This window comes from Benincasa hispida, chromosome 1, assembly GCF_009727055.1.
Source record: "Benincasa hispida cultivar B227 chromosome 1, ASM972705v1, whole genome shotgun sequence".
Taxonomy (NCBI): Eukaryota; Viridiplantae; Streptophyta; class Magnoliopsida; order Cucurbitales; family Cucurbitaceae; genus Benincasa; species Benincasa hispida.
Window position 1 is genome coordinate 93352508 of NC_052349.1, and position 72089 is coordinate 93424596.

At 33.6% G+C, this 72089-nt stretch overlaps 2 protein-coding genes and 1 pseudogene across 2 annotated transcripts; 2 read left to right on the plus strand and 1 right to left on the minus strand.

Moving 5' to 3' along the window:
- The first annotated feature begins 10981 nt into the window (after positions 1-10981).
- LOC120088296 (ADP-ribosylation factor GTPase-activating protein AGD3) lies at positions 10982-27008 on the plus strand. The gene is made up of 19 exons (XM_039045498.1): positions 10982-11873; positions 15029-15105; positions 15728-15828; positions 16143-16213; positions 16516-16578; positions 17767-17811; positions 19532-19597; positions 19708-19755; positions 19853-19948; positions 20028-20069; positions 22346-22561; positions 22733-22864; positions 22971-23195; positions 23316-23402; positions 23496-23834; positions 24476-24621; positions 24728-24821; positions 25803-26284; positions 26433-27008. The coding sequence occupies exons 1-19, from the start codon at positions 11829-11831 to the stop codon at positions 26545-26547; spliced, it is 2490 nt and encodes an 829-aa protein (XP_038901426.1). The 5' UTR covers positions 10982-11828; the 3' UTR covers positions 26548-27008.
- A 17-nt stretch (positions 27009-27025) lies between these two features.
- On the plus strand, positions 27026-30516 carry LOC120088305 (inactive leucine-rich repeat receptor-like protein kinase CORYNE). Its single transcript, XM_039045509.1, has 2 exons — positions 27026-29393; positions 29993-30516. The coding sequence occupies exons 1-2, from the start codon at positions 28501-28503 to the stop codon at positions 30309-30311; spliced, it is 1212 nt and encodes a 403-aa protein (XP_038901437.1). The 5' UTR covers positions 27026-28500; the 3' UTR covers positions 30312-30516.
- A 30572-nt stretch (positions 30517-61088) lies between these two features.
- On the minus strand, positions 61089-70067 carry LOC120080301 (annotated as a pseudogene).
- Positions 70068-72089: the final 2022 nt, after the last annotated feature.

The following is a 72089-nucleotide window of genomic DNA, read 5'->3' on the forward strand; positions in this document are numbered from 1 at the left end:
ACCTCCCACTGAATGTTCTACCTAGGGGTTCGTTAACCTAGATAATCCGGCTACTGATTTTAGTCTAAGTCCTCTTTTTAAAACTCTGCTCATAAACAACGTTTGTCTATGAAAGATGAACAAGTTCAAGTAGTCACATTTAAACACTTTAATGGACTATCCTTAACTTGCATGCATGCATAAAATCTATCTAATTCACCTTTTCAGGTAAGTTCCCAAGTAGGGGTATTACGTTTCCGTCAACTTAAATACCCCAGCCTAGACAGAACCCGCCTTAGACAAAAAGTCCCTTATAGATAGATTTTCTACACTTTAACCTTTTATTAGTCAATTTAAGCCTATTAAACTGATGAAAAAGATTAAAGCCTTAGGTTGCTAATCATATTAGAACCATGATCTTAGGTCTATGTGATCTAAGTTTTAAACATTTTAAAACCATTAAATAAACCTAAGTGAGCATGCATGTCTTTCTTATTTCTTTTAGTTATAATTCCTCTTTAACTTTTAAAAAAGAAATAACTAAAAAACCATTATGCACAACAAGGTGTTTATAACAATTATAAAGTAAACTGTGTGTCATGTTTCATGCAATGTCCGATCATTACTATACATAACTTTTATATACGCGTAATAACCAAGCAAAACATGTTATTCATTCACCCTTATACTATAACAGTTATAATATAAAGATGATGTATATCAATGCATTTTATGCATGCAAAAATGTAACTCTTATATTATATGATGCATGGGCATGCTCTTACATAATTAAATCATGCATCTCTAATTTATAACATTTACAATAAAGAGATGATGCATGAACAATGTATTGAGGTTGATGCCCTAAGTCTCGTGTCCTGTAGTCTGTAAACAGTTTGTACGAAAGCTTGTATTGTATAATATATGATATTTACTTCACATTTTGATTTTGCTCAGTTGTATGTTTTATTTGTTTTACCACAAACCAATAAACATAAAATCTCTGGTTATCAGTATGTAACTTAAGCATGTATGTGGTAGCATACAAGTGGATCATATCTTGAGTGATAATCAAAATGGTCTGTAGTATATGAATATAGGAGGGAAACCTTATCCCGGTAACGCTATGGATGCGGCCCACTTTGTGGAATGGTCACAAGTGTTGTGACTTGTGGCCAGATCCTGATCATTCGTGTAAGGGACATGCGAGCGGGGGCGTCCTATAAAAAGAGTTTGTATAAGACCTGACCACGAAGTGTTAATATCACGTTATATAAAACCGTTCATGCCAGAGACTTCACTTCACTAGAATGACCATAGATAACATGACCTCAATCCTGAGTGAGTTGGGAACTCCTGCCATTGAGGGCAGTCCTTTGATTTGTATGGGTGCGAGTGGCTAGGTCGCCGATTCAAACCTACCATTTTGGGGATTCGTCTGATTTGGGAGCTGGGAACTCAGCTACACAAGATGGAATTCACTCCTTCCCCGAGGTAGGAGTAAGTAGATAGATAGCTCCCTTAAGGGCTGATTCCAGGGCTTGAATGATGTGGTGCCACACACCTTCTCTTGGCTCGAGAGGTGTTCACACATAGTTGGACTATGTTGTATTGTTAATTAGAATAATTAGTGGTACTTAAGGAGTTAGATGTAACTACAGGGACAAAACGGTAAATTGGCCCAACTATACTTACGAGCACTGTGAAGGGTTATCGTGCTGATGATTGATTATATCTGATGGACACAAAAATATATCTATGATAAAGAGAGTTTAACTGTCGATCTTTAGTGAAATATCTGGCAGTTAACGAATGGTGGATCTCGTGGCTAAATAGTTTGGTTAGCTATTCACGTACCATTGGAGCTTTGAGCCATAGTTCCATAAGGTCCCTTTGGTAGCTTGGATTCAAGTTGAGAATCAGTTTTTGGGTCAGTTTGAAATGTTCAAATTGATAAGAGGGAGTTCGATTATATATGATATGATTGAACTAGTTAATTATATATGATATAATTGACTTTATGTATGAGATATATTAATTTGGAGGAATTGAATATAAATATGATTTATATCTAGTAGAGGAGAAAACACTATGGTTGATATATGATATTAAACTATAGGTTATGAATATAATATGATTATATTTATTATTTTATTAATTGGATAGTTATGGGATTATTGGCCACCGTTTTCTTCGTAACCATACGTTAGTGGGAAGTTCCATTTGGTTTTTGTAACTGAAGAATAAAATGAAAATTGTTTTCATTTTGTAAGGGACACGGTTAATTGCTCACGGTGTGTTTTGCTTTTTATTGCTTAGTAAATCAAAACCTATACAATAACTCGTGTTTATTAAACGATTGCTTACACGCGCTCGCGTATCTATTAAACGATCACTTAGCATCAAACTTTTACTAAACGATCGTATAGACGACCGCTTACCTTTTTTCTACACGATCGTATACCTCACCTAAACAATCAAGCACTTTGTCTATACGATAGACTCGTTTTTCTTCCACTTGCTTGATCGTTGTATACGATATTTTTTCCTCCTCCCTTTACCAAATTCGAACAGAACCCACTCTTTGGATTCTCACTTCGATAATACTAAGGGTTCCAAGTGGTGGTGTCGTCCCCATCTTCGTCTGTTCGTGTGGAGTCCGTTCGTGGTAGACGATCAGGTGTTGCTAAACAATAGGAGAGAGCGAGATTTCTGCTAAAGAGAGTCTTCAACTGGTAAGTACTCTTATTCTCTTGTTTATTTATATTTAAGCATGTTGGTAATTTAGTGGTTTGATGTATATCTGTATGTGTAAATGTAAATGTGGTAATTCTGTCACAATGCTTTTGGAAAGATCCGTTTCCGCTCAGAGGTACTCTCCTTCGCTAAGATGGGTCCTTAAAGAAGGTTAGGAATATATGTTGGATATGATTTTCTATCAATTATTAAATATCTTGAACCCTTGACAGGTGGTGTATTTACTGCACAATTTACCGATTTGTCATTTTAATGAGACAAATTTTCCAACATTAAGGAGAGAAATTAAGAAGTTGGAAAAAGAAATTATATGGAATACATCGTTATTGTCTCATTGAGATCCTCGTACAGATTAATGTGAACTTGAAGTTCAGAAGATAATTCATTTACAAAATATAGCAAATCAGTTACCAAATGCATTTATAGATGCAAAGAAAGTAACTAAATCACATATACCAGTTACAAATATTCCATCGAAAATTGATATTCCAACACAACAAGTTGTCAATAATGAGTCTAGAACACGCCAGAAATGTGGTAAGACCAGTGGATTCCAAAGATAAAAATCATCGAAAAAATTAATTAATAGTCAAGAAGACTTGGTTGAGGATTTTGACACAACTAGTGAGGATGGTGAAATACCTAAAGATAATAATGGGATTTCAATAAACTGTGCCATGATAGGAAAAGGATGAAACCGAACTAATGTAGTTATTGACAAGTTTTTTGCGTATAATCTTGCTCTTGATATCATACCTGAAAAACGAGGATCATGAACCAAAATATGTTGAAGAATGTAGATGTAAAAAAAATTGGCTTCAGTGGAAAGAAGTAGTCAAGACAAGATTAAACTCACTTTCAAAATGTCATATTTTTTTACCAGTAGTCCGAACACCATAAGGTGTCAAACTTGTGGGATACAAATGGGTATTTATGAGAAAAATAAATGAAAATAATGAGGTCACAATATATAAAGCAAGACTAGTTGCACGAGGGTTTTCACAAAAATCTGGTATTGATTATGAGAAGATGTATTCTCCTATGGTGGATGCAATCACACTAAGATATTTAATTTGCTTGATTGTTTATGAAAGTCTGGACATGCATCTTATGGATGTAGTCACGACATACTTATGCGGATCTCTTGATAATGATATTTATATAAGAATCCCAAAAGGATTTATGGTACATGAAACATATAGATTAGATTCCTGGGGATTGTATTCAATATGGTTACAACAATTATTATATGGATTGAAACAACTAGGATGAACGTGGTACAATCGCTGAGTGGATATTTATTGAAAGAAGAATATCAAAATAATCCAATACGTTCGTGTGTCATTATAAAGAAATCACAATTAGAATTTGGTAATATAACTATATATGTCAATGATTTAAATATAATTGGAACTACTGAAGAGCTTTCAAAAGCAATAGAATATCTTAAGAAATAACTTGAAATGAAATATACCGGAAAAACAAAATTTTGCCTTGGTTGGGTAATTGAGTATTTAGCATATGAGATATTTATTCATCAGTCAACTTATACATGAAAAATTTTGAAAATGTTTTATATGAACAAAGCACATCCATTGAACATTTCAATGGAAGTTCGTTCACTAGATGTGAAGGAAGATATATTTTGACCTCGGGACAATAATGAAGAACTTTTTGGTCCTGTAGTACCATATCTTAGTGCAATTTGTGCACTTATGTATTTTGCTAATAATACCAGACCAAATATTGCATTTTTAGTAAATTTATTAGCAAGATATAGTTTTTCTCCAACAAAAAGACATTGAAATTGAATTAAGCATATACTCCATTATCTGCGAGGAATGATCGGTATGAGGTTGTTTTATTCAAATAAATCAATTTTTGATATAGTTGATTATGCATATTATGGTTATTTATTTGATCTACACAAAGCTAGATCTCAAACAGGTTATCGGTTCACATGTGGAATCATGGCAATCAGTGATACAAACCATAACGACTACTTCCTTAAATCATGCTGAAATTCTTGCAATTCACGAGCCAAGTTGATAACGTGTATGGTAAAATCAATAACTCAGCACATTCGTAGAACATGTGGGTTGTCGTCGAGTAAAAATTTTCTAACAATGTTATATGAAGACAACACAACATGTATAACCCAAATAAAATGAGAATATGTTAAAAAAGATGGAACAAAACATATTTCACCAAAGCTTTCTACACTCATGATATTGAAGAAAATGGTGACATCATTATACAACAAACTTGTTCAAATGATAATATGAAGACTTATTTACGAAGTCATTGCCTATCGCAACCTTTGAGAAATTGGTGCACCACATTGGAATGCGACGACTCAGAGATGTCAAGTGATGTTTCCACGAAGGGGAGCAAATATATTGTATATTCTATGAGTATAAGTTATATGAAATATGTATTTTTTTTTTCCTTCACTAGGATTTTTTTCTAGTAATGTTTTAACAAGACATATTTCATATATATAACGAGTATGTAAAGGGGAGTATTATATAAATATTACAATAAAATAGATGCATATTCTTCATGTTGTACATGTTGGCCATTTATCTTGAAGCTACGCAATATTAGTGTCCAAATAAGCCCTCCTCTTATTCACCAAATTGCCTATAAATAGAAACATTTGGTGGATTCATATGGGCGTGTGAATATTGGTGAGAAATATCAACTTTTTGGAGAGAAATTTGAGAAGATTTCATAATTTCATAATTTTCTATTTTTCTTTATTTTATTTAAGTTATTTATTTATATTATTTTAATATTATAATTTTCGGTATTTGTGCTCTGGTATGCTCCTTAATTTTACAACAATCCCTACTTTTGTCCTGATTTTTTTTTTTAAATTAAAAATTATATATTTAAGGTTTGAGTTTGGACAACCATGACAACTATGAATGGAAGTGAGAAGTCGAGGAAAAAGAAAAGTTAGAAAAAAAAAAATTATTTAAGATATTGTGTATTTTAATTAAAAGAATTTGTCAAAAAATTTGTAATTTTTTTATAATCCTTTGATTGAGAGTAAATGTCTCTATGTGTCTAGATTGACTACTAGTAATACTTATTAATTTTTTAAAACAATAATAATAGTTTGTCGAGATAAATATAACTCTGTCAAATATTTAAAATTTCCAAATCTATGTGAAAAAAAAAAAACCATAATAATGACATTTGTTAAAGTAAAAAAAGATGAACCGTATTTATTAAACAAAAATGGGTTAAATTTGGTATAATAGAATCAACCAATAAAGCGAGACCATTTATGAAATGGATAGATTTAGGCGGGCCCAATATGTCCTCCCCATTTTGAGAAATTGATTTCAAAATTTTCCAAATATTAGGGAATTCCAACGGAGAATTGGGTTCCCATGAAAAATAATTTCCTTTTGAATTTTATAAAAACTTAAAATATAATAATAATGAAAATCGCAATGGGTAGCTACAAAATCTGTATTTGCAAATCTAGCCATGTTTCCATATAAAATATATTATTTATACACTAATATGTCGTTACTTTATTTGTGTTAGGTTGGATGTTGTTTTTCAGTGAATATTGTTTTCGTTTTCTTGTTTTCTTTTGATATGAATTTGTTTTTATTTGATTAGTTTAATTTCGATGGTATGATTTGGGTTCTGACATTGACTGTGTTATGTTTTTGAGTATTTTTTTTATCTGATTTTGATGGATATCTTAATTGCACTAATTGTGTCAACTGGTATACCAAATGTATAGTTATTAGCTAATTTAATCAATTTATTTATTTTTACATGATTTTGATGATACATAAGTGTTAAAGTTTTGTTATCAACTGTATATTTGTTGCAGGTGGATAGTTTTTGGTTTTGTTACAGAACTTGTCTTACAAAATATCATTCCTACCGTTTATTTTTTTTACTTATCTGAAAAACTACGAAGAATTGTTTCTTTGGATTCTTTCATTTCTTACTGGTTTGTAGAATTCTTTTGGAATTGTTTCCTTTTTTGGCCGTACCTATTTATTTGTACAATTTTTTTCCTTATTTGGAAAATTATGAAGAGTTGTTTCTTTGGATTCTTTCCTTTCTTAATGGTTTGTAGAATTCGTTTGGAATTGTTTCCTTTTTCCGCTGTGCCTATTTATTTACAAGTCTTTGCATTGTTAGGATTTCCACATTTGTTTATTGATTTGGAGCTATTTGTGTTTTTGTGGTGGCCATTTATTAGAATACTTCTCTGTTGTTATTGATCTACATTCAGCTGTGTGAAATCTTTAACAATTATTGTCACAACTAACAATTGTCAAATGATATGTTATATCATCATTTAATTAATCGTGTTGACTACGGAGTTTCCACACAACTATTAACATTTGTCAATTTCTGGTAGTTTTTTTTAGGAGAATACTTGTAGTGTTATGAAGTATAATAAAGACAATCTAAAAATAAGAACATAGTTAACAATATTTAAGCATTCATTAAAATTTATTGATTAAGTAGACACAATCGTTAAAGTTTATGATTTAAATAGACACGATATCCAAAATGTTTAGGGAAATAATTTATAATATATATACTCGATTAAAGTTGTTATTTATTATATATTTTTCCATTGTAGTTTTTTTAACTATTCAAATTCATTTAATTCAAAATCATTTTGGTATTTTTGTCTGGAAAATATTCCCACTATTAACTAATAATCTGAGTAATTTTTATCTGGCAATTAATTTTCAAAATTCTTACATTTACCTTAAATTAATTCTCAATTAGATCCTTCCCATAGAAAAAAAATGCAAAAGTTATTAATATAAAATTGATATGGCATTAATTAATTGGTGCTTTAAATAACGTACTCAAAACATATAGATATGCCAATTGGACATCTCGCTTAAAAAAATGATTTTTTTTTATAAAGGGTTAGATTTGCCCATGTTGAATTCGAAGGGTGACATGGAATTAAGTGACCTATTTAATTTATAGTATAAATATGTCGTGTGAAACATATTTATTTAATTTTAGGTTAAAAATCACTTTTAGTTTCTACATTTTTATGATAATAACAGTTTAGTCCATAAACTTTGGTGTGTAGCAATTTGACCATGCAATTTCAAGTTTGCAATTTAATTCACTTTCAAATTTATAATGATTTAGTTTATATAATAGAAATCAGTGTTAGAGGTTAATGATATTTCTTGTATATGCATAAATAAACCGATAGACTAATTAGAGATTTAATAGTTTTAAAATATTAAAGTCTACATTATAAAAAATAAATAAAAATATACAACTGATATTTTGATTATTTTAATGTGAGTGACTAAATTGTTATACATTTAAGAGTAAAGACCAAATTGTTAATAAAGTTTATGAACTAAAATTGTTATAAATTTGAAACTATGATGGTTAAATTATTACAAACTTAAATTTATTGACTAAATTATTACTTTCCTGGAAGTTTAAGAATGACGGAATTAGGGTGTGGATATTTTAGATTTTGTAATTACCTTGATCCAATCAAGGTTGAATAAATGAGAAATAAATAATGGGATTTTGTTTTTTTGTTTTGTCACGTGTTATGTTTTGAAGGACCGCATCATGGCAGTAAGGTTGTCGTCTGGGTTTGATGGACATGCGCCCCTGAAAGGTCGTGGGATACTTCAATTTAAAACGTTTTATTTTTATTATTTTCTTAAAACAAATATTATTATTGATATTTTTCTTGCCAAGCGCTTTTGCGTAGTCGGATACTTCTATTAAAAGCTAAAACTGAGTACAATCAATTGAGATGTTGTATCTACTATGGTTCGAAATAGTAAAATACAATATTAACAAATAAAAGATAGATCGAGTAGTTTGAGGTAGGGTTGGCAAAAAACCCGACGGGGTGGGGATTCCCCGGTTTGACCGGGGATAGGGTTAAACCGGAGAATTTATTCGGGGCCCCGTCCGGGGATGAGGACAGTATCTCCGCCCCGACCCTGAATTTATATATTTTTTTTTATCCCCTCCCCAGTCCCCTCTCGCCCTCTGCAATCTGCAACATCCCTTCCCTCTCGTTCTCAGTCTCTGCATCCCTCCCCTCTCGCCCAAATCCCTCCGACCCTCTCCACTCCATCCTCGGGAAAAATGGGGAATGGGTCTCCGCGGGGACCTCGTTTTTCCGACGGGGAATCCCCGCCCCCGTCCCCGCCTTCAAATAGAAAGGACAGGGGCGGGGGATGGGGGACGCCCCCGCCCCGTCCCGGCCTCGTTGTCAGCCATAGTTTGAGTACTTTATAATCATGAATTCGATCCAATCACTGATAGTAACTCATCGACTCAAAATTTCCCAATCAAACACAAACAATGACTACCATTATCTTATCATATCTTTTTCTTCTTGTTAAATGCTCTGTCGTGAAGCAACCTCTCCTAGATACGACATATCTCACATTATGAGTGTTTGCTTGTCGTTTGAGCCAGTGAATGAGATTTATACTCATTGTAGTCGTCTTATATATATATATATATATATAATATATTATATATATTATATATATATACATATATCTTCTCTGTTTCATTCGAACCCACCGAAGTTCCAAACAAAAAACTTATGTTTTCCATTTCTATTGTAATAAAAATATACTCTATTTTCATTTAACATTTTGATACATCATTTGATAATATATTATGTTATTTTTAAAAATTTTTACAAATGATGCCATTTAATTTACTCTTCTAAACGACATAGTTTTTATTTTCCCCTTGTATATTTGTTTTAAAAAGGCTTAAATCTTCTGAGGTATTATTTGATGCTTTTTTTTCACCAATCTTCGAACTGAATCTCATTTTGATATTGAAACTTTGGAATTTGTTTAATTTTTATTTCCATTTTCATTTACGTGCTTTTAAAAAAAAACATATTTTAGACCATATTTAATAACATTTAATTTTTAAAAATTAAACTTATAACTATTACATTTCCTTTTAAATTTATTCGCTTTATAATATTTTCATTAATATTCTCAAAAATCAAACTTAATTTAATTTCAAAAACTTTTTTTTTAAAATCATATATTGAAAAAAATGGCTTCTTCAATAAATGTGAAATCCATAGTACATGATTCCAAAAAACAAAACAAGCATAAATTTCAAAATATAAAACTAAAAACAAAATCGTCATAAAAAATGGTCTTAATTACTGTTTTTTATATAAAAGAAATTAATTATTTTGGTCCATCGTTTTTTATGAACTATATTATAGTTCTTTAGCTGTAAAAAGAAACTATTTTGGTTATTGTTTTATTATATTTCCACCTAAAATTTAGGTATCCAATATTCGAAATCAACCAACATTTCTAAAGATAATTATTTTAAATATCAAAAACTATTTTCAAATGTAGCAAAATATCACTATTTATATTATATTTTGTTATATTTGAAATAAATCGACTCATTTTTCTATATATTTTTTTAAAAAAATTTACTTCAAACACATCATGGATAGAGTAATAGAATTTGAACATTTCACCTATTGGTCGACGATTTATATTTTTTAACTTGTTGAACTATATTCACATTGATACATGTTTTCTTATTAACACATTGACACAACACACGTGCTTTAAAGTAATCAAAGTAAACGTGAGTAGTAAAATAATGGTTAAATTACATGGTTCGTTCATGAGTTTTTATGTTTATGTCTATTTAGTCCATGAACTTTCAAAACCGTCTAATACATCTCCAAACTTTCAATTTTGTGTCTAATAGATATGCAAATTTTTTAAGTACTGAAAGTCGAAAGGCTAAATTCATAGTTTTGAAAGTTCAAAAACCAAATTGACATAGTTCAAGGATTAAACTCTCTCTATATATTTAATTTCAAAAACTAAATTACACATGAGGCTAGTTTTTTTCTTTTTCTTTTTTAGTACAAGAAGCCATAATGGAATATAATTTGAAAGTTTAAATATAGAGTTTATAGACTAAAATACAATAGGGAAATTTTCCAAAGTAGAAAAATAAAAAAAAACTATTTAACCAAAATAACAAAATTTTAATATTATTTGACAAAAAATTCATCCATATCTATCAATATATGTATATATTTTTTTATATTTCTATAAATAGTTTTATTATTTATTTATTTATTTATTTTTGTATCTGTGAGAATTTTCCATAATAATCTCAAAAGTTCATTTAAAAAAAAAAAAAAACTCAAAAGTTGGGAAGGAAAATGGGATAAAAAACAAAGAAAAAAGAAAGAAGAGAGAGAAGGAGAGGGAAAAAAAGGGGGGGCAAAGACAGAGGAAAAAAGCTCTGTTTTTTCGCTTTAATCAATGACTGTGCCCTGTCTCTCCTCGTCTCTCACACACCCCATTGTTTCCTTTCGACATTTTCAGGTTTAATGTTACGAGAGAAACATCTTAGATAGAGATTATGAAAATCTCTTAATCAAAACTCCATTCCCAATACATTACACCATAACCCACATCCATTAATGCTTCTTTTCCGATCTCCTTCTCCCTCTTTTTCATTTCTTCTCTTCTTCCCTCTCATTCCCTATTTCCTCCTTTTTCTTCCCTTTTTTCTTCTTCCCACTCATTCTCCTTCTAGGGTTTTGAAACCAAATCATACCAATCCCCACCAATTTCAGCTAATTACATAATTAATTTTCCCTTCTTAATTCTTCTCTCTTTTTGGGTGCTGTAAAAAAAAAACTCCCTTCTATCTGATCACCCTCTTCTCTGTTGTACCCTCTGGGTTAATAATTCTTCCCTTTTAATTTTTGGGTTTTCATTCTTTTTCCCTATCTCTTATGCTGGCTTCTTGTTGTTATTGTTGTTGTTGTTAGGTTTCTTTTTTCTGGGTTTGTTGATAGGGTCCGTCTCCTGTCGTTGTTTCTTGCTTTTCTTTTTCTGGGGTTTTCTTTTTGTTGATCATGGACTAGAATGTGGAAGATCTGATTCTGTTTCTCACGATTTTTGGGGGATCCATGTCTTGGTTTGCTCCCCTTTACCCTGATCGAGTTTTAATGGCGCCTTATTATTGACATTTGTTTTTCCCTTCCTTGGCTGCAAGTATATTAGTTTTTTCTCAAAATGCATTTCGCGAAGCTTGATGACTCTCCTATGTTCCGCAAGCAGGTCAGCTCTCTTTTTCCCTTCCACTTTATAATTAATGTGTGTGTGTTTTGTTTTAAATTCATCTTCTCTATTGAGCTCAATTTTGATGGGTATGCATCATTATTGGGTTTCTGAGACATACAAGAAAACTAGCTTAAGAAAATTTAAGGGTATTTTTATATTTCGACGAACCCTTCTAAGGATCATGGAAACCGTCCTTTTCTTTTAATGAACACTTTCCATATTTGTTTCTTGGCCAAGCAGTCAATTCCATTCTGGAAAAATTCCTTTAACGAACGGATATGCCAGTTATGACTATCATCGTTCAGTAGATTACCAGCTTGCTTGGTCGTGGTTTAAATGGTTAGATATTGTTGTAATGAGCCTATTTCAGATAATCTCGTATTACCAAATTTGAAATTTACTTGCCTAGGAAAATTTGGTTGGTTACTGTTCTTAGCATGGGAATTTAATAGTCCTTTACAGCAGTTTTAGTTGGATTCCTGTCAAATCGTGGTTGGACTGCAAGGATAAAGATAATAGACAATTATTCGTGTGCTTGATCGTATTTGTTTACATTATTGTTTTTCGTTTTTATTTTTAAAAGTTTTGTTACGCATTCATCAACACAAAGAAACTATGGTCCCTGATAAGTGTATAGGTTCTGAATTTATGCATTGCCTGTTCCAATTAGGATTTTGAAGTTTCTGTAGGTGTATGTGTGTGTGTGTGTGTGGTATAATATAAATGCTTGAGTTCTTATCTTGTGCATAGTTTTTCATGAGAAAGTTCTCCAGGTTTCAAATATTCTTTGTGCCAGAGCTCCACAGTTTGTTTGCTTGTTTCTCATTTTTATTTGTTAAATCCTTAAATTATTTTGATTTGGTAAGCAATTGGTAAGAGGATATTAACAAATAGGTGTAGAGGATAATGGCCACCATCATCTCTAATCCCCATGCCTTGGAAGGTTACCACCAAAAAGAAAAGAAAAAAAGAAGAAGAAGAAACCTACTGTTCAGAAAAAGTAAAATCATCGTTGAGTTATATGTAATAATTGACCAAAGAAATGCCATAAACCTTAATCTTTTCCATACCTCTTCGATACCGTTTCCTTTTTAATCCTAAAGAATCTACTTATTAGTCTTTCTATATCTGACAGGCATTGTTAAGATAAAGCCATACCATATGATTATTGATTTTGTTTCCTTAAACTGAGTGCTGGACTGCTAGCTAACTGATCCTAAAAGATTACCCGCATGAAAATGAGCTGTTCAATATAGCTAATCTTCTGAAGGTCTCCTCATCAGCATAGAGTGAACACTCATAAAGGAAAAAAAAAAAAAGAAAAAGAAAAAGAAAAAGAAATGGCAGTGATTTTGGCAGGCTCATTCATTCATGAATACTGCCCCGGTTTTTTCTTGTGAATTAATCCTACATGACTTGATTGTTATCATTATTATTTTTTAATGAACAACCAATTTTTCTTTGAGGAAAAAAAAACACAGGCATAATAAAAATAACAAAAGGGAACCTAACTACAAAAGGGGCTCCAATTAAATAAAATAAGGCCTAGAGGATAGTTACAAAATGGTCTTGTCATCGAAGCCCATAAAGAAACGTTGAATCCATCAAGGGACCAGATATTGTAAGATAATCTTGCCCACTCTCTAAAGATTCGACTATTTCTCCTGCCCAAAAGACCCTATAAAATAGCACAAACTCTCGCTTGCTACAGAAACAACCCTTTCTTATGGAAAGACAAATGGAGAAGAATCTCCTTGATCGTCTCCTACAACCCCAAGAGTTGGCAAAGCAAAAAGTTGGATGCCTCAAAGAAACAACTCCAAACAAAATCGACAAAATCACATATTCAGAGGATACAATTGAGGTCTCTTGTTTTCCTTCGCAAAGAATACAACAAAGCGAGCCGACCAAAATTGACCCTTGCTCGAGATCCAATTCAAGGTGTTAGCTCTTTTGTGCATAATATGCCATACAAAGAACTTATCCTTCTTGGGAATCTTCATCTTTCAGACAAAGAAAAAAGAAAACCACTTGACGAGGAGGAATTGACTAAAGACTGAAGAAAAAATTGCAGGAAAAGCTTTTGGACGAAGAACTAGGACTCTAAAGGCAAGCATCCTCTTATGCAACAAAGACATCTGTTTCACTAATTTCGAGAAGAGTAGGAATAAATATTAGCACTCCTAGGAATATACCAGAAAATCACTTTAACCGGAGTTGTTTATAAAAGGAGTATAACCAAATCAATTATTTAAGGAACACCAACTGGATAATTCAAACCTTGCCTTCTTAACTACACACTCTCCCTTCCCTGTCTTGTCAATAAAAAATTATGTATCCTATCTGGAAAAGAAAAATTATGTACTCTCTCTGTACATGACTCCCATGGTCCCATGTGATATATGCGTCCCGTCTACTAATTATGCTTGGAACAAAATTGTGCATATGGGAAGGTACTTGAGAGGATCGCGATGGTCAGAAGGTAAATCTTCGAAAACATCTTATCATATAAGTAACAAGCCCCCATGGAAAAAAGAAGAAGTAAAGAACAGAGCGATTATGGAAGTAAAACGAATACAACAGGGCCTTGTAGCTTGTGACTGCTAGAAGTTCAAACCAACACTTTTAGATTTTTAAGCATAGCCTGGTAAATGATTTAATTGCAGTCAGAAAGAGTAAATAAAGTCGAAGCTTTTTTTCTCCTCCTTTATTGAAATTCTATTTGTTCAAGGTTGCATCACGATGCCAGAAGATTGAATCATTAAGTTAAAGCTTTTAGGGTTCCCTTTTTCAAGAAGATTTTTTGGTTGTCTTCATTCAAGAGCTGCGTTTTTTCCACATTCCATGGAAGTGTACTGGTCATTCGTTCAAAAAGCTTAATATCATTTGTCTATTTTTAGTTTATTTTGTTGTTCTCCCCTTTTGTGGGTATTTGCATCTTTGAGCATTAGCATCTTTGCATCTGACATTGGCTCTGAATGCAGATAAATACATCTTGAGATTGTTTTATCTGCAAATATGCACTTTTTGCTTGGTTTTTCTTACACTAATTCTAAAGATGGGCATACTCTTTTGGCACCAATGAATGAAAAGTTATGGAAGTTGCTGAATTCTAGGTGTTATTTTTGTTGTTAATGTCATTTGTGATACAGATACAATGCTTGGAGGAAAGTGCTGAATTATTGAGGGAAAGGAGTTTGAAGTTTTATAAAGGATGTCGAAAATACACGTACGTTTACTTTGGCATTTTCGATTCTATAATTGTTGATTGTTGAAAAATTATGTAAGGTTTCTCTACCAACGCAGTTGTGCTTCTACTTGAAATCGGGGTCTTCTTTAGAGGAGGACTTTATTCCAAGTTGGAAATTCTAAGTAGTTTTTAAGTTCTCTAATTTGGCATTCTCCATTATAACCTTCTTCTTTTTTATGAGAAACATCACGGGTGATTTCACTGATAGAATCCTAATAACCTTCTTCTATATTATATTGGATCCTAATCCGTATTGTAACATGGGAGATGATGATAGCATTTCATGTTTTCTTGTTTCTTCATTGCTGATTGTTTTCCTAGGATATGGAAATTTAAATAGAAAGATATTTTATGGCTATTCATGTTATATGTGTGGACTTCTTGAGTTTATGATGGGTTGTACACCAATGACATTAATTTTCTTCATTTACTCTCATACATATAGAACTTGTAAAAGTTCATTGCTTAACCATAGCTACTGACAGAAGGATTTTCTTTACTATTCAATGCAGTTTGGTTAATTTAGTTTGATCAACTCTTACTCTCAAGGCCAAGATTCGGCAAGAATGTTCTAATTTCCCTTTCTTTTTCTATTTTGCAGTGAAGGACTTGGTGAAGGATATGATGGTGATATTGCCTTTGCAAGTTCCCTGGAAACTTTTGGTGGAGGGCATAATGACCCAATCAGTGTTGCTTTTGGAGGTGTGCTTGTTTATTCTAAAATTTATATGGTAATGTTAGATGTGTGAGTTGTACACCAGCTCGAGACATTAGACCACATGATTTTGTGTAACTCTTGCATTGATGGTTGTGATTGTTTAGTGGTGTTTTGTTGTTTGCTTTGTTGAGTGCAGTCATATTGATATCGCTTTATTTGCAACCAGTCATGCTTTATTTTCTTTCTTTTTCACATGATGATTGCATGTATGACTTCTATTGTAAATTTTCTTCTTATTTGAAGTTGAGCTAAATCTGCTAGTTGTGCTTGGTCAATTAACTTGTAGATGATATTGCAGGACCTGTCATGACCAAATTTACAATTGCTCTGAGGGAAATTGGGACATACAAGGAAGTCCTTCGCTCTCAGGTATAATTTGTCTCATGTATAAATGTGCTTCGAGTCTTCCATTATCTTTTCTTTAAGCACTGTTCATAATTGTAGTTTTTACCAATTTTTCTTTTCTGCAATTATAGTTTTTCCTTGAGAAAGTGGAATGAAATTTATATTTTGCTTCATTGAGTCACTGATCAATTTCTGTGAATAACTTTTTCCTGGATATCCTTCTCTGTAAATTTAAATTCTTTAGATAGAGGATACTAAAAAGGTTTTTGGATGTTGGGTATTCTGTTAGAACACGTTTTATATTTTCTTCTTTTTCTATTCATCAGGTGGAGCATATGCTTAATGACAGATTACTGCAGTTTGTCAACATTGATTTGCTTGAAGTCAAGGTACTACAAATTACAAATTGCTTAGTTTCATTCTTTCTTGACAAGAAAATCGGTCAGTTAAATCTCCTTTTCCATTGGTTGGGTGATCAAAGGGACAAGCTTCTTGAAACCACGTCATTAAGGTCATGGGTTCAACTATCTAAGATACTCATGGTTATAATAGAATCAAATTTGATTTTGCATGTAATCACCAAGTATGTACGATTTTAATCGAGTCAGGAACAGGGGAAAAGTTGGGAGAGTCTTGATCTTCTCTTCTTTCATTGTTTCTAAGCCCAAACCTTATGGGGAATGGCCTTCTCTTTTAAGATTTCAATTTATCTTGGCAGCTCAAGAACCTCACCTTGTTTACCATCCTTCAAAAAGAAAAGAAAAAGTTCTTGGGACTTGGCAGCTCAACCCTCCTTGTTTACATCCTTCAAAAAGAGGAGTTCTTGGGAGGGTGCTGTCAAAGGAATTGTTTGGGAGGTGTGGATGGAAAGAAGTTTCATAACTCTTAGAGAGACTCTCAGAGATTATTAATATGGCCTCTCAACAATGCGAGGCCATTTGAAAAGGGCATTTACATATGAAAATTAGATTCTGTTGTGGGAACTCGTTTTGGGTAGCATCAAGCTTAGGATAGGTCTGGGAGTCCAATGTGGAAACTCAATGCCACCTTTTCATTCTTTTCTTGGTAGTTTCTGGGAATTAATTCCCAAATGATATAAAAGGGCCTTCTCACAACCTTGGAGGGCCATCAAATGTGGAAGAGAAGCTAAATTCTTTTGATTTAATTTTCACTAGGGCTTCTATTTGGTTTCTATGGCTTGAGAGCAATGTTCGAGTATTCTTCAGGAAAGAAAAAGTCTTCTTATAAGTTCAATTCTCTTCTGTTTTGTTTTGTTTCTCTAAGAATAATTTTTTTTTGTTCTAATTAGAAGACATATTTATGTAATTTCCTTCTCATGGCTCTCCTTTTGTTTATATCATTTTCTCAATGGAACTACGTCTTTAAATAAAAAAAGACTCCTTTGATTTGGGATGCTATCAATTACCAAGTTTCATTATGGATCTCTTTCTCAAAACTCTGTTTCATATTTCTTTGAAGTTTGTTTCCTACAAAAGACTATATATATAAGGAACAAAATATGCAGCTTGTCCATTTTTTGTTGAACACATCTTTTAAGGTATCTATTGTTAGTGCAGGAAGCAAGGAAGCGCTTTGACAAGGCTAGTCTTCTCTATGACCAGGTCTGATTGTTGTAACTTCTGTATGAAATACATGTAGCTACAGTAACCATGCTGTTTCATTTATTTTTATTTGATTTACCTCTCCTCAAATTAGATGGCGTGGAAAAGGATTTATTAGTATATTATCATAACCAGTGTTTATTTTTCTTGAGGTGGACGATAGAAAATTTAGATTTTTAATATGTAAAAGAATAAATGAAAATTTTAGAATTAGAGCTTTTGTAATAGATATTTAGAGAAAAAGAGATTTTTTTTTAATAATAAAAAAATATCTATGTATATGGAATTCCTTGGATCTAACTTGTTTATTTGTAAGCCATGTGGAGAAAGCTTCTGAAGCAAGAAGATGTAATATTAAGTGCACTCTTATTTTTGGGCAAATTGAAAAACCACCTTTCAAATATGGTTGTAGTTGCAATTACACCCTCAAACTTTCAATTGTAAAAATTGGACCCCTAAACTTTGAAGGTCCAATTTGACCTAATTTTAACACCCATTTAAGTTTGAGGGCTCAATTCTTAAAATTGGAAGTTTAAGGTATAATTGCAACTACCTCCATACTTTAAGGGTGGTTTTTGCAATCTTTCCTTTATTTTTTATTTATGACAAACTGAACTTCCATGGAAAAAAAAAATGAAAGGATACGCGAACATACAAAAGGGAGAAGCCTAAAGAAAGAAAGCTAACTAAAAAAGGGCTCCAATCAAGTAAAATGGGACCTTGCAAATAATTACAAAAGGGTCTGGAAACCGAAGCCCAAAATGGAATAGAGAATCTAACAAGGGACCAAATATTGTAGAAAAACTCTCTCCTAAAGATTCTATTATTTCTCTTCCTCCACTGAATAGCACAAAACCCAACCTACCAGAAAACAACCCTTTCTCTAAAATGGTGGATGGAGGAGAAGTTCCTCGATCAACTCCTACAACTCGGAGAGCTAGTGAGGCTAAGTCAAAGACGTTGAAGAAGCCACATCAAATAGCTCAAGCAAAGTCAGAACTCCACTGGTTCTCAACTGTTTTATTTTTTAAAGAATACAACAATGCAGGTAGACCAAAAAAAGCCCTCTCGCCATGATTCAGGTGTTCACTCTTCTATGGAAAACCTACCATCCAGACAACTTGACCTTGAAAATTTTCACCTTCCACATAGAAGAAAAGCATAGGCTTACTGGCCGGGAAGGGATTGGACAAGCAGCGGAAGAAGAAACTGCAAGAAAAACCTTTGGAAGGACAGAATCCAAAGGTGAATATCCACCTATCAAACAAGGACAAAAGAGCAAAGAGATCCGTCGTTTTTCTGTTGGTCAATGGATTTTGGAAACCCAATATAGGATAAGGCGGAGACTGGTCAGGAGAGGATAAATGCAACCGATGATTTCTAGAAGAAGATAACTGGAATAAAGGAGAAACAAAGAGCAGAGGGGTCTGTCCCCAATTTCTTATCCTCCCAAAAACAAGCATCCTTTCCATCCCCCACCTTTTTATAAATAAACTGGGAGAACAAAGGATACTTAGCTGAGGCAATGAAGTGAACTTTTAAGCACGGCTAGGTTGGCAAGATCTGAAATTCAGGAGAGGTTGCAAAACGGCTTTTGTAGTTTGCAAGTAACTGAAACAGTCGACTTTAGTTGATTCAGTTCTTTTAGTATGTTTTAATATTGAAGTATCTATGCCTTCTTTGGTTTTTTTGTTAACTTTAGATAAATATGACATTGCAGGCTCGTGAGAAATTCCTGTCCTTGAGAAAAGGAACTAAAAATGACGTTGCTAGTCTTTTGGAAGAGGTATTATGCTAAACCCACAGTTTTAAATGGTCTCATCCCATTTCTTTTAGCATAGAATTTAGTGGTATTTATGTCGCTCATTAGATCTAATTTGGTCGTACACATTCCAGGAACTTCATAATGCAAGATCTGCATTCGAGCAGGCGCGCTTTAGTCTAGTAATTTCTGCACTATACCTTGATTATTGATATATGTTTCAAATTAAGTTTCATAATAATTCAACTCAGTATTTTATACTCTTATCCATCTTTGTAGGTGACTGCTCTTTCTAATGTTGAGGCTAAAAAAAGATTTGAATTTTTAGAGGCAGTCAGTGGGACAATGGATGCACATCTTCGTTACTTCAAACAGGTCAACTCTCAAATTATTTTTAGCATATTTGTTAACTGTATTGGTGTATTCCTACTCATCTTTTACCTTTACCCTGCAGGGTTATGAATTGTTGCATCAGATGGAACCGTATATTAATCAGGTTATCTTCTATTTGTTTTGGGCTAAACTGGATATATTCTTTAATGAGTGTCAATTATTATTATTTTAATATCTCCCAATTTTAGAATAACAATTACTGAAAGGCAGATCAGTGAGACGAGAGTTTTGTGATGATTGTTTAATAAACTTAGCTTCAATTTGGGAATATTGATCCATCATTGGAATAATTTTCAAATTTAGTTTGCTAGAATCCTGAGGGAGCCTAATATGCTGCTGCTGCTTAGGAGGATAAAGTTGGCAGGTTTAGTTTAATCAACAGGAAAATGCGCTGCAATCCTTGTAGCTGCAAAAAAAACCTTCTTTGAACCCCCCATTTTCTTCTCATTTATTTGGAAAAGCAATAGAGAAAAACCCTATCGGTTTTTCTTAAATGGAACCTTTTGTTTTTCCCTTAACTGGAAGACTTTTTAGTTTCTGATGATACCACCATGGCATAGAATCCTCAACACTGTTCAAGACATGGCTAAGCCCTTTACCAGCTGATAGAGCCTTGCTCAAGTTGCAAAATATGGACGAAGCTGGATTTCTTTATCTCCAATGGGGTTGGCACACAGGAAACTTTAGCAATGACCCGATACACCTAAACCGTCTTTAATTTGCTGATAACACTCTTGTTTTGTGTGGATGAAAATTAAGCTCTTGGATAACCTGTCAACTACTGCGTGTGTGTTTGAGAAGGCTTCTTTGAAAATTAATCTTCTCAAATATGAAGTGGCTGGTATCAATTATGATGGGACAATAATCCTAGATGTATCTATATTTTGTTTATGCCGTTGATTCTTGGCCCTTAACCTACTTGGGAATGCCTCTATGGGGAAACCTTTCCTTAAAAATTGTTTGTGACCTTTTAATTAACAGACTAGGGGGGGAGGGGAGGGGTGCAATGAGGTGAAATATAATGGCTTTCTTTGCAGTGGTGGTCAGGCTAAATGATTGGAAAACCTGGATTTGTGCATTGTTCTATTACTTCCAAACATAAGAAAAAGAAATGCTGAGGGTTAGAGAGCTTGTGAACTTTCACTCGTCAATCAACTATGAAAAAGTTTTGGACATCAATATTGTTGGGGCTCACATGCTTTTCTCATGGTGTTTTAAGTTGGAATGCTGGAGGCTTGGTAGTTCTGGAAACAAGTGCTTTAGTGCAATCTATGATTCTCAAAATTAACATTTTTATAGTCTTTTCCCATAAACAAAGATTTTTTTATTGATGGGGAACTTACGTAAGCCGTTTGGAGTTCTGAAGATATTAGTTGAGTTTTTATAGACTATAGTTGGTTCCTCTCAAAGGATTCTTGTTTTTCAAGAAATATTCACTCCTTGGGTTAAATTCAAGATTTTTTTAATAATGATACTTTGAGTGCCAAAGTGAATATAGCTCAACTGGCATGGAGTGTGTACTCTTGACCAAAAGGTCTGAGGTTTGAATCTCTACGTCGAACTCAAGAAAAAAAAAGAAAAGAAAAGAAAATGAAAAAAGAATGATACTTTGAGTGACAATTAGCAGTGGTATGTACAAGTCAAAGTACTCTTTGCTTACTTTAAAATGATCATGGATGTAGAAATATACTCTAGTTTTTGTTGGGGTGCATTGAAAATTATTTTTATAACTATACTTCTTTGCTTGCTTTAAAGTGATCATGGGGTCCCCTCAACCCCTTGCCCTTAGGCTATCCTTTCTTTTCTGATGAATATAAATATAATATACACACACACACACATTTGTATTGAATTCAAAATTCAAATGGTTTGTTTGTTTTTTCCCCCTATTGGGATTGCCTTTGATTGTGTTGTAACTTTTTGCTAAATGAATGAAAAGTATTTCTTGTTTCAGAAAGTATTGTTTATCTGCAATTTTTGGTTGAAATTACTATTTTATTTTATTTTTTAATAAGTGCCACGTTTTGTTTTTTTGTTTTTGTTTTTTTTAATTAATGTTTTTATACCAATGGTCTCCTTTCAGTTATTGGTGTTAAAATCCAAATAAATTTTCTTTTAAAGAAACTGTCGTAAAATGTGCTGATCTATTGACCTGTGTTTTGTCTTGATAAAAGACAGTTTCTTGTTTTTACAAGAATGGAGGTTAAAGGTAGTTTCTGGTTTCATATTTCTCATAAAATAAGGTAGTTTCTGGTTTCTGACAAGACTAAATTGTGGGAAACTTGACTTGGTTTAATAAGTCGATATTACGTGCCTCTGTCCAACTGTCTATTTACATAATTTTGGTGGTAAAATAACTAATGCACTTTTGTTTTGCAGGTGTTGACCTATGCCCAGCAATCAAGAGAAAGGTCCAACTATGAACAGGCTGCTCTTAGTGAACGGATGCAAGAGTACAAAAGGCAGGTTGATCGGGAGAGTAGGTGGTCATCCAATGGTTCTAATGGATCTCCTAATGGGGATGGTATTCAAGCCATTGGTAGAAGTTCACATAAAATGATAGAGGAAGTCATGCAATCTGCTGCAAAAGGAAAGGTCAGGAAATATTGCATCTTTTTGTGTCTGTATGCATTATATCACTGATCTCCTGAGGTGCAGTAGGCACCTTGCACATAAACATTTATCTATCTTTTTCACATGGCTATAATTTTTCTTACCATTTTTCCCCACATGGCGTAATTTTTTTTTTGTTCAACCATAATTTAGGTTCAAACCATTCGACAAGGTTATCTCTCAAAGCGTTCTTCAAACTTGAGAGGTGACTGGAAAAGAAGATTTTTTGTTCTTGATAGCCGGGGATTGCTGTATTATTATCGCAAGCAGTGTAGCAAATCATCTGTGAGTAATTTAATCATGATACCTTTTCATTAGCTGGAAGTTTTACCCCCTCCCTCTCTATTATACGATAGTCTCTGAATTTGCTTCTTTGTATGTGGGTTTGTAGGCGTCTCTAGGGCAACTAGCTGGTCAGAGGAATAGTTCAGAGCTTGGTTCTGGCCTTTTGAGCCGCTGGCTTTCTAACCATTATCATGGTGGGGTGCATGATGAGAAATCTGTAGCTCATCATACAGTGAACCTGCTCACTTCAACAATCAAAGTTGATGCGGACCAGTCTGATCTTAGGTTCTGCTTTCGCATCATATCACCAACCAAGAGTTATACTTTGCAGGTTTGATTTAGGGGCTAGTTTTGGGCTGTAAATTGATGCTTCACTTCCAGATTTACTGAATAAAAGAAGATACTATAATTTTAAGGTTCCCTATAAATCTATTTCTGCATGTTAGTGCAGGCAGAGAGTGCACTTGATCAAATGGATTGGATTGAAAAAATAACTGGAGTTATTGCTTCATTACTAAGTTCTCAGGCTCCAGAGAGGGTATTTCCTCTGCCTTTCTTTTTGCTCCACTCTGGAGTTTTTCAAATATTAATGTTAACAGTCATTTATATAATTTTTTAATCTGTGTATCAGTGTCTTGCGGGTAGTCCCATGGGAAGTGGTCATCACAGATCTACAAGTGAGAGTAGTTCTTTTGAAAGTTCTGACTTTGATCAGACAGCGGTTGAAGAATATACATCTGAAAGAAGCCTTAGTTCCTCTCATTTGGAACGCCCTTCAAGAAATTTGCAACAGCAACGATCAGTGATGAAAATTGAGAAGCCAATAGACATACTTCGTAGAGTATGTGGTAATGATAAGTGTGCAGATTGTGGTGCGCCTGAACCTGACTGGGCATCTTTGAATCTTGGTGTTCTTGTTTGTATTGAATGTTCAGGTGTTCATCGTAACCTTGGTGTTCACATATCAAAGGTACCTTGAACTTGTTTTTCATGCATTTTATCCAGTAGCGGTGTATTGTTTGGGTGATCTTCTTCCATTAAGAAAACATGATGCTATTATAAAGGGGCAATATATGTATGTCATATACGTAATTATCTTGTAATGATTCATTGAAAATGAGAAAATTAATTCCATGAAAATTTTCTGAGTGGCATGACAACAGTATGCAAATGGCTTGGGTAATCGACAAGCCTAGTGTGATAAAGGTCGATGCTTGCAGCCGGAAGACAAATTTTCGTAGTTTTGTACTTTGTAATTACCTCATGATAATGGACTAGCTCCTTGTAATTACCTTATGATAGGACCTTTGGTATTCATTTCACAACATCAATGATATCTTTTTGTTCCCTATAAAAAAGAAGTTTTGTACTTCGTGGTTGAACCTTTATATGATATTGCATTTGGTGTCCTATTGACGGAGTATGCGAGTGTTTTCCTTGTTTTCCTTGTTGCTTCGGTTGGTGGTGCTCTTGATTTTTGATACAATGAGAGTGTGCCCCCCTACCGCTACACTATCTTAATATGCTCTTCGTTTTTGACAAAGATGTTTCTATGGTTAGCCATTCTTATTGCTTCTTGCATGCAAAATGCTTACCTCTGCAACTGTGTAGGTGAGATCCCTTACATTGGATGTCAAAGTGTGGGAACCTTCAGTTATCAGTTTGTTTCAATCTCTTGGAAATACCTTTGCGAACTCGGTTTGGGAGGAGATGCTGCAATCTAGAAGTGCCTTTCAGGTCGATCTTGTTACGACAGGGTAAATGAACTTCACTATTGAGTCATAAGTTTGTCAAGACAATGTTCATTATCTAATTTCATTTTATTTGGTTTGCTAACATTTACCTATTATTTTTATGGTGAAGCTTGTACAAGTCTGATAAACAGAATATGCATTTTATCAGCAAACCTAGTCATTCTGATCCAATATCAGTGAAGGAGAAGTTCATTCATGCAAAGGTGTGATCACAAATCTCCTAGTTTGTCAGGTCTTCAAATTTATATAAATATTTGATGTTTTTCACCTAAAGCAATATTTTCCTCTTAGTAAATGATCAAAAGCCACTAATACTGGAAACTTAACGAACTGGATAAAAGTACCTCCAAAATTATAGATTAAAAAAGCTATGTTTTTGTAAGGTTCTGTATAAATAAAACCTTCAAATATAGACTTCCTAGTTGGATGTGGCCTTGACATGTGAAAAAATGTCAATTTTCCATAAGCTTATCTCTAGATTTTGACAAGTTTTTCGGAATGCTCTGCACCTGTGTTCCAAGTATGAGAAAATCGACATGAAACTTGATTGTTCTTCATCTGGCAAGTTGATGAACTGGCCATTACTTGTGGGACCAGCCGAGGAAATAAAAGAAAGAAGTTTAATTTCTGAAGAGAAAACAGCTATCTAACGTACACATGATTAGCTCCTGGGATGCCGAATGGTACAAAGTCCAAAATCTCGATTCTGTGGGGCACATGATATAGACTACTCACTATAGCAGCTTGATGACTTAGAGTTACAAATAACCGCAGCTATCACAAAGGCCCCTAGTATTTCAGTCCTGAGTTAGACCGAGGTTTTTTCAAGTCTTGGATTTTCAAAACTTTATTTAAGGCAAGGGCACTTGTATCTGGTATGTAGATGCAGAATCCAAATTTCAATATTAATACAATCATCGTTCATCAACAATAATCCTTTTATTTACATTAACATCTTGTTTTTGATAGTAAATGATGTTGCAATCCTTTCATTTATATAACTTGTAAGCACTTTCTGCTTTTCTCGGAAAAAAAAAATAAAATGCTGAAAGGTTGATATAAATATTGAGGTTTGAGATTTGGTAACTATTACAGTTTTAGTAGTATTCCATCACTTGTATGCGTGCTTTTTCTGGTTTTGAAGTTAAATTTCTTCATGGTTGTCACTTCTCTTTTAATTGCAGTATGCAGAAAAGGCCTTCGTCCGGAAACCAAAGGAAAATCAATATCCTCATTTAGTGGCGCAACAGATTTGGGACGGCGTACGCTCAAATGACAAGAAGGCCGTTTATCGTCACATCATAAACTCGGAAGCAGATGTAAATGCGGTGTACAAGCAAGTGCCTTGTGGCTCTTTAACTCTTGCTAAAGTAATGTTAATGCAGGAGCCGACTGGTCTTGAACAACATAACTACAAAGCCAGTGATTTTGTTGAGAGATCGACAAGCTCTTCCAACTCAGAAGGTACAAGCGAAGGCCAGGCTATGGAGGGTCTAGATGGCTGCACACTCCTGCATCTCGCTTGCGAAACTGGAGACATTGGTATGCTCGAGCTCCTTCTACAATGTGGGGCAAATATCAATGCCATCGACTCTCGACATCAATCGGCACTCCATCATTGTATTGCTAAAGGCAGAACTGGATTTGCGAAATTGCTGCTTTCCAGGTTAGATGGTGATAAATGAGAAGGAACCCTCTTTACTTTAATGCCTTACCACCTCAAATCTTTTCACTGTTTCCATCTTTTTATCCTATGATTTACTTACTACACCATGCCACCATTAATGGTTTTAAAATGGCTGTATATGTTATAGGGGAGCTGATCCACGGGCGGTGAACGGAGACGGTAAAACCCCCCTTGAGTTGGCAGTAGAATTAAAACTTAATGATGTGGAGATTCTTGCTATACTATCTGATGCAATTGGATGACACTGTTGTGAAATTCCAGAAAAAGGAGGAAGACATTAAGGCATCAAGATATAAGTTAATGAAATTTGTAAGATAGATGTATTTATGACTTTGGAGAGGTCAGAGGTGGTGGGTGGGTGTTTTTTCCTTTTTCTTTTTTTTTGGTTGAAAAAAAAATCCAGTGGGAAGTGAAAATGGCAAGAGTGTTTTTTGAGAAGGTTAAAGAGAGTGGTAGGTCCAGCTTGCCTGCCCCCTTGGGCAATCTTTGCAAGTTAGTCCAACAGAGTTGTATTATTGTAAAATGGCCCAGTTTGGCTTTGGAGTTGCGCTGTGATCCTGAGTCAATAGCAGCTTGAACTTGAAGCCAAGCCACAAAAGGGCTGTCCCTTTTGTTTCTTCTTTGGTTTTTATTCAGTTTGCTTCCATTTCATGGTGAAGCTTTTGATGATTATTATTAATCTCTAGGGCATTGTGTATTTGTACATTNCCTTTTATTATTTATTATTAGTGAAGCCTTAGCTGTTTGTTGTATCATTATTCATCATAATCCATGTTCTATATGTTATTATTATTACTGCCACATAGTTATGGGCTTTTCAGAAAGCATGGGCCGATTTTCCATAATTGGACATGGGCCCTCGTTATGAGATTAAATGGGCCCCATATGCCATATGGGCCTTCTGGGCCCAATCACTCCCCAGATAGATAGATAAGAATTTGAAAATTATTTATTATTTTGTAGTGAATGTTTAAACTCATTGGTCCTATTGGCCACATTTGTTGATCTAACATTGATCAAAGGTAAGAAAAATAATTAAAATGGTAAAAGGAGGATAAGATATATAAAATATAAAAATGAAAAAAAAAATAAGAAAGCAAAGAAAAAGATAAAAGGGAGTGTATAATTATCTATAATTGCAATAAAATTTAGAAAAAGAAAGAGCAATTATTGGAGGGAAAAAAGCAAAAAAAAAAAAAGAAAAAGAAAAGGAAAAAGTAAGGTTTAGTGATGATAATCAGCTACAATTCAGTAACCCAAAAATTAATCATATTATTACTTAGCAAAAAGCAAATTAAGCAAAGCACAAATTCCAAAGGGTTGGGCAATGAACGGTCAGGATGTGTTGTCGACAGAAACCAACTGCCCTCGATGAAAGCGACCCCAGCTTGTGTGTGACGTGGCAGTGGGACCCACCGAAAACTCTCTCAAAAGGCGGGAAGGGGAACTCTGTTCTGCTCTGCTCTGCTCTGCTCTGTTCTGTTCTGTTGTGTCGCTAAGGACTGCGAATGGGGTCCTTCCCTTTGCACTCTCAACTTTCACTCTCTGTTTCATACAAGCCTTTTTGTTTTTGAGCGTTTTTCTCTCTGTTTTCGCTGTTTTCCTTTATTGGGTATTCATAATTAATCTCTCTCTCTCTTTGAACTTCTTTCTTCAATCTTCTTCTTGTCGATTTTAGGAAACTATGAGTCAGGCGGGCTAGTTTGTTTGATTGTCTGTATTAATGGAGTTTTGGAGTCCATTTTTCCATTTTGGTATCTGAAACCTTCCAATTTTCATCGTATTTTCTCTCCTTTTCGTTGTTTTTCTTTCTGGGTCTCTCGCTTTTTGTAGTTGGAACAAGCTATAGAAAGTGCGAGTGTTGTTTATTCAATGGTGAGAGTAGCGGATTCTCATTTGACTGGTCTCTCATTCCCATAACGGATCAATTTCTCTAATGTTCTGCTTCCTATTTTTTATTCTTTCGAGTCTTCCCACTGAAGATTTTCCTCCTCTGTTTGATGTTCCCTCGCATTTTAACCATCTCCTCCAATGAATCCATGGCCACGTCTCCTTCAACTTGAGGAATTTCCCCAATAGCTTCGCCACCCAGTTTTGAGATTCGAATATCTTTCTCAAATGGGTCTGAGAAATTTTAATCGCATAAATAAGTAGGAATTGAATGAACCCTTGTTTGGAATTGTTTTGGTTTTCAAATGGGGAGGAAAAGATATATCGTTAAGGTTATGATTCTATTATTGTTAATGTTCTCTTTTCACCATTTCTCCGACGCAAAATGCCAGGAAAGAACAAGCAATCACTTCGCTTCCTCAGGACCGCCATTACCAACAACATCATCAACACCAACAAGCTCTCCACGGTTCAAAAATGGCGTCCGAAGAATCATCTTCAGTGTTCTATTAGGCGTAGTTACAGGTTTAATGGGTTCCCTTCTTTTCGCTTGTTTAATCCGCAGCTTTGTCCGATACCTAAACAAAACCCCAATTCTAAAAGGCCCTGTCATATTCTCTCCAATAATCGACCCCAAAACCCTCCATCACGCCCTTAGAAACGAAAATCAGCTTCTGGGGTCCAGTCCCCATGGGAAGTACTACAGGACTGTTCTGGACAATGGACTAACCATCGCCGTGAAACGGCTCGAAGGGTCCGAGAACACGGCTGCGACCGCGGCGAGGAAGTCGGAGAAGAGGCAGACACAGCAGCAGCTTGAGAGGCTGGCTAGGCTTAGACATAGGAATCTGATGAGCTTAAGGGCTTATGTTGGGGAAGGGGAAGGAGTTTGGTTGGTTTATGATTATGTGGGAACAGGAAGCCTTGAGGATGTAATGAAGAAAGTGAGGGAAAATGAGTTGAGGTTGGGGTGGGAAATCAGGCTTGGGATTGCAGTTGGGGTTATAAAGGGTCTTCAGTATCTTCACTTTGAGTGTGATCCTCAAATTCTTCACTACAATTTGAAGCCTTCAAATGTTATGTTGGATGCTGAGTATGAACCAAGGTTGGCTGATTGTGGCTTGCACAAGTTATTCTCTAACTTGCACGTGGCTGCTACTTCTGCCTATACCTCCCCCGAGTGCTTTCAGGATTGCAGGTTAGGATTCTATTACCAACTATCACGTTTGATAACCATTTAGTTTCGATATTGTTTTGGTTCAAATTTGTTCATGTTTTCTGAAACTTAGGTGTTGAAAATGTTAAACTACTGCTGAAATTTCTGCTGATGTTGTAGAATTTTGAACAATGGACAGTCTGTTTTGCTACTATACCCGAGTACTATTGAATTCAAAAGGCTAAAAGGCTGAGATGTTTGATCTGTTATTAGTAAGAAAACGATTTTAGTTTTTGGGATATCTTCCGGTGCTTAAGATAGGAGTTTGAACCTAAGACCTTCTATTCTGGTCGTCGAATTAAATTACTATTAAACTCAAAAGCTTATTCGGTATTAAATGTATTATATATCTTCCCAAGAATGAAAAAGGTTCAAGTAGTTTGTTTGGGATATCTTGTAAAATGGGTAGCCTCTCTAGTACAAGAAAACTAATGTGGGAACTATAGCAAACTAGCATCATTTTGATGGGGGATACAGAAGTTGTGATATTCATTACTCTCTGTTTAGAAAGCTTGATTGATGAGCATTTGTCTCGAAAAGTAGTAGTTAGTCTAAGCGGATTCGACTTTTGTTGTTTCCAGTTTCAACAGGTATAGCGATAAGAGCGACATCTTCAGCTTCGGGATGATTTTGGCTGTTCTACTAACAGGTAGAGATCCCGCAGATCCGTTCTTTGGAGAAGCTGCTAGTGGTGGAAGTTTAGGTCAATGGCTACGACACTTACAGCTTGCCGGGGAGGCTCGAGAAGCGCTCGATAAGAGTATCATAGGTGAAGAAGGGGAAGAAGATGAAATGCTAATGGCTGTGAGGATTGCTGTTGTGTGCTTATCAGAGCAGCCAGTAGATAGACCTTCAAGTGATGAGTTGGTACACATGCTAACCCAATTGCACAGTTTCTGAATACTCAGCCAATTCAACCTCTCTACTTTACTTCCATTAGGATTTTTCATTTTTTTGGAGGTTAATTTGATTTGATATGATTTTTCTTTTTCTTTTTTTGGAATCTGAAAAGAAGAAAGCTTATTACTGTAAAGTGGTGTTTGACCTGTCTGTTGATGATGTAAAAGAAGCTTTTTTGTGCAAAGGAAATTCCATTTTGAGAGTATGATTGTTTGATGAAATGACCATTCAACAAACATCTAAGCAGTGGGGTTCTGTTGCCACTCCTTTCCTGGCAGATCCAACCTTGATTTGAGGTGTTTTTTTTTAGCTTGAGAGCTGCCTGTTTCCCAAAATTTAGATTTTCTTAAGCTGAGAAAACAAACATAATTTTCTCCCATTTGATTGGATTCTATTGGATAATCATTTAATTTTTAAAAATTAAGTTTATAAATATCACTTTCATCTATTATTTTTAGGTTTGTTGTCTACATGTTAGAATTGTTTTCAAAATCAAAATCAAAATTTGAAAATTAAAAAAAGTAGGCCGGTTTGATAATTATTTGATTTTTTTATTTATAAATTAAGCTTATAAATACTCTTTCCATCTCTAAACTTTTTGATTTATTGTCTACATTTTTTTTACCAATGTTTTAAAACACAGGCAAAATTTAAAAACTAAAACAAATAGTTTTTATTTTATTATTATTATTATTATTTTTGAAATTTGGCAAAGAATTCACCAAGGTATTTGAAGAAAGATGCGTATCATTTGGCAAAGAGTTCACCTCACATATTAAGAAGAAATAAACTTAATTATCAAAATAAAAAGATTAAGGCCCTCGTTTGGTAACCATTTGGCTTTTGATTTTTGTTTTTGAAAATTAAGCTTATAAACACTACTTTTACTTCCAAATTTCTTTTTTTATTATTTAATTTTTACTAATGGTTTAAAAACCAAATCAAAATTTGAAAACTAAAAAAAGTAGTTTTTAAAAACCTGTCTTTGTTTTTAGAATTTAGCTAAGAATTCATCTATTGTATTTAAGAAAGATGCAAATTATTATTGTAAGAAATGAAGAGGAAATAGACTTAATTTTCAAAAATCAAAAGCAAAAAACGAAATGGTTACCAAATGAGACCTAAATAGTTACCAAATGGGGTTGTAGTTTTCAAATACTTATTATTATTATTATTATTTAAAATTGATTAAGAATTTAAGTTGTTACCTAGAAAATTTGAAAACTATGAGAAAAATTGTGAGAATTCTTAAGTAGATTACATAAACAAAGAAATTTCAAGGTATTTATAAGCTTATATGATTAATTATTAAAAAAAAAAAGAACAAAAAGCTTATATGATTATGGAACGAGGCTTTAAAAATTAAAATTTTAAAATTATTTTTTCAGTTTTCCAACCATGAACCAAAACAAACACTATGATAATTTGAAGGTAGTTGTCACAAAATCTTGGCGGACGATTTTCCAATTTAATGGATATTCTCAACATTATGCCTTGAAGAGGATTCAACCTCCACGCTCTTTAGCACGAGATTTTGAGTTTCGCGTGTCTACCGTTTCACCACCAAGGTATCTTAAAAGTGAAATTGTATACCTCACTTTCTAATGGAAAAACACATTTTTTTTTAACACTAATAATAAATGAATAATAATAATAAAAAAAAACTTATAGACGAATGTAATATTTATAAATTAAATTTTTAAAAATTAAAAAAAAAATTATGAAAGAGGAGATTTCACAGATAACATAACATGTATGTGGAGAAGAAATCATCCAAGGGGTTGGTAGATAGTCGTTGTTCAAGTTTGTTAACATTCTTTCAAAAATTAAACTATTTTTTCTCTTCAATTCTTCCTTCATGCACCGACAAGAGTTTGTTGTTTGTTTGTATGTCTAATTTTACTCTATATTTTGTACTACAACAAATGTAGGGTCGACCTTAAAGACTTTAAAAAAACATCTACGTATCAATTCTCGTTAAATTATGTTCAAGTTAACATATTTTATATTCTATATACATCAATATAAATGTTTTGTTATAGTCCTTAACTTTAAAGATTCTTTTCGAATATAGAAAAATGAGCTAACTTATTTATAAATATAGTAAAATGTTATTGCCTATCAATGATAGATACTGATAATTAGAAATTGATAGACATTCATAAGCATTAGTTGTAGATGCTAATAGATATCTTTTTAATGTCTATCACTAATAGATAATGACACTTTATTATATTTGAAAATATTTTTAGTAGTTTTTCCATTTAAAATAATTACCGTAAAAAATATTTGGCCAATGTTATCACTTCATTGGACCAACCAAAATTGAAAATCGGAGGTGTAATCCTAACTTCATATTTGTTATATATTATTCTAAAGAAAAAGAAGGTTAAATATATGTTTTAGTTCCTAATGTTGGAGTTTTTTTTTTTAAAATTTAGTCTTTTATATGTTAATAACTTTTAATTATATCCTTACATTTTGTCTCTACCTGCTATGAAATCAATAAATAAAGATAAGCTGAATGTAAACAGAAGAGAATCGACATAGAGATTTATGCGGTTTACTAACAGTGTGTTAACAATGTACATGAGTAGAGAGAACAATTTATTGTTAGCGTTTATATAGTGTATTTCTATAAACCCTAAGCCAAAATAGTAAATAACGTAAATAAGATGAATATGAATACACTTTTAAGTTTTGGGAGCATTGCTCCCAAACCTCTATCAAGGCATATCGTCTTTAGACTTAAATAAGTGAAATCTCGTATTTAGTTATTTGGAGCGTTAGATAACAGATTCAAGACATTCCAATAATATTATTATCTATATCTCACCATTACGTGACAATGATATATTGGTGAGTGGGTAAGAATTTAATTGAGAAATTAGATTACTTAACAAAAGAAAGTTGATAGTTCCCTAGCAAAGTTTCTAAGAAGTTGGAATGAAATTTGGTTAATCCAACCTTTTCTGTTATTCACCAATGATGAAGGCACATAATCAAAAAATGTTGAAATATAAGGTGATATATTTTAGCACATCTGGCATATAATTAGAGTTAGTGACTAAGAGAAGAAATGTTTATGAAGAATTAAGAAATACTGCACTTCAAATGTTTTTGTTTGAAACCATCTCTTAATAGAGCTTTACTTTTAAAATTTTAAGAGATAAATATTTTTTCGTCCATAAGTTTTGGTCTAGTTTTCCATTTGGTCCCTTAGTTTCAAACGTTATACTTTTAGTTTTTAAGTTTTGAGTTTAATTTAAATTTAGTTCATATATTTCAAAATGTAACAATTTTACTTTAGATGTTTGAGTTTTTTTTTTTTTTTTTTTTTTTTTTTTTTTTTTAAATAAATAAATATATATTATTTAAAAATTAAATTTAATTAGTCCATAGGTTTCAAAAGTGTTACACTTTTATTTTTGAAATTTGAGTTTTATTTTAAGTTAGTTGGTCAATCGGTTCAAAGATTTGCACTTTTAATTAAGCTTGAGTTTTCACTACATATTCATTTTAGTCTTTGGCGTTTATGTCTATTAATTAATTTTAAATAATTATGAAGTAAAATTTTAAAATTAATTTTAATAGTGACAAAAAACAATGAAACTTAATTAATAGACATTACCACTAAAGACTAAAAGTGAGTATTTAGTGAAAAATCAAGTTTAAAAGTATAAATATTAAAACATAGGAAACAAATTGAAACAAAACTCAAATCTCAAAGGTAAAATTAAAATATTTTGAAACATAAGTACTAAATTGAAATTAAACTCAAAACTTAAGAACTTAGGTGACATTTATCAAGCCATAATGAAAACCACGTTTACCAAACGGTAATAAAAATTGGTGTAATAGGAATGAGATTTCATTGATAGATGAATCGTAATAGGCCTACATCGTAAACACAATTGGATTGCTTTTGATCGCGTTTACCTAGAATTATGAATCGGTCACATTTTACTGTTACTGTTAGTGTTTGACCCTAATGATAACAGTAATAGTAACAATAACAATAACGGTAAATGTAACAATAAATGTGTCAAACTCATAATTTTTATATTGTTATAGTAACAGTATCTGTAACGGTAACGATAATGGTAACAGTAAAGATAGTGGGTCCTATGTAATTTTCAATCGCAATTATATTGAACACCTTTTATTCCTCAATTAGATTACACGATTTGATTACAAATTTCAAGACAGCCCCACACCTCATTAATGATTATGGAAAGCAAGTAAACAACAACAAAAGTATTCAACTGGGACCCACTTTTTATATTACCATTGATGGATTACTTTTCAATCAGTGTAAACATGACCTTAGTGTAATGTAATGGAATTTTATTGATGAATCAATTGTAATGAGCCTAAATCGTAATTATAATTGGATTGCTTTTGATCGCGTTTATTTAGAATTATCAATTTTATCATATTTACTGTTATCATTACATCTGTGGGTCAAACTGTAACGGTGATAGCAAATATTTCAAAATTCATAATTTTTCTTTGAAAAAGTAACAATAATGGTAAGCGTAATGGTAACAATAACGAAACGGCGTAATTCTTAGATACAATTGGATTGAGCACGTTTTGTTCATCAATCAATTTGCGTTGTTTGATTACAGATTTGAACGTGGGCCCTATGTGTCAGTACAGATACAGAAAACAAGTAAACAACACAAAAAACAATCAAATAAGGTCCACTTTTTATATTACCCTTGATTTATTACATTTTCACTAGGGTAAACGTAACCTCGAAGTGTAATACTTTGAAAACTAGAGAGCAAAGGAAGCTAGATTCATTACTTAGAGACTAAAAATATATAGTTTTTCATCTTACTATATATAAGCTTTCTCTTTCTTTCTTTTTTCTTTTTCTTTTTTCCAAATATTTTAACTAGCTATTTCTTAATGTTTTCTTTATTTTTCCTTTAATTTATAAATGTCAAGAGAGTTATTCTGAGGTCATTTTACCAAACTATAATGAAAATTGGTCTAATCATAATAAAATTCAATTAATAGATCAATTGTATAATGATTTCGCAAACATAATTGGATCGCTTTTGATCGTGTTTATTTAGAATTATAAATTTGACACATTTATTATTATTGTTATTGTTACCATTACCATTCAACCCTAGCGGTAATGATAATAATTACGATAAAGGTAACAATTAATAGTAAATGTGATATATCTATAATTCTCATACTGTTATAGTAATAATATCTGTAACGGTAACAATAACGGTAACGAAAAAGGTAGTGAGTCCACGTAATTTTCAAATACAATCAAATTATCTCTCATTCCTCAATTAGATTTCGCATTTTGAATTCAGATTCAGAGGTGAACCCCATAATTTATTATGATTACAAAATACAGGTAAATAATAATAAAGGTAATCAAATGGAACCCAATTTCTATTTTACCATTGATGGATTACAATATAGTTGGAGTAAATATGACCTTATTTCATTTTAGTGCATCTCATGGTTAAAAAAATACATTAACTCAAATACATATGTGATGCGGACTAGTCAACAAATGTTGACTGATTTGATGTATACAACAAACAAAATGATGAAGAGGATTATATAATAATTAGTATATTTTAGTTAATATTTAGTTTAAGTGATCGTTTAGTATTTAATTAGTATTTGAGAATTAGTTAATTAGTATGAGACTATAAATAGGGAATTCAAAGTTAGTCCAAAACTAATTTGACACAATGATAAAAGTTTACAGAGTAAATTTTATATTCAAACCGCCTTATTTTTGATTTCCACTTGTAGGTAGGAGAGGAAATTCCAAAGGGGGTGAAAAATGAGAAGAAATTATATGAAAAGAAAAAAAAGGTTAAAAGGGTAGGAAGATTTATTTGAACCTAACCCAACTCAAATGAGTTGATAATTCTAGGGATGGTCATTCAAACCGCAAAAACTGAACCAAACCGAACCGAAAACTCAGTGAAATCGAAAAATGCGGTTCGATCCGGTTTGAAAATTTTTTGAAACCGAATTAATTCGGTTCAGTTCGGTTTCACATTCGAAAACCAAACTTGAAACCGAACCGAACCGTTTTTAACTAGTATATATATATATTTATTTATATATTTAAAAAAAAAGTAAAACTGAATTTAAAATCGAATCACTTTTAATTTAAAGAACAAAATTGAATTTAAAACCGAACCGAATTGAACCGATTTTTAATTAAAAAAAATATAACATGGATTTTTTAAAAATGCCAAAATCGAATTTGAAATCGAACCGAACGGTTTTTAACTAATATATATATATATATATTTATATATTTAAAGAAAGAGTAAAATCGAATTTAAAACCGAATCGAACCGAACCCTTTTTTTAATTTAAAAAGAATATAACATGAATTTTTTAGAAATGTCAAAATCGAATTTAAAACCGAACCGAACTGAACCGCATATATGCGATTCGGTTCGGTTTCACATTTTAAAAAATTCTGTTTGGTTCGATTCGGTTCGATTTGAGAATTCTCCTAAGATGGGCAACAAAGTGAATAAGAGTGATGGAAAATGAGAAGGCTTTGGTTTGAAAATGAGAATAAAAGCAAAAGAAATGTCTGCAAAGTTGTCCCATCTTCTGGGGTCCAAAGGGGCAGCACGCTCCAAATCACTACAAAATAACTTTTTCCAACTCCATCTTAACTTTTTTCTTCCTTTTCTCTTTCATCCTTTTTCACATCATTACTTAGATCCAAACGTTTAATTTGTCACATGACATACTTTATATCTATATTTATATATATATATTTCAAACACTATAAAAGGAGTCCATGCCTTTGTTTTTAAATTGTTCTAGTTAGAAACACTTTAAGCTTGAGTGTGCTAACTTTAATTAAATTCTTTTTCGCATTCTCTAGTTTGAGAGCGGAATTTAAGAGTGTTAGTAGAATAAAAACTTTGAGAGAGTGCACTAGTAATTGGGATTGATAGAGAATTATTTTGTGTGATCATAACAATTTTTTACATAGTAGATTTCTTTCTGGTGGGTCATGGTTTTTCTTCAAGTTTGGAGTTTTTTCCCATGTCAATTCTTGCGTTTTCAACTTTATTGTTTTCTTTTAATTTCTATGTTATTTTTCTACTTATTCCTATGATAGTAGGGGTTCTTTTTTTTTTTTTTTTCAACAAGTGGCATTAAAGATTTAAGTTTGTATTTTCTTGAATTTTTGAGTATGCTCCGTGGTTGCAGCATTATCTAGACTTCCACATCAGAAAAAAATTCTTAAAATGAGATGCGATATTGTAAATAGAGTGAGTTGTTCACTGTTTATTGTTTTGCTATGAAATGAAGCAGGTATGTTAAGTTTTATAAATCAAGTATAGTTTGATATGGAGAAATTTGATGGAAGGATCAACTTCGGCTTGTGGCAAGTGCAAGTCAAGGATGTGCTGGTACAATCTAGGTTACACAAGGCCTTGAAGGAAAGACCAAGCAGTGGTATTTCTAAAGAGCTAAGTGGTGATGGTGGTTTAGGAGAGTCCAGTAGCAATTCTAGTAAGAGGTCTCAGAAGTCCAACATGAGCGATGAAGATAGGGACGAAATGGATTTGAGAGCTGCAAGTACAATTAGATTAAATTTGTTAAAGAACGTTTTTGCAAATGTCTATGGAATTTCAACAGCCAAAGAGCTTTAGAAGAAGCTTGAAGTAATGTACTGGGCAAAGAGCATCTTAAATCGGTTGTATCTAAAAGAGCAATTTTCATTCTGTGGATGGTGGAAGGTACAAAAATCTCAGATCATCTGGGATTCTCAATCGTTTGTATCTCAAAGTGAAGATAAGTGATGAAGATAAGACAGTTAAACTCATCTTGTTACTTCCCACTTCTTATAAACACATGAATCCAATCTTGACGTATGGGAAGAAAACTTTAAATTTTGCTGAGGCTACAAGTAAATTTTTGTTAGAGGAAAGATTGAATAGTAAAGGTTGTACTTGACAATAGGATTTAGTACTGGTAGCTAGAAAGTGGAAGAAGAAGAAAGAGTTCGTGCAGAAAAGAGATATATGAAAAGGGATTATCCTAACAGAGCAGGTTCATCAAAGGGTTCTAAATTGGATGTTAACATCATCTCTTGTCACGGAAGATGGAAACATATTCTTTTGAAGAAAGATGAAATTCATCCTCGTGGTATGTTTTCTTTGCCATGATAGAGGATGTGATGTTAGCGGCTCCACAAGTTTGCACATGGGCATTGACTTGGTAGTTATGCAAAGTGTGTGGTGGAAGTAGTGTCAATGGCTGAAGAACTTTCAAGTGAGCCAAGTAAGTGGAAGTTGCACCATGAAGAACTTTTGAATGAGCCAAGTAAGTAGAAAATGCACCATAACTTTCAACAAGGTTTATTAACATATGACGAAAAAGGTAAATTTTTAAAGTTGGTATTCCAAGTGGTGGAGTAGGTTATAGTTCTCTGATTTAAGAAATATGATTGTCGATAAAGATAATGGATGTTGCATAAGCTATAGATTCTTCAAATATTTTGTCAGGGTGGAATTTGTTGGGTTTTAGAAAAATATTAAAAGTGCAAATGCCCTACATTGAAAAAATTTAAGAAAGTCATGAGCTCTAAGCACTATAAAAGGACCCTACGCTTTTGGTTTCAAATTGTTCCAGTTATAAACACTTTAAACTTGGATATGTTAACTCTAGTTAAATTCCATTTTCTATTCTCTAGTTTCAGAGTGAGATTAAAGGGTGTGAGTAGAATAAAAATTTTGAGAGAGTTCTCTTGTAATTGAGTCAAGTGAGTATTATTCTATCTGATTGTAATAAATTTTCACATGGTAGATTTCTTTTGGTGGGTCGTGATTTTTCTCTGAGTTTGAAATCTTTTCCATATTAATTATCGTGTTTTCAATTTATCGTTTTCTTTTAATTGTTCTATTTTTTATTTTACTTATGTGATAGTAGTGAGGGGTTTCTCAACATATTTATAAGAGATGAGTACAACCTATTACTCTTATCATTTCATATCTTTTCCTTCACTTTTGTACGTATTTTATTTTATTTTATTTTTTTGCACCCATCATTTGTAAATTTATTTGATGGGTAGAATAATTTGGTATCAAATAATTAGTAGAGGGATTTTGCATCTACATTCCATGCAATACCCACGTTGTGGAGATATTTGGGGAAGGTCCTCTTAGCTCTCATCCGAAATGAAATTGGCGTAGTTTAAAATAATATTGATAATATATATATATATATATTGAGTTCTCTAGATAAATAACCACTAGATGACTTGACTAAGATGCCAAATATCATAGAATTAAAAAGTATTTGATACGATGTCGAAACTTTGATGAGTGTGTTCAAGCAAAGGCAATAATGAAAACTTTTTCAACCCAAGAATACATCTCATGGTAATGTAAGATAAACTAAAAAAATACAAATAAATGTAACTCACTGTCAAATTCCAAATAAATGTTACCCCACACCAAGAAAAAAAGTATCTCAATGAATCATAGAAATATCTCAAATTTGAAGGAAAAAAACATTAAAAATATGTGTAAGGATAAAATTGCATCTATCTGGTGTTGAATACGATGAAAGTGAAGTAAAATGTGTCAACAACGGATGCACCAAAATAGTGAACGACCAAAATCTTGAATGCAAAATGATGTTTGAGTTATCCCATAGAAAATCTCTTACCACCTTGTTCAAAATTGAAACCCTAGTGTTTTAGCTTATCTAAAAATACAAGTCACCTCACTATTCTCTTAAACTATTAAAGAGAATCTTAATGTTAGGGGACCAAAGTAAGTATTTTTTTTTTCTTTTTTTAAATTTAGAGACTAAGACAAATGTTTTTTAAAGTTTAGAGACTAAAATATAACAACATTCAAAGTTTATGAACAAAAATATGATTTAAACTTATATATATACGTGAAAAAAGTTGTTGCAAATATGACACAATTTTAATCCTAACATAATTAAAGCATGTGAAAAGTAAACAAATGACCATCAATATATCTTAATATTGTAGATCTATTTTGGTGATAGATGTCTATCTATACCTAATATCTATCAATAATAAGTGTCCACTCTTAATTATTTACATGCTCCTTTGCTATCATGTTTATTGTTGGCGTACCATATCAATGGAAGATAAAATAGTGTACGAGTGACATTTTACTTTGTTTACCATTATAGTGATAAACTAAATGTTAATTTTCTTTTAGGTATATATATTTTTTTTTATAGACAATATCGACAAAATAAACAATTATATCAGTTATGTTTAACTTTTATGCTTTTAATATATTATTTGTTTGTGCATTTGATATTAATATACATATTAATAAAATTAAAAATAGTATATAAAGTGATATTTGAAATGGTTTGCTATCGTGATTGGTTACTTATTGATTTGCTAGGAAATTCACTTTCTTCATTTTTCAGATTAAAACGTAATTTTTTTTTTCCGGAAAATATTTATTTTCCCTACCATCAACAAATAATATTTATCTTTACAATGTTAGATCTTCGACATGCCTCCTCAAGATGATGTTACTTTAAATTTATCATTCTCAGACTAAATCCTTGTTTTGTTTTGTTTTGTTTTTAGACCGACTACCCGTTTGAGTTTCATGAATTTCCATACCATATTAAATAGAGAAATTGTAGAAAATGTCTAAAACAGGAAAGTAGTAATGATTATTTAAGAATTCTTTGAGAAATGTCTAACTTTTTGAATAGGTATGTAATAATTTGATGGTTTCTTCTTCTTACCCAATACTCTAATTTTCAAACCAATTTTGATGGTTTTTTTAATTAAAAAAAATCTCTTACATTTTTTACGGTGTATTCTATTTCTTTAATACAATTGTAGGATGGAGATCAAACCTTCGACATCCAGAGTCAATTAACACTAAGTTAAGTTAGATGTATATTATATCTTTATGTGTTTGCAAACTGAAAATAGTATCTTTTAATTATTGAAATAGATTTAAACAAATTTGCTTTATTTATGCTTATTTTATGATTTGCTTAGGTATCTTTTACCTGTTTGCAAATTGAAAATAATATCTTTTTAATTATTAAAATAGATCTAAACAGATTTGTTTTATTTATTCTTATTTTCTGGATTTAGGGTTGGTTTTCGTTGGCATTATTGTGTTTGTTGTTCTCGTTAATCCTTTCACAAAAATGGTAGCTACTATTCATGAAATATTTTTAGATTTTCAGTTTTTATTTTTATTTTTTTTGATATCTTGTGGTTGTGTTTTGTTCTTTATTATTATTATTTTTTTGTTAAAGATTTGGGGATGTTACTTAAGTTTTGTTGCTGTATGATTATTGTTGGTTTGAGTTTTGATTTTAATTGTTATATATTTTATGATTATGGTTCATGATGTGATTTACTAAATATTTGTTGGTTGTCTATGATATTATGATTGGTTTGAGTTACATTTTTTTGGCATGGTTATTTTTTTATTTCTATAGATAAATGTTATTGTTGATTAATATTATAGTTGTGTATGTTGGAGTTATTTTTTTGTTTTATTATATTTATATTTGGCATTGTAGGAAGGGAGAAAGTGATCTTAATGAATTAGTGTGTACTTCCTAAAAACACACTAATTTTTTTAATAATGTTGGAGAGATAATAGGAATGAAGTGTTCCTAATTTGTATAATTAGAAAGAGAAATTCTCATTTCTTCACTCTAATTCTCACCAAAAGGAATAAATTTAGGACTTTAGGAATCAAAATTAAAATTAGCCAAAAGAAATAGTAACAAGAATGAAGAAGAAGAATAATGTAAGTTTAGATGTTTAAGAATTTGAAACTCCTCAATAGTTATTTCCAACACTAACCTCAACTTTATATGTTAGTTAAAACTAACTTTGATCTTTTGTGTAATTCTTATAGATCTCATTTGGGTTCAAAACCAAAGCTAAGAAATTATAGCTCATCGGCCTCGATCGAAAAAGATTATGAACTAGGGTAGAACTTATCGCAACAAAGGTAGAGGTAAATAGTTTAAACGATTTAATCAAACAATTTTTGGCTTCACAAGGAGGAACTTCAAAATAGGTATGAACTATCATTTCTCTTTTCTTTTTTGTATATTTGCTAATATTTTAGGGAGTGTTTATGTATGAAGATTGTTTGACATTTATTGCTATCCTGCAACTATGGTAGCAATTGTAATACATTCATATTTTAGGGAGTGCTTACATACACTATTGTTTGAGATTTGTTGCTATTTTGCAACTATGGTAACAATTGAGATATTCTTTGTATTAAATATGATGGGAGATATTTGATTGTTATAAGTTTAGAGTTATGTTATTTATTTTTCTTAAATATGGGTTGAAAGTTGGGATGAGAAGTTTTATAGTTTATTTTATAAGTTTTGATCATCTACATGTTATTTTGTCTTAAATGTGGGGTTATAAACGGGGTTGGGATGTGCTATTTGTCTTAAAGATAGGGAGAGATGTTCATTGATAGTTTATTTTGTAAGTTTAGATCTATATTGTATCTTTGTCTTAAACGTAAGGTGCAATGTAGATTGAGATGTTTTTTTCTTAAATTTGGGATTGATAAATGTGGGCTGAGATGACTTTGAACATTAAGACAACAATGACTTTGAATGTTTAGATTTGTTATTTCTATGTGGGTTGGGTTGTTATTTGTGTTAAAGTTGGGTTGAGATGTTTTATACTTTTACATGCATGTTATTATAAATCTCTATTTATATTCATATATATATATATATATATATATATATATGTAAAGTTGTTTTTTGCGCCATATTAGTTTATTAAATGTGTTTTTGATTTCTTTTGTTATCAATTATATCTAAATTTAACTTTTGTTTTTGTTAGTTGTTTCTTGGATGAAGATCATTTCATAGCAAGCAAAGTAGAAGTCTGGTATGAACTTCTTTGTAATGTGTTTATCCTGGGGACCAATTTAGTGTTTTTGTCATGTAACTTTGTATGTCAAAACTTTTTTGTGTTTGATACTTTATTTAGGTGTTATATAAAACTATTGAATGAATTTTTGTTAGTACATATTTGGTATGATTTGTTTGCTTAGGTACAAACCAAAGTAATGAACAAATGATCTAAGTGAAAAAATTAAACAAATACAATTATATATATATATATATATATATATATATTTTAAATAAATAGGTCTATCCGACACCACAATACATTATAAGGCATCGACATTTGTAGAAAATAACAAGGTATTTAAGTCGGTTTTTATTAGGTTTTTGGTGAAATTAAAGGTCCAATGACATTCTAGTAATTATGGACAAATGACATTCTGATAATTATGGACAAATGACATTTTTGTAAATATATCTATCTTGTTCAATTAGGGCTGAAAATCGTGACTCTTTGGGTAAAGAAGAGGTGCAGCCGTCTGGAACGAAAAAAAAAGTGAGGCCGCCGGTTTTTCGAGGAAGAAAACAGAGAGACGCGCAACCGACTTTTTCCGTGGAAGACAAAGTCGGATCTGGTCTGTTTGTAGATCAGTGGGCGGCAGACACTCGTTCCCGTCCGGCAAGATCGACAGATGAGTCAGTGGTCTCGGTTCTGGCAGATGTCTGTCGGCGTTCGAGCGTGGGCGTCCACACAGGTGTGCGGTCCAATTTGGTCAGGTCGGTGTTTTTCGTTTGGCAGTCAGTGAGAGAGAGACGCGCGGGTCTGCACGTGGTTCGCCGGTCAGAGGCGGTAGTGTACGGTTTTGGGCTGTTTGTTTTACTGCGGGTTGTTCTCGGTTTTAGAGACGACGTCTTGTGCAGATCTCTCGGTATTAGTAGATATTAGAATTACAGATTGGTGATTATTATTGATTATTTGTAATTATAAATTCCTTATTGCTTATAATAAAATTAATTCAAGTTGGTTCTCAAAGTGGATGTAGACCAAACTGGTCAAACTACTATATATCTTGGTGTTCGTTCTTTACTATTTTTGTTTTATTCTGCTGATTGTTTGCGTTCTGTTTGGCCCTCTCACAAGTGGTATCAGAGCTCTAGTCGATCCAAGGAGGGTGTGTGGTAGTGTGCTGACATATTCTTTGTTCATGATATTTTTTGTTGGGTTTAATTTGACATATGGCTTCGATGCCTATACGGTTCGAAGTTGTTAAATTTTATGGGAAAAGTGATTTCGGGTTATGGAGAAAAAAGATTAGAGCTATTTTGGTACAACAAAAGGTAGCCAAAATCTTAGACGAAAATGACCTTCCACCAACAGTAACAGAAACTGAAAAAAGGATATGGATGAGATGGCCTATTCGACGATAATTCTGTATCTGTCAGATGGAGTGCTTAGACTAGTAGATGAAGTCACTACTACAGCGGAGTTATGAAAGAAATTAGAAAGTCTTTATTTGACTAAGTCTTGCCAAATAAATTATATCTAAAAGAGAAATTCTTTGGATATAAGATGGACTCTATTAAAGGCATAAAAGAGAACCTAGATGAATTCTAGAAGATTATAGTTGGTCTTAATAACATCAGTGAGAAGATGTCGGATGAAAATCAAGCAGTTATTCTTCTGAATTCTTTGCCTAAATCGTATCGAGAAGTTAAGGCAGCTATTAAATATGGATGAGAATCATTGTCCATGTATATAGTGTTGGATGCCTCGAGAACGAGAAACCTCGAGACTAAAAAGGAATGCAAGGATGTAGAGTTACTCATGGCTAGATGCAGAAGTGATAAAAAGAACGGAAAAGGAAAAGAGTCGAGATCCAGGTCAAAATCAAAGGGAAAAACCAAAAAGTATTTCCTATGTCATAAAGAAGGACACTTTAGGAAAAATTACCATTTGAATAAGAGCAAGGAAGCATCAAGTAGCATGTATGCAAGGGTTTCTAGTGCAGCAAATGTTACTGATGGGTATGATTCAGTAGAGGTCTTGATGGTGTCCAACAGGGACATTCAGAATGCTTGGATCATGGATTCAGGGTGCACGTTTCATATGACTCCTAATCGGGATTTCTTGATTGACTTTCAGGAAAATGATGGGGGATCAGTTTTGCTTGGTGATAATGGTGATTGTGACATAAAAGGAATTAGGTCATTTCGAATTGCAACACATGATGGGATGATCAGAATTCTTACAAATGTAAGGTATGTTCTAGAACTCAAACAAAATCTAATTTCTCTGGGCAAATTAGATAGAGCAGGTTATTCCTATTAATCTGAGAATGGAGTTCTGAAGGTTATCAAGGGTTCTTTGGTTAAGCTGAAGGGGACCTTGAGGAATGACCTTTATGTGTTGGAGGGTACTGAAGTTTCAGGTAGTGCTGCTGTTGCATCTGGGAAAGAAATATATAAATCTATGTTATGGCATAATAGACTAGCTCATGTGAGTGAGAGGTCTTCAAGCTCTTTCACAACAAGGTTTACTTGGAGGAGTTAAAGACATTGAACTCCCATTTTGTGAACATTGCATAATGGAAAAGTCTACCAGAGTGAAGTTTAGGAAAGGGAAGCATTCTACCAAAGGAATTTTGGATTATGTTCATTCAGATTTGTGGGGTCCTACAAAGGTACCTTCCATGGGAGGTTCGAGATACTTTATGTCGATCATTGATGACTTTTCAAGGAAGGTGTAGATGTATCCACTGAAACAGAAGGATGAAGCTTTTGGGAAATTTCTTGAATGGAAAAAGTAGGTTGAGAACCAAACAGGTAGGAAGGTAAAGTATATGAGGACAGACAACGGTTTAGAATTTGTGAATCACAAATTTGATAAATTTTGCAAATCTAAGGGAATTACGAGGCATTTCACTGTTACGTACACTCCACAGTAGAATGGTTTAGCTGAAAGGTACAACAGAACAATTATGGAGCATACAAGATGTCTTTTGACAAATGCTTCATTACCCTTGAAGTTTTGGGGGAAGCTGTCCAAACAGCCTGTTATCTTATTAATATAAGTCCATCTTCCGCTTTAAGTCTAAAGACTTCTCAGAAGATATGGACAAGAAAAGCTCCAAGCTTGGATCATCTCAGAGTTTTTGGATGTTCAGCTTATGCTCATGTTAAAGAAGGGAAGCTGAATAAGAGGGCACTGAAATGTATGTTTATTGGCTATCCTCAGGGTGTTAAAGGATATAAACTTTGGTGCTTGAAAGAGGGCAGAAATAAATGTATTATCAGCAGAGATGTGACTTTTAATGAAATAGAGATGCCATTTCATGTCAAAGAGTAGTAGAAACAGCAGACAGCTGATCAGGTTGAGGCAAATGTTAGAATTGATTCTAATGCACGACCATCAGTTAGTTCAGGCGAATTTAGTGATCAGTCATCCAGTTCTAATGGTAGACAGCCTCAACTGCAGAGGACTTTGATTGAGAAGGGAGCTTTCGGTAAAGAAAGCTCAAGTAGCAGTGACCTACAAAACTATCAGTACACGTGACAAGCCTCAACGGGTGAGGCAGGCTCCTACGAGGTATGGTTATGCTGATTTAGTTGCTTATGCTCTTACTTGTGCAACTGACAGTATTGAAATAGAGCCTCTTACTTTTGAGGTGGCTATTGTATTTAATTCGAAGGAATAATGGAAGGATGCTATGGAAGCAGAGTTGTTCTCATTACAGAAGAATCAGATATGGTCATTGGTTCCAAGGCCTCCTAATCAGAAACTCATTCAGTCAAAGTGGATTTATAAAATCAAGCTAGGTACAGGAGGTGACAACAAGTCTAGGTATAAGGCTAGACTGGTAGGCAAGGGCTACACTCAAAAGGAGGGAGTTAACTTTCATGAGATTTTCTCTCCAGTTGTGAGGCATTTGTCCATTCATTTAATTTTATCTATTGCTGTTCACTTTGATATGTTTGTTGAACAAATGGACGTCACCACAACTTTTCTTCATGGTGAATTGGAGGAAGTGATCTACATGGCTCAACCTAAGGGCTATGAGGTGAAAGGAAAGGAAGACATGGTTTTTCATCTTCACAAGTCCATCTATGGACTGAAGCAATTGCCGAGACAGTGGTATATCAGGTTTGACACCTTTATTCTGAAGTAGAGGTTTCACAGGAGCTCATATGATGCCTGCATGTACTGGAAACTATCTCAGAAAGGTACATATATTTATCTACTTCTGTATATAGATGATATGATCCTGGTGTCTAAGGATTATTTTGAAATATGTGATCTCAAGAAACGGTTGAGTAGTGAATTTGAGATGAAAGATTTAGGTGAACTGAAAAGGATCCTAGGCATTGATGTGAAAAGAGATAGGGAGAAAGGTTTGTTAACCATTTCGCAGGAGAGTTATGTGCATAAACTGCTTGAGAAGTATAATATGTCTGGTTGTAAAGGCAGTTTGGATACCCTTAGCATCTCATTTTAGGCTTTCTTCACCTCAGTGTTCTGTTACTGAACAAGAAAGATTAGAGATGGCTAATATTCTCTATTGTAATGCTGTTGGAAGTATTATGTATTTGATGATTTGTACTAGGTATGACTTGGGATATGTTATGAGTATGATAAATAGGTTTATGTCAAATCCTGGGAAGGAGCATTGGAATGCAGTTAAATGGGTGCTTCGATATTTGGAAGGTCGTGTCAGTGTATCATTGTGTTTTAGCAGGGATTATGATAAATCAGCACTGTTGGACGACTTCACAGATGCAGATTACGCTGCAGACCTTGACAAAAAAAGGTCTCTATCAGGTCACATTTTTCGTTTGTTTGGTAATGTGGTCAGTTAGAAGGTTGCTCTACAGTCAATTGTTGCTTTGTCTACTACTGAGTCGGAGTATATTTCAGTGGGTGAAGCTGTGAAAGAGGCAGTGTGGTTGAAAAAGATAGTTGGTGAGTTGTTGTCGCAGGAGTTCATTCTTATCGTCCGTTGTGATAGCAAGAATGCTATTCATCTTGCGAAGAATCTATCTCATCACTAACGGTCTAAGTATATAGATGTCAAATTTCATTTTATCAGAGAAGTTGTGGTCTAGAAAGATGTTGAACTGGTCAAGGTTCACACAGTTGAGAATTTGTTTGATATATTAACCAAGGTTCTTCCCGCCCATAGATTTAAATACCTATTAGATGGGATATTAAGTCTGGATGATAGGGAGATTGAAGAATCAACTTGCACTTAAATATTCTTATTATGAAGGAGATTTGTAGAAAATAATAAGGTATTTAAGTGGTTTTTATTAGGTTTTTGGTGAAATTAAAGGCCTAATGACATTCTGTTAACTATGGACAAAAGACATTTTTGTAAATATGTCCATCTTGTTCAATTAGGGCTGAAAATCGTGACTCTTTGGGTGAAGAAGAGGTGCAGCCATCTGGAACGAAAAAAAAAAAAAGGTGAGGCCGCCGGTTTTTCGAGGAAGAAAATAGAGACGGCTTTTTCCGTGGAAGACGAAGTCGGATCTGGTATGTTTGAAGATCAGTGGGTAGCAGACACTTGTTCCCATCCGACAAGATCGACAGGTGAGTCGGGTGGTCTCGGTTTCGGCGGGTGTCTGTCGGCGTTCGAGTGTGGGCGTCCACACAGGTGTGTAGTCCGGTTTGGTCAGGTCCGGTGTTTTTCGTTCGGCAGCTTGTCAGCGAGAGAGAGACGCATGGGTCTGCGCATGGTTCGCCGATCAGAGGCGGTAGTGCATGGTTTTAGGCTGTTTATTTTGCAGTGGGTTGTTCTCGGTTTCAGAGACGACGTCTTGTGTAGATCTCTCGGTATCAGTGGATATTAGAATTACAGATTGATGATTATTATTGATTATCTGTAATTGTAAATTCCTTATTGCTCATAATAAAATTAATTCAAGTTGGTTCTCAAAGTGGATGTAGACCAAACTGGTCGAACCATTATATATCTTGGTGTTCGTTCTTTACTGTTTTTGTTTTATTCTGCTGGTTGTTTGCGTTCTGTTTGGCCATCTAAGTTAGGTTCAAAAGCTCTCACAACATTAAAGAAAATGCCAACGATAAACTGTGATCGTCGGCATAGAAGAACTACCAATGAGAATTATACATCATCGGCATTACGCGGATACGCTGACAATGTTTTGAAAGCGTCAACATTAAAGAATTTCCGAGACCACATTGTTGTGTCGGCAAACATACATTTTTCCAACGCCATATTGCTAGCGTTGACATAGACCAAACTTGATGACTACCGTCGGTAGTTCCAACATATGCCAACGCTTCTCTTTTATGCGCTGGCATAAGCTCTTATGACGGGCATACGTCATGGTTCCCACCGACGGTGACCTAGCGCCGACATAGAATTTTTCGACGAGTATTTGGAGCTAAGCTGACGAGTTTTAGCATCGGCAAAAGGTCTAATTCTTGTAGTGATTGAGGAATGCAATCAGTCCTTCTTAGGGGAAAAAAAATGTTGACAAATCAATACAATAAAGTCTTTCTCAGAAAGAATCAAATTGGCTGCGAATAATATTAAATTTATCCAGATTCATAAATAGTATGTGAACCTTGACTTTTGATATTGATGACATCTCCATTGCTAAAATTATGCTTCTGAGAAAAAAATTGCAAGATCTGCTTCTTTGATCTTGTGTATGTGTGGGCGTCTATTACTACTGGTATACCATATTAATGGAAGATAAAATAGTGTACAAGTGATATTTTACTTTGTTTACCATCAATGATAAACTACATGTTAATTTCATCATGAATTTAATTAAACAAGCAACGACAAGAAAAATGGATTCAAATGTCAAATTTCCAGTAAAACAATATTTTGAACAATTTATGCTTCAAAAACAATAAACAAAAGTTCAACTACTTAAAAACCCTCAATACTTTTGCTATTATCATTTTCCAAAAGAACAAGAAGATGCAATAAATTGATTATAGACTAGAGTTTTACTAAATAAATAATAATAATAATAATGTTTAATTTATACTATCTATAAGGGGTTATATGAGAGAAACTTTTGATTTTTTTTTTTTGATTTTTTATCTCTTTTAGTTGATGGTCATAAGGTTAATATAAGATAATTTTATATTAAAGTCATCAAATAAACTTTTTTCCCTCTATTTTCTAGCATCACACATAAAAGAAAAATATTAAAAAAATTTCCCTATTTTTTGCATCACACGTGAAAAAGAATCCTCTATTTATGACATTCACACTTTAAAAGAATAAAACAGACCACATTTGTTCTCGAATTCACAAAAGAAAAAAAAAAAATCATATTTTATCTCTAATAACCTCTTTTACATGTTAAATAAATAAATAAAAACATTTTATCTCTAATTTACATTAAATAAAATAAAAATAAAAAACACATTTTATCCCTAATATCTACTTCACAAAGAAAAATCTAAAAAAAAACATTTTATCTCTAATAATTTTTACTTCACATTGGATTTTTTCCTATAAAAAATCGTATTTTATCAATAAGTCTACTTCACCTTAAATAAAGGAAAAAATCTAAAAAAAAAAACTATCATGTTATCTAAAAGAATTGTTATCGTACTTAATTTATCATTAAATCATTATGTAATAATTTGGATTCACGTTTAATTATAATACTTTTTTGAAAAACAGAATCTCATATTATTATAATTTATCACCTTAATATAATTTGATTGACACTAAAATCCAATTATGATTTGAAATCTATTTTTTTTTAAATAACTAAATTCAGCATCTCATTTTTATTAGATATCTCCCCTCCCTTTTCTTCTTCTTGTTTTTGTTTTTCTCTTTTTTATTAATTTTGTTACGGACTCTCTCCGACTCGTTTCCATTAGATATTGATTCTTTCTTTTTTGTTTAACATACACCTTTTTCAAAATTTTAGTTTCGTAAGAATATGATTTAATGTATTTTTATGATTTTATAATTTTTCTCTTATTCTACCACATATTAAAGAGGATGAAAAAGAAAACGTTGCTTTTGAAGTTCAAGAAATTTCTCAAGATTCAAGTAATTTAGAGGTTGGCAAAGTGATGAAAAAAGAGTATTTTATCATTTTTTTTTAATGTTTTTGTGGTTTTTTTTTCTCTTTTTAATTTTTGTAAATGCACATCAATGAATTCAGGGGTCTATAATAATTTCATCATTAATTTTTACATGCTTTTATACTTTTTTTCTTCATTTTAAAATTTGTTATTGTTGAAGGAGAAATTTCGGCGAATCATGAGTCGCCACATCATCAATGAAAGCCCGAGCCTATTGGAAAAATTATAAGTTGGATTGGGCCGAGTAATTAAGGTCGCTAGGGCCCAACCCAATTCAAACCCGTGGTGAAATTTTGAGCTAAATTAAAGATTAAGCTCGAGCCCAGTATTTCGGCCCAACAACAAATGGGTCCAAGCCCAATTTTAGCTCAAACCCAATTTTGGCCCAGTAAAGTAATTAGGCTCAAGCCCATGTAAGGCCTATGAGAAACCTCTATAAATAGAGACATTATCTCTTCATTTGGTGGAGGTTGGAAGAATTGAAGGGAAAAGCTCTCTGAAGATCTAAAGTCTGAAGCTCCAAGGATCTGAAGAACATAACTCCTCAAAAGCTTTGAAGATCAGAAGACACTAAAGCTCTGAAGATCAGAAGACATATCAAAGTTCTGAAGACCGAAGTCCTTTGAAGATGCAAACAATCTGACCATGCTTGAAGACTGAAGTCTTTTGAAGATACAAACATTCTTCCAAGACTCGAAGCTCAAGAACATTCACATGCCCCACTTCTATACATCAAGCGTACACATTTAACCAAGAGAGAATAAGAAAATCAAGTACTAGAGATTGAACCACATCGCATCAAATCAACATCAACTTCAACACCAACTCAAGTTCAACTCCACGAAACAAGTTTCTCCAGAAGCGAACACTAATCCTCAAAGAGGATCAACAAGCCCAAAGGCCGATCATCTAAGAAAATCAACAAGTCCAAAGACCGATCCTTCAAGAAAATCAACAAGCCTAAAGGTCAATCATCCAAGAAGATCATCAAGCCCAAAGGCCGATCATCCAAGAAGATCAACAAGCCCAAAGGCCGATCACCCAAGAAGATCAACAAGTCCAAAGGCCGATCGTTCAAGAAGATCAACTAGCTTAAAGTTTATAGTTTATTTTGAAAGCATCAAGATATTGTGTATTAGAGATTGTATTCACTTTCCACAAAATTAATATAAATACAAAGTTTAAGTTCCACGAAATAAATTTCTCCTGAAATCTCCTGCGAACAAATTGGCACGCCTAGTGGGACCTTTCTACCTCTCATCTCTCTCTCGTCATCCAAGTCCATAAACCTACAAATGGCACCAAAGAAAGTTGTATCCAAAGCTACCGTTGCAAGCGATACTTACATAAGCTCTGTCATCACGAAAAAAACTAATGGGATCTACTAAGGCGGGATCGTTATTAGAGAAAATTCCTTGTTCGATGGCTACGTTTCTACTACTGATCCATCAGATAAAGAATCGTATTTTGATGTAGTATCTGTAATGGTGACTGATGTAACGGCTGAGTTAGCCATGGCAAAGATGGAAAGGAAGATAAATTTCCTAACGAAAGCTGTTGAAGAGCGAGATCATGAAATCGCTACTTTAAGAGATCAAATACAGACTCGAGAAATTGCTGAGTCGAGTCAATCTCCAACTACACAAGCCAATGACAAAGGAAGGACTATCTTGCAGGAAGACTAGCAGCAACAATCTACTTCTATTGCCACCCTGTCAATTCAACAGCTGCAGAATATGATTACAAACTCCGTACGGGTTCACTACGGAAGACCATCACAGTCCTCCTTTATCTACTCCAAGTCGTACATCAAGAGAATCGACAACCTAAGAATGCTGGCTGGGTATCAACCTCCAAAGTTCCAGCAGTTCGATAGAAAGGGCAATCCAAAGCAATATGTTGCACACTTCATTGAAATATGCGAAAATGTAGGAACCAAAGAAGACCAGCTAGTCAAGCAATTCATCCGTACCTTGAAAGGAAAGCAGTACCTTGAAAGGAAATGCTTTCAATTAGTATACCGATTTGGAGCCAGAAGTGATTGATAGTTGGGAACAGCTAGAAAGAGAGTTCCTGAACCGCTTCTACAGTACAAGGCGCACTGTTAGCATGATCGAGTTGACGAACACCAAACAGTGGAAGGGAGAGACAGTCATCGATTACATCAACCGATGGAGAGCATTGAGTTTGGATTGCAAAGATAGACTCACTGAATTATCTGCAGTGGAGATGTGCACTCAAGGCATGCATTGGAAGCTTCTATACATCCTACAAGGGATAAAACCTCGTACATTTGAGGAGTTGGCAACATGCGCTCATGATATGAAGCTGAGCATCGTCAATAGGGGAACTAAATATTTTATAGTCCCGGAAGGGAGAAAATACAAGAATGAATCCAAGGGCACTGAAAAGTTCGTGGATAGTGTCACAAAAGAATCTGTGGTCATTCATGTGACTCGCAGAAATTTTCCTCCAAAGAAAAACAAATAGAATTTGAAAGAAGGCACAATGAGGGCGAGAAGTGTCATCCAATTCTTAAAGAAAGACAAGAGAAGATTTATCCATTCCCTGACTCTGATGTGGTAGATATGTTGGAGTAATTGCTAGAGAAGCAACTTATTCAGTTTCTGGAATGCAAGCGGCCGGAACAAGCAGGAAAAGTAGATGATCTTAACTACTGCAAGTATCATCGGGTCATTAGTCACCCAGTTGAAAGGTGCTTCGTGCTGAAGGAACGCATTCTGAATTTGGCTCATGAAAAGAAGATTGAGCTAGATTTGGATGAAGTAGCTTAGATAAATCATGCTACAGTAGCGACGACTTCAAGTGTTCCAACACTGTCTGTGTCTCATGCCCAAAGACAAAGCCTGATCCAGTTCGGAGTCTTTGAGCTTATAGTTGTTTGGTTCCAGCAAGAGATTCAAACAACAAATTCTAAAAAGAAAGATGAGCTCGTTGAAGATGACAACGAAGGGTGGATAGTTACGACTCGTCGAAAAGAAGACAACCAAACTCCACCCAAAAAGAGTCGTGTTCCTATCAAAACTATAGAAGAAGGAACAAAACTCATAAAAAGAAAGGCAAAAAGATGACATGGTATCAGAAGTTTTCTCAATAATCATCCAGAAAAAGTATCAGAAGTTATTACATGTCACACTGTCGGCATAGTGGAAGTCGACAACATTCATATGACTGTTAAAGAAATCAATGACCTAGAAGAAATGAAGAAAAGAACTTCTGTCTTCGATCTTATTAAGCCTTCAAGTGCTCGATTTTCAGTCTTTCAAAGATTGAGTATGGCCACGGTAGAAGAAGTAGACCAACGTCCAACGACTACTTCTGCTCGAACTTCAGCCTTCAAAAGGCTAAGTATATCCACATCAAAGAAAGATCAACCTTCAGCATCTGCTTTTGATTGTCTCAATACAAAAAGAGATCAACGTAAAGGAAGGATGAAAATCTTGAAGCCAATGTCCTTCCATCAAGAAAACAACGACGAAAAGATTCACAGTTGTGTTTCTTCACGCATGAAGAGGAAATTTTCTGTTGACATAAGTATAGAAGGTTTCTTGATAGTGAAGCCAAAACTCATCATATTGACGAATCCTACAAATGAAGAGGATGATCAAAACCATGATGAAATAAGAGCTTCTGAAGTTTAAATGAAGAAGCTCCTTATCGCAAGAGCCTAAATTGCATGGTGCTCCTAGCCCGCATGAGCTTAAAAAGTGAATGGCCCAAAAAAAAAAAAAATCTCTTCATTGAACTACGTTATGACTTGATCCCTGTCATTATAAAAGGTACGTAGGCAACTTAGAGAAATTTACGTTCAGTCGCGCGNCAAAAAAAAAAAAAAAAAATTCTTTTTGAACTATATTATGACTTGATCCCTATCATTATGAAGGGTATGTAGGCAGCTTGAAAAAAACTTCAAGTTCAGTCCAGTTAAAAAAAAACTTGAACTACGTCATGATTTGATCCCTTTCTTTAAATGTACGAAGGGAACTTAAAGAAATTTAAGTTTAGTCCATCAGAAAAGGTACCACAACCACCTAAGTATGATACTACAAAATTGATGTTGATCATCCCCGTTAAAAAATGACACTTCAGATTGAAGATGTTCATCCCTATTGGGGGCAACACAATGGATTGAAGATGTTCATCCCTCATAAGGAACCAGCACAGTAAATAAAAGGCACACATTTAGAATGTGCTTCGCTTCCTCTTTAAAATCAAACTTAGATGCTCCTCCATCTTCAAGTTCAGAGGCTTCGTCGATGCTCTTTAATCTTCAAGTTTAGAGGCTTCATCACTGCTTCATCTTCATGTTCAAGTCTGAAGGTTTTGCAATGCCATCTTCATGCTCAAACTCGCGAAGTCGAGTTCAATGTGAAGATTCATCGATGCTTCGTCAAACTCAAATGCGGAGGATTTTCCGATGCTTTGTCAAACTCAAACGCAAAGGTCTCGTCGATGCTTCTCCATCTTCAAGTTCAGAGACTCCATCGAAGTTGTTCCATCTTCAAGTTCAAGATTGGCGTGCATGGCCCTACTTCCATCTTTAAGTTCAAGGTCGGTGTGCATGGCTTCGCTCCATCTTCAAGTTCAAGGTCGGTGGCATGACTCCGCTTCATCTTCAAGCTCAAAGGCGGTGTGCATGGCTCCTCTTAATCTTCAAGTTCATGGTCGGTGTGCATTGCTCGATGATGCGTTATTTTATTAAGTGAAAATATGGATGATATGCGTTGAAGGATTGCGTTGTGCACTCAAGTTTCCCCAGCGGAATTCAAGTGTAAATTCCTCTGAGTTTCCTGGTAAGTCTAGGGTCGAACACAGGGACTTGTGAGAATAGTTGCATTGGTAATGTCTATGAAAACTTTGTGGTAACCAAGTAAATAAATAAAGTGTGGATGTGTTGTTGTGTTGATGAAAAAGAAGTAAATAAAGGCGGCGGATTTGAAAAAGATAGTTGCGTTGATAGATGCAATGAGTATGCGATGAACGGGTTGAGAAGATCTTTAGCTATCGTTACTAAGGAATGCGTCAAGATCATGTTATAACCATGCACAACAAGTCTTTTGCCAATGTTAATGCGATGCTTCTAAGTCTAAGATGCATGTATTGAATGCAAAATGTCCACAGAGCTTATCCCTAAGTCTCTACTCTTGTCCTATGCGTTGATGCAAAATGCATGAAAGCAAGATGACCACATACAATCATATCTTATTGCTAAGATGCATGCGATGCATTAATAACAAATAGTACTCATTCCTAAGGGCCTATCTCTCCTTTATGCGTTCTAATCTGGTTCTTCCAAACCTAGATTCTGACTTGACCTTCCCAAGTCTAGATCCTGTCTTTAGACTATCCTCCCGAGTATCTTTAATAGACGAATGAAACATACATAAACAAGATAATCGTGAAGATTCCCTCGTTATGCTAGCTAACTACTTCTCAACCTATTCAATTAATTTAGCTACCCATGCATAAATAATAGAGAGTGAATAGATATAGAGAAAGACATTCCATTCTTATGACTGAGTTGAGTACAAAATGACAATGGAAAGTAAAGGTAGAGAGCCTGGTAGCAATTCTTTGCTGACCGAGGCTTTTTACACTGAATCTCTATTCTGATCTACAAATGTTCTCGCTTTCGCAGGCGTTGGCCCTCTTTATCTTGGAGCTTCTAGTGCTTTCCCAAGCTTATCGGAACGATCTACCGACACACCTTCTTCCTCGCGTCTGCCTTAAAATGAAAGAAAACTATGGAAAGAGGCGTGAACTTGTAAAGTGATGAAGTAATCGACTACTTAACCCCTTCTATGAAGAATGCACTTGGTTTTTATAGAGTTTCCATGGTGAAAGGCGGCTTCTCTCTCCCGGTTGTACAGATGAGGCAGCTTTAATTTCTGACTGATGCGCCGGATAATTGTCACCGATAAAGCTAAATATACTTCGTGACCGTTATCGGCTGTCAACTTAATTTGGATCTGACTGCCGTCAGCTTTCTATCCCATCGCTCTTAATTATCCTTTCACTTGGATGTGCTCACCATGTTGCACTGACCAAGTTGCGGTGATTCTTCTTGGGCGAATGTTTGCAAGCACGATCAAAGCAAAATCTTGCGGTGAAGTTTCGCTCGACCAATGTATTCCTATGATCGTAATCTTTGCATTGCATTAACGCATATTCTGCACAAAAATGTAAAGATCAACGGCTCTAATGCATTGGAAGCATGCGACCGCAATATTATAAAATTTATGCTTAATAGACGCAATTTAACATATTTCATCAACACAATCCAACATTGTTTAAGAACTTAGTACTATGATAACGTGCATTTCTGCCCGTTATCACTCGACTCCATCTTCAGTGACTTGGTCTACAAAATCATGACACAGTTTCGCTTCATCTCCAAAGTCTGGCGTGGTTCGCTTCATCTTCAAACTGATGATGCGGCTTCACTTCATCTTTAAACTAATGGCGCGATTTCGCTTCATCTCCAAAGTCGTGGTGCGGTTTCGTTTCCTCTCCAAATTGTTGGCGCGACTTCGCTTCATCTCCAAAGTCGTGGTATGGCTTCGTTTCATCTCTGAACTGATGGCGCGGTTTCAATTCATCTCCAAACTGATGACGCGACTTCACTCAATCTTCAAAGTCGTGGTGCGGTTTCGTTTGCTCTCTAAAATATTGGTACAACTTCACCCCTTCTCCAAAATTGGCGTAGCTTCGCTTCCTCTCCAAAATGTGGGTGTGGTTCCACCTCATATGCGAGATCAAGTTTGGTTTGCCTAAGCTCTGCCTCATATGCAAGGACGACTCTGGTCCATCCAGCTCCACCTCATATGCGAGGACAACTCTGGTTCGTCCAGCTTTGCCTTGTACGCGAGATCGACTCTAGCCAACTTAACTCCGGTCAAAAGCTTGATAGCACATTCTTCTCATCTTCAAGGTTTGATGGCATATCTGCCTCATCTTCAATACTCGATGGCATAACATAACGAGGTAGACCTTATCGGGATGCTCCCTAGGGTGAAAGCATGGAGAGTTGTAAGCCTTTGTAAGGGCCCCTCCTATGACGATCAGGATATGCGAACGGTGCTACAAGGTAGACCTTATTGGGATGCTCCCTAGGGTGAAAGCATGAGAGAGTTGTAAGCCTTGCAGGGCCCTTCCCATGATGATCAGGATATGCGAACAGTGCTACAAGGTAGACCTTATCGGGATGCTCTCTAGGGTGAAAGCATGGGAGAGTTGTAAGCCTTGCAAGGCCCCTCTCATAACGAGGAGGATATACGAACGGTGTTACAAGGTAGACCTTATCGGGATCCTCCATAGGGTGAAAGCATGAGAGAGTTGTAAGCCTTGCAGGGAGACCTTTGAATCCTCCCTAGGGTGATCGAATGGGAGATTTGTAAGCCTTTGCGGGGCCCCTGGTCACCTTTGTGGGGTCCCTCCTATGACGATCAGGATGCACAAGTACGAGAGGCGATATAATAGTTCCAGGGCCATCCCTTTGTATACCAAGGAGACGGTCATGTATCGAGGAATTGCTGGAAAAAAAAAATAAATAAAACATCACCTCCTACAAAAAAAAAAAATAAAAAGAAAAAAAAGAAGAAGAAAAAGAAACAAAACAAAAAAAGAAAAAGAAAAATAAAAGGGAAAATAAAAAAACATGTGAAAAAAAGAAAATAAAAGAAAAAAATGAAAAAAAAAAGAAAAAAAGTACAAGAGAAGAAGAAAAAAAGGGAAATTTTTTCTTTTAACTATCGGTAGTTTCATCCATTGACTCAACTTGCCTCATCAAATTGAAGTTTTTTTATTATGGAAAGCAACAAGAAGTAGGGAAAACAAATCAATTAAAGAGGACAGTAGAAGAAAAGTTTCAATGAAAATAGAAATCCAAATGAGGAAAAACTCTCATAAAAAGTTCAAGTGCTTCCATCAATTCGCCATCGAATGGATCTAACAGAAACTCTGCAACCATACAAATTCATTGAATCATAAACTTTTTAATTGGATATGATCTCTTTGAAGACTTACCTCTATTTATAGATGAGGAAGTGGTTATGTTTAAAGAAATATATATAAAAGAAATCACAACGGTTGGAAGATTTATCTCAAATTCAATGAAGATTCTTTCAATTATTTGGGGTAGTTAACAAAATTGGTTGAAATCCATATTTCACTAAGTTAAAGGACACAACAAACAATAATCTAAATACCTAAATTTTACTTGAAATTGTCAAGTTTTATCAAGATTCAAATTAAATCAAAATTTTAGCTCAAAATTTTAGTATATTTCAAATTTTGCATTGGTGAGAGTTGGATGCGAACCAAATTATTGAATTTGAATTTAAATTATAGTCGAAATAAAAATTTCTTAACACAAAATTTGGCGTATTCCAAAGTTTATGTCAAATCCAAATTGGAATGAGACAAAAATACTATTTGGGTACCAATAAAATTTTATCCAATGTTGAAACTTTTATATAACTCAAGTGTTGCCTTAATTGAAAATATAGGCGCATTCCGAGCTTCACCAAATCAAGGTTGAAGAAAAGAGAAAGACGAACTCGAAATTCTACTCAAAATCAAAATTGAAGCTAAGAGAAAGGCAAATTCAAAATTATACTTCAAATTTGCATGAAAAATTGAGATTTTTCCAAACTAAAAAAAAAGTTGTTAAAATTTGGGATACTACTCAAAATTCAATTTGCAATTAAAGTGGAATATAAATTCTATTTTAGTTCAAATTAAAGTTTACTTGGGAGCAAGAAAGTCAAGGACTAAAATTCATCTTTTGTTTATTTGGCGAAAGTGTATTAAGCAAACAAAATTTCAAATCAAAATTTTGAGCTAAATTTTCATATTTTGATCATGATGATGCATTAAATTAAAAGAGTCAAAATCGTACTTTGATTCCAAATTATTTTTTCGAGATTCACACACCGTATAGACGTGTGTAAATCTTGAAAAGGAAAATTTGTTGAAGGAGAAATTTCGGCGAATCACAAGTCACCACATCATCAATGAAAACCCGAGCCTATTGAAAAAATTATAAGTTGGATTGGGCCGAGTAATTAAGATCGCCCGGGCCCAACCCAATTCAAACCTGTGGTGAAATTTTGGGCTAAATTAAAGATTAAGCTCGATTCCAATACTTTGGCCCAACAACAAATGGGTCCAAGCCTAATTTTAGCTCAAACCCAATTTTGGCCCAGTAAAGTAATTAGGCTCAAGCCCATGTAAGGCCCATGAGAAACCTCTATAAATGGAGACATTATCTCTTCATTTGGTGGAGGTTGGAAGAATTGAAGGGAAAAGCTCTCTGGAGATCTAAAGTATGAAGCTCCAAGGATCTGAAGAACATAACTCCTCCAAAGCTTTAAAGATCAGAAGACACTAAACAATCTGACCACGCTTGAAGACTGAAGTCTTTTATATCTTAACTCCTCCAAAACTTTGAAGATCAGAAGACACTAAACAATCTGACCATGCTTGAAGACTGAAGTCTTTTGAAGATTCAAGCATTCTTCAAAGACTCGAAGCTCAAGAACATTCACATGCCCCCCTTCTATACATCAAGCATACGCATTTAACCGAGAGAGAATTAGAGGATCAAGTACTAGAGATTGAACCACATCGCATCAAATCAACATCAACTTCAACACCAACTCAAGTTTAACTCCACAAAACAAGTTTCTCCAGAAGCCTCGTGTGAACACTATTCGTCCAAGAGGATCAACAAGCCCAAAGGCCGATCCTCCAAGAATATCAACAAGCCTAAAGGTCAATCATGCAAGAGGATCAACAAGCTCAAAGGCCGATCCTCCAAGAATATCAACAAGCTTAAAGGTCAATCATGCAAGAAGATCATCAAGCCCAAAGGCTAATCATCCAAGAAGATCAACAAGCCCAAAGGCCGATCAGCCAAGAAGATCAACAAGCCCAAAGACCGATCACCCAAGAAGATCAACAAGCCCAAAGGCCGATCACCCAAGAAGATCAACAAGCCNCAACAAGCCCAAAGGCCGATCACCCAAGAAGATCAACAAGCCCAAAGGCCGATCACCCAAGAAGATCAACAAGCCCAAAGGCCGATCGTTCAAGAAGATCAACTAACTTAAAGTTTATAGTTTATTTTGAAAGCATCAAGATACCGTGTATTAGAGATCGTACTTACTTTCTACAAAATTAATATAAATACAAAGTTCAAGTTCTACGAAATAAATTTCTTCTGAAATCTCCTACGAACAGTTATATATACACATCAATTCATACTTTGAAATAAAATTTAAAATCAAGGAGAAGATCATTGCAAAACAAAAGAGATGAAGTTTTAAGGCTCCTAAAAAAGTAATATTTTTGTTTAAATTAAAAATTGAAAATTTGAAATTAAAAGGGTAATCAACTCATCTTAGAAAGAATAAATAAAACAATAATTTACTTTAAATTAAAGTTTGAAATAAAAGATAATTAAATCATCCAAATCTAAAAAAATCAATATAGATAAGATTAAAATTAAGAAAATAATTAAATCATCCAATCCAAAATAATTAGAAAAATAGAAAATATTTTGATTTAAATTTAAAGTTTAGAATTAAGAGACTAATTAAATCATCCAATAAAAAAAATTTTAAAATAAGAAAGAATTATCACAAAATTTTATAACAAAATCCTCTTTTTAAACTTTCGTACACGTGTAATGCATATAGTATCAAATTAGTATATTAAAAGTGGCCTAGATAAAAGAATCTTTTTAGGATAATTTTGCCAAAAAGTCTTATTATATAATACCTAAATTGTCCTTACCATCTCTCCAAATTCTCTCTCCCACATCATTCTCACAAAAAATTCACCATTTCCATTTCCTACGTTAATTTGTGTGTCTCATTATTTTTACAAATTTTCCATTAAAGGCATTAAAACCAATTTTCATCTTAATGAGCATAACCATCTTGCTTATAGGTAAAATGCATTTTAAGGTGAATATGAGGAGTTTTAACTAAAAAAACAACTTCGAATCATTTCGAATTTCATGATAAAAAATTGAATGGTCTATTATAATATTTTTTTATTGTCACCTCAACGTAAAGTCATTTTTTTTTTTCTTATTTAATAATTTTTTTAAATTAGAGAGATCTTTTAAAACTATTCTTAAACTTCAAAGACTAAAATGACCAATATAAAGATTGAATGCACTCATTTTTCAAAACACATCCAAATATATTTTTTTCATATAAAAATGTTTGTAGTTTGAAATTAGAACCCCTCCAATGCTTAGAAAACAGTGGTGATTTGAAATGAGTCAAATCTCTCATTATGTGGACCCATAATTCACAAATACTCTCAACTCCGAAATTAATTAAAATGAAATGGAAGGATTATTGAAGGAGAGAGATTTTCAACAATAATACTGTCTATTATCTATTGACTTTTTAGTGATAAGATGGTATCAATTATATGATTAAAAATGATTAAGAAAATAACAATAATGATAAAAAAAAAAAAAGTCGCAAATACAAATGTTATCATATGTTTCAACCATTTTAAGTGCATGGTCCAATTCACAAATAGCCATAAGAATGAGTAAATAGGAATTGGTGTTCCATTCCACTCCTTCAAACATTCAAAGATAGAATCAATCATTTTTTTTGACATAAAGTTGTGAATACCTTTTCGCACTATTCTTCTGGAGATATCACCTTTCTGTCAGTTAGCAATCTTGTTCCCAACTCCTCTCTCACAAATCTGTATAATGGATAGGATCTGCAATCCTTGATTTGATTTTCAATTTTAGAATTTCCACTCTCATATGCCAACCTTACATTTTCAACTTCCTTTGGTAAAGTTGCCTTCAATTCCTGTTCAAAAGCACCAATCTTTTGGGAGATTGAAATGTTTGCATTCATTTCATTATTACCATTGTGACGTGCATGCTCAACGAGAATTTGCCTAAGCTTTTGCATTAGTGGGTAAGTAACATTGCATGGATCATCGATGTATGCAGAAGTGTATTCTCGCTCAATAACTTTGAGTAAATCTTTCTCACAAAATCTTGATGGATGAAGTGTGCCACTGGAGGATGTAGCCCACACTTTTTTTTGCTACTTGGCTAACTATGTTTTTGACAATGCTCTTCAAGTTTTCCTCCAAATGCCTCAAGTCAATTGCTTGACAAAGAGCAACTAAAAAAGTGGAAGACACGAGTTTAAGAATATCGATGGCTTCAACGGTTTTCCTTGAAAAAATTAAACCAAGAGAGTTAACATCCTGGTTGTGTTGCTCAACGCTCTGAACATGACTAGTCACTAGTTTTGCAGTATATTGAAGCTCAAAGCAGTATGAAGCTATGACAATCTCAGTACCTTTGAAGCCATAATCCAAACTTGGGTTTCTACTAGCAGAAATATTAGAAGGCAAACCATTATTTTAAAAATCATTGACTAATTCTGAAAATTGGGCAAATATGAGCTTTCCAACTGATGCAACTGCCAAACGCGTGTTGTCCATGGAAATTCCAATTGGCATTCTTTAGAAATTGCCTCCATGCAATGCCTTGTTTCTTGAAACATCAATCAAATGATTGTCGATGACTGAATTAATTTCTCGCTCGATTGACTTAGTGGAGAAACGAATCACTTTAATATCAAGGGACCCAACCATTGAGGAGAAGTACTAAGAGCATAATGATCTTATTTGGGTTTTTGGAGAGGATCCATTTCATGCAATTTTTTTTTTTTGCTGTTTTCATGTAGGAACTTCCATCTCAAATGTGCTCCATGATTGCAGTTGCTTCAATTTGACCAGGGTGGTGCTTCAACTTATGGGTCAAATGGTCGGTGAATTCAGACTTTCCTTACATGACCTCGGTAAAAATGATAGATAGAATTTCAGACAAAACAACCAAAATATTTGTCTCGAATAGAATAATTGAAGCCAACCCAGAACAGACAATAGTGCCATTGACAAGAGCAAGACCTTCCTTAGGCTGCAACTCAAAGAACCCAGAATCAATACTAGCTCGTTCAAAAGCAGCCTTTGCATCAAGATTGGATTTGATGGCTTTTGAATTGTGACCCGTGAGCAACCCTGCAATATAAGATAAAGGAACCAAATCTCCGGAAGCTGTAATTGTTCCTCGAAATGGCAAATATAGAGTGACGTTATGGTTCAAGATAATAGCAATGGCTTTTAGAATCTCGAATCTAATACCAAAATAGCTTTGAAGGAGAGTGGTGATCCTCACCAACATGAAAAGATATAGCTATCAAAGTTTGGTATGGAAATTATAAAAGGGACAAAGTAAGAGGACTATTCTTTTATATTTGGTGGTCACGACTTCCTCTCAATTTCTTTTACACCATGTTTTTTTTTTAATTTTTAATTTTTAGAGGAACAAAGTTTGTTTGGGAGTGATTATTAACTTTGATATTGTTAAACTCATTTTTGACATCATTCAAATGAATTTAGTTTCAGATTTTGATTCTAGTTTCTATTTAGTCCTTAAGTGTTGAGTTTTGTTTCAATTTAGTCTCTAAATTTCAAAATGTTATAATTTCATTTTTAAGATTTGAGTTTTATTTCAAATTGGTTTCTTGAATTGTAAGATTTTACATTTTTAACCCAAAACCTAAGAAACTAAATAAAAATTAAACTTAAAACCTAATAACCAAAAAATTATTTTCCCCTTCATTTAAAGATTAATGTTTGGAAAATGTTAAAACTGATTTTACAAAAATATAAAATAAATTAGAATTTATCTTTTAATAATTATTTGAAAAGTGCTTTTAGTCGGCGATTGACTTAGAATCACCCCCGCAAAATTTGCCCAACTTTTTGTTTTTTTGTTTTTAATTAAAATTTGGTTCACTTATGTATTGATCATTTTTTTAAGTTATTATTTTTAGGAATTAGGTAAATTCTAAAATCATCAAAACGAAATATAGTAATTCAAAACTACTTTGAAATATATGAAATATGCCTTTAAAATTAAAATTTGAAATTAAATATTAATAAATCAATTTTACAAAGCCAATTATTCTAAAATTTATTGTTCTAAAATCACTACTTCAACCATCATTTCCGAACATGCACTTGAACTTAATTATTTCCAGTCTTGCCTAAAAACATTTTTAGTGCTATTTTTCAATTAGTTATAAATTTTAACCTAATTTAATAGTTTCAAACATTTATCACATTTTCCCATCAAATAATCAAACAAATGGTATATCTATGTCAACTTTAATTTTATTAAATTATTTTTTTGAGAATTAATTTTATTAAATAATTTATTCATAGATTGATAACAACGGCTAAAATAATATTAATGTAACATTTTAGAAAAAGGAAACTTTGGGTAGTAGCCAAAATATGCAATAAATATAAACTTTTAAAAATCAAAAGAGTATATAAATAGAAATGAGAAAAGAGAATTAATGGAAGAATTTGGTGAAAGTCCAATATGCTGCTTATATTATTTAGTTAGTTAATAAATGCATGGACGATAGTATAAGAGTTAGTTTGGATTCACTTTCTCAATGTTTATATATATATATATATTTATTCCTAAACACTTATTTAAATATTTAAAAAGTCAATTTAAACATACCCTAAATATATAATTGAAGCACATTCTTTGAACACGTATTTAATTAATTCAACCCATTGAATACTAACAAAAAATATATCATAACTTTGAAAAATATGAGAGAGAGATGGGGTTGGTGAGTTTTAACTGATTTACCTTTCTAATTTAATTTGTATTATAACGAAGATTTAATTTTATTGTTACTATAATTTGATTAATTCATATATAGGTGAGTGATTATTTATTAACCTAATAATCAATCTCTACGGAAATTATCTTTAATTCCCTTCTTTTATCTTTAAAAGTTTTAATAATATCTATTTTATTTTTATAGTCACATCCTTTCATTATACGTACCAACATTGTTTCAACAAAAACTAATAAAACAAAGAAGTTTTAAAGAAAATGGATGAAAACTTCCCTTTCCCTTCTTTCAACTTTGAAAGAGTAACAACTTGGGAGAAAAACTGAGAGAAAAATATGGAAAAAAATTCAGTTAAGAAAAAAAGAGAAACAAATGTCATCTACTGAGATGGATGTTGGTGGAGACAAAATTTAAACATAAAATAATTTTCACTGTGGCAGATGATAGAATTACAGTTTCAGGTGTTTAGTTACTAAATTTATTTTGGAAAAAATACATTACTGGTCCAACAATTATGAAGAATAGGTGTATTTAGTATGTCAAATTTTAAATAGAACAATTTAGTGCATAAGTTTTCAAGAATAATTTAAAAGGTTTATCTAATAAAATAAAAAAAAATGATTAAATTTAAACAAAAAGTTAACCTGTAACGACAGTTCAGGAGGGATACATGAATGAACCGATATCACATCTGAATGAGAGGGATCCTAAAGGACATGAAAGTATCATTCCTTTTCGGTGGCTCAATCATAAGAAGCATTCAAGGTAAGTGAGGATGACGTAGCCTGGTCGCAGGTGATGCAGGGGGGAATGCCGAAGCCATCAGATGCTAAATCTAGATTCCGAATCCTGATCCGAATCTTGGGCCTGGGATGCTACATAACCATATGCTTTTAAATGCTAGATGAGTGGGTAAAAGATACAAAAATTAAAATTTTCCCTTAATCTTTCCTCTCTCAGATTCTGTTATCTTCTACCAAAATGGCTCTCTCATATTCTATCCCATCCCTCTTCACATGGCTAATGACAACTTTGAAATCTGCTTCTAATGGACAAAAACTATTGGTAATGGTGTGGGAGAAGACTGAAGAGAGAAGGAAATATTTACAATCTTTTTCTTCAGTTTAGCCATGGAGATATAGGAGAGAGAAAGAGAGAGAATGTATTAATTAAGCTTGTGCTTACATTAGTAAATTCTTTAACTTTCTTTTCTTTTTCGATTACCATTCAAACACAAAATTTTAAATACATTGATTTCAAATCATTCTCGTTCCAAATAAAATAATTAATTTAAAATCATTTCTCGGATTTCAAATAACATAATTTAAAACCATTCTTAAACTTTCTTGAATCCAAACGGAGAGTATAAGTGTTTTTTTTATTATTTTCTAAAATCAATTTTGTTTATTTTTCAGACATAACTATTTTAAAGTGAAGTGATTTTGGCAATAGTACCAAAATCACTCCAAAACATAGACTTAATTTATTGGGTTAGTTATAGGATGACACTATTTTCTTAATTCAACATTTCAACTTTGAAAAATCATTTCTCTCCTCTTTGACCATAATTCGTTTTTCTCCGCAACTTGTTTTCTAATATTCTCCCTCTCTTTCATGTAAGTTGTTTTATTTCTTATTATTTAATGTCCTAGCATAATCATATGCACACATTAAATTTTGTTGGGCTTGATAGGTTTAATGGGTTGTGAGATATCACTGTAAACTTGAAAACAAAGTTAATTTTAGGCTTAATGAAAGCCTGACCTGAATGTGAAAACCAGAAACCACCGATGGAAAGCATTGAAGTAAAAAATAGTGTGCTAAAAGCACAATCTACGTGAAGAATAATCTTCACCCTACACTTTGATGGTCAAGATTAGTTTCAAGCACTCTGAAGATTATAGACACTTCAATGACTATTCTTTCTTTTCTTTGTTGTAGAAAGATACCGAGAGAAAAGAAAGGGAGAACCTTAGGGTGATGCTGTCAGAGATCGTCTAGGCGATGAAGGCAAGTATCGTCTAGTCGATTGAGGTAAGGCAGTGATTCGTCTAGACGATAAGGCAATATTCGTCTAGACGATGAAGGTTTTATTGAAGATCGTTTAGACGATGGGGTTCGAGACCAAGTGAGAGTCTACACGATAGGAGTGTCGAGGTACACGATCGGTGTCAAAAGGTACATGATAGAGTAAAGAAGATCAGGGAAGAAGAAAAACACAAAGGTTTTTACATGGTTCGACCAAAGGTAACCTACGTCCATGGAGAAGCTGATGATTTTGTTAGGGGAGTTACAAAAAAACTATTACAAGATAAGTTTGATTTGCTATCTTGATCTCTCTGTATTTTTTCACTCTCTTACTTGTACAAGAAATTACAAAAGTATATAAAGACAGCTTGTATGTAACTAATTTCTAACAATCTTGAAGTTGTTTTCATTATTTGTAATAACGATCTCCACCTTGAAAGAAACTTCAAGTGTTTCTTCAGCTTCTTTGAACTGATTCTCTTCTTCTTTAACCTTTGTCTCTCAGCTCAAACCCTATAATATCGAGGCATTTCTGAAGTTTGAGCTGAGTGACAGTCTTTATCAACATGTCGGAGGCATTCTCTGAGGTAGGTACTTTTAAAACTTCTATTTGTTTTGCTACAATATGTTCTCGAATGAAATGATATTTGACATCTATATGTTTAGTTCTGTTGTGATACTATGGATGCTTTGATAAATTTATGGTGCTTTGATTGTCACAAAAATTTTCACTGTGTTCCGTTTGATCCCGAAATCACATAGGAGACCTTTAACCATAAACCTTCTTTTACTGCTTCTGAAAGAGCAATAAACTCTGCCACAGTAGTAGAAAGGGCTACTACTGATTGCAATGTAGCCTTCTAGCTTAGAACACACCTTCCATATAGGAAGATATAGCCTGATAAGAATCTTCTCTTGTCTAGATCTCCAGCATAGTCAGAGTCAACATACCTAATCAACTCTGGTTCTTTATCTAGAAGCTGTTGGTACATTAGTTTAGCACTTGAAGTACCCTTAAGGTACCTCATTATCCACTTAGTTGCCTCCCAGTGCCTTTTACCTAGATTAGCCATATATTTACTCACTAGACTTGTAGATAGGCAATATCCGGCCTTGTAGACACCATTAGATACATTAAGCTTTCCACAACTTGGGAATAGGGGACGGTTGACATTACCTTCTGATGTTCAATGTTAGATTCTTTAGGTGATTCTCTCCTGAGAGTTTAAAATGGTTAGCAATAGGGGTAGATACTGATTTAGCCTCTGTTATATGATACTTCTTAAGCAATTTCTGACAATATTGTGACTGATCAATGCTGAGAATACTTGATTTGCTGTTACTGATTATATCAATGCCTAGAATTCTCTTTGCATTGCCCATGTCTTTCATTTTAAATTCTGACTTGAGTAGATCTTTGGCTTTATTTAACTTTTTCATAGTTGCTCCTGATAATAGCATTTCATCCACATAGAGTAACAAATAGATAGAATGGGTACAGGTATCAGTGTTTATGTAAACACAGCTATCATAGGAGCTTTTATTAAAACCATTCTTTTGCATAAAGTCATTGAATCTTCTGTTCCAATACCTAGGGGACTGTTTAAGGCCATAGATAGACTTATTAAGTAGGCAAACATAGTCTTCTTTCCCTCTGACCTTATACCCTTTAGGTTAGCTCATATAGATAACTTCCTCTAAGAAGCCATGTAGAAAAGTTGTGTTAACATCATGTTGCTCCAGCTCTAGGTTATTCTGAGCCAGAATAGACAATAATAGTCTGATAGAAGTCTGCTTGACCACTGGAGAGAATATCTCATTGAAATCAACACCTGGTCTTTGAGTAAAACCCTTAGCTATCAACCTAGTTTTATATCTAGGTCCTTGATCATTAGGGAAACCCTCCTTTAATTTGTACACCCATTTGGATGCAATTGGCTTGCAACCTTTTGGCAAGAGTGTCAACTCCAAAGTGTTATTTCTAATTAGTGAATCAACTTCTTCATTCATTGCTTCTATCCACAACTTAGCTTTAGGACAACTCACTACTTCTTCAAAAGTTTGAGGGTTATGAATCATTACATAAGTATGAAGCATTTAAAACTAAGTAGTTATCATACCTTGAAGGTGGCACAATAGTTATTCTTTGCTTATCTCTAGCTAGGCTGTACCCCCTCAAGTTTGGTTCTTCTTGCTCGGGATCAGAAATAGCATCTTTTACTTCTTCTTCAAGATGAGGTAGTTGAACAAAAGTTGATTATGAGCTTGAAGGATAAGAACTAGGGTTGAGAACTTGCTCCACCTCAATTATATCATTCTTCATTTGAGGTGCTGTAACATTAGATGTAGATCCCTACATAAACATTTCATACTCCCTGAAAACAACATCTCTGCTTGTAATACATCTCTTCTCTGTAGGGTGCCACATTCTAAACCCCTTAACTTCTTCTATGAAACCCAAAAACATACATTTCACAGCTCGGGCAGCTAATTTCCCTTTACTCTAATGGACAAAACCAGTGCAACCAAACACCCTTAGATTATTTAGGCTAGGAGATTGTTTGATCCACCTTTCTTTAGGGATTAGAAGGTTAAGAGATGCATGGGGGCATCTGTTTAGTGTATAGACAGTATATGAGGCTGCTTCTGCCCAAAATTTTTCAAGAAATATTGCATCTGACAGTAGGCTTCTTATTCTCTCCATAATAGTTCTATTCAATCTCTCTGCCACCCTATTTTGCTGAGGTGTATACCTAACAGTCTTGTGTCTAGTAATACCATGCTGTCTACAAAAAACATTAAACTTCTCTACACAGTACTCAAGCCCATTGTTAGTTCTTAGACACTTAATTTGACTGTTAGATAATTTTTAAACCATAATCTTCCATTCTTTGAAGTTATCAAATACTAAATCCTTAGATTTAAGGAAATAAATCCAACATTTTCTAGAATAATCATCCACAAAGGTTAAGAAGTACCTGGCTCCACTTAAGGATTGGAAAGGTGAGGGACTTTATAGGTCCGAATGCATATAGTCAAGGATGGCCTTGGTTGTGTACTGAGCCTTTACAAAACTTTGCCTTGTAGCCTTCCCTATCACACAATGTTCACAAAAGGATAGGCTCTAATGAATTCCCTTAGGTAGAATTCCCTGATTAGCAAGAGCTTGTAGACCTTTGGCACTAATGTGTGAGAGTCTTTTGTGCCAAAGATCTCCTTCAGTAGGCTGCTTCTGAGTCACAATCAAGGCTGAATGCATTTTCTGAACTCCTTGAACAATATAGACACCATTAATCTTGATCCCTCTGAGAATAGGCTTATTGTTCTTCAAAACTTCACAGTAGCCTTGCTTTCCTCTGTATCACAGCCAATGAAATCGAGCATGCCTAGTGAAATCAAATTTCTCTTCAACTTAGGCACATGTCTGACATTCCTCAATAGTTTAACTGATCAATCTTCAAGTTTGAGTGAAATAGAGCCAATACCAACTACTGGACATGAGTTATTATTACCCATGTAGACAGAACCTCCATCCAACTCTCTATAAGTGCTGAACCAGTCTTTGTGGGCTGTCATGTGGAAAAAACACCCTGAGTCTAGAACCCAATCTAGGTTCTTATTAGATTCTTCATCTGCCTTCCAATTTGATGTAGCTAAAGCATCTGAATAGAAGTAAGAATCCTCACAAACTGAGGCTTCACCTGACTGATTTGGTTGGACTTTCTGTTGAGGTTGTGGTTGCTTGTTTTTCTGCTCATTGTTCCACTTTAAAGTTCTGCAATCCTTGATTAGATATCCTAGTTTTTTGCAATATTTACATCTAACCTTGGATTTTTCTTTCCCTTTTTCTGTTGAGCCTTGTTTTCCCTTTTCTTTATTATTCTGCTTTGACTTACCCTTGACAAATAAGCCTTCAAGACTAGGCTTATCTTCCTTGCTGGTTAGGAGCTCTATCTCTCTGATTTTAAGGGCTGAAATGATAATATCAGTAGTTAGAGAGTTTCTACCATATTTTAGGACAGTCTTCACATC

Excerpts from the sequence above, each read along its gene's own strand:
- LOC120088305 (XM_039045509.1), top strand. The coding sequence starts at position 28,501 with ATGGGGAGGAAAAGATATATCGTTAAGGTTATGATTCTATTATTGTTA. Across the intron at positions 29,394-29,992 it reads GAGTGCTTTCAGGATTGCAG|TTTCAACAGGTATAGCGATA; the intron begins GTTAGGATTCTA and ends TGTTGTTTCCAG.
- LOC120088296 (XM_039045498.1), top strand. The coding sequence starts at position 11,829 with ATGCATTTCGCGAAGCTTGATGACTCTCCTATGTTCCGCAAGCAG. Across the intron at positions 16,579-17,766 it reads TTGATTTGCTTGAAGTCAAG|GAAGCAAGGAAGCGCTTTGA; the intron begins GTACTACAAATT and ends TTGTTAGTGCAG. Across the intron at positions 26,285-26,432 it reads GCGAAATTGCTGCTTTCCAG|GGGAGCTGATCCACGGGCGG; the intron begins GTTAGATGGTGA and ends TATATGTTATAG.